This window comes from Anomaloglossus baeobatrachus, chromosome 6, assembly GCF_048569485.1.
Source record: "Anomaloglossus baeobatrachus isolate aAnoBae1 chromosome 6, aAnoBae1.hap1, whole genome shotgun sequence".
NCBI classification, from domain to species: domain Eukaryota; kingdom Metazoa; phylum Chordata; class Amphibia; order Anura; family Aromobatidae; genus Anomaloglossus; species Anomaloglossus baeobatrachus.
The window spans coordinates 564,079,661-564,151,749 of record NC_134358.1 but is presented as its reverse complement, the minus strand read 5'-3'; positions in this window follow the sequence as shown (position 1 = coordinate 564,151,749).

Below are 72,089 nucleotides of genomic sequence, written 5' to 3'. Positions count from 1 at the left end.
ATAGAGTGGTCAGGAGGGAGCAGTCTGTGATAGAGGGATCAGGAGGGAGCAGTCTGTGTGATAGAGGGGTCAGGAGGGAGCAGTCTGTGTGATAGAGGGGTCAGGAGGGAGCAGGCTGTGTGATAGAGGGGTCAGGAGGGAACGGTCTGTGTGATAGAGGGGTCAGGAGGGGCAGTCTGTGTGATAGAGGGGTCAGGAGGGAGCAGTCTGTGTGATAGAGGGGTCAGGAAGGAGCGGTCTGTGTGATAGAGGGGTCAGGAGGGAGCAGTCTGTGTGATAGAGGGATCAGGAGGGAGCAGTCTGTGTGATAGTGGGGTCAGGAGAGAGCGGGCTGTGTGATAGAGGGGTCAGGAGGGGCAGTCTGTGTGATAGAGGGGTCAGGAGGGAGCAGTCTGTGTGATAGAGGGGTCAGGAGGGAGCGGTCTGTGTGATAGAGGGGTCAGGAGGGAGCAGTCTGTGTGATAGAGGGGTCAAGAGGGAGCAGTCTGTGTGATAGAGGGGTCAGGAGGGAGCAGTCTGTGTGATAGAGGGGTCAGGAGGGAGCGGGCTGTGTGATAGAGGGGTCAGGAGGGAGCAGTCTGTGTGATAGAGGGGTCAGGAGGGAGCAGTCTGTGTGATAGAGGGGTCAGGAGGGAGCGGTCTGTGTGATAGAGGGGTCAGGAGGGAGCAGTCTGTGTGATAGAGGGGTCAGGAGGGAGCGGGCTGTGTGATAGAGGGGTCAGGAGGGAGCGGGCTGTGTGATAGAGGGATCAGGAGGGAACGGTCTGTGTGATAGAGGGGTCAGGAGGGAGCAGGCTGTGTGATAGAGGGGTCAGGAGGGGCAGTCTGTGTGATAGAGGGGTCAGGAGGGAGCGGGCTGTGTGATAGAGGGGTCAGGAGGGGCAGTCTGTGTGATAGAGGGGTCAGGAGGGAGCAGTCTGTGTGATAGAGGGGTCAGGAGGGAGCGGTCTGTGTGATAGAGGGGTCAGGAGGGAGCAGTCTGTGTGATAGAGGGGTCAGGAGGGAGCAGTCTGTGTGATAGAGGGGTCAGGAGGGGCAGTCTGTGTGATAGAGGGGTCAGGAGGGAGCAGTCTGTGTGATAGAGGGGTCAGGAGGGAGCAGTCTGTGTGATAGAGGGGTCAGGAGGGAGTAGTCTGTGTGATAGAGGGGTCAGGAGGGAGTAGTCTGTGTGATAGAGGGGTCAGGAGGGGCAGTCTGTGTGATAGAGGGGTCAGGAGGGAGCGGGCTGTGTGATAGAGGGGTCAGTGTCGCGGGCGGGGAGGAGGGTGTCAGCACACCGCGCTCACCCCTTCTGCTCGGGTCCGGCTGCTCAGTGGTGGCTCGAGCCGTAGGCCGGATCCCGGGGGTTTCTCGAGCGGCACGCCTCGCCCGTGAGTGAAAGGGGGGTTGTTTGGGGTGTTGGGATAATGTCCGTGACGCCACCCACGGTTGTGGTGATGTGTAGCACCACCGCTGCTCAATGCGGGGATCCCGGGGATGGTGATGGGGAGCAGCCAGGTGTTGTGTTGCCCCTCCGTGGGTAGGGGTTGGTGATCCCGGGGCCCGGTGATGGCTTGTGAGGTGCAGGGCCTGGTGGGCGCAGGGACGCGGGGGCAGCGCTGTGCCTTGCGGCACTATGGTACTCACTCAGCCTGAGACTTGGACACAGTTTGTACGGTAAACCAAACGGCTGGTAGGACGGTCCCACAGACGGCTGCTTTGCTTCCCCGGTAGGTGACGGTGATGTCCCTCTTCCTTGCACCTGTATGTACGGATGGTTGTGATGGGTCCCCACCGGTAACCCGCTCCCCGGCTTCAAGCTGGGCCGAAGGAGCACTACACTTTGCCCGCAGGCGCTGGCCCTCAGAGACTGGTGCCCTGGCGGTGGCGGTGCCTCTGTTGTACAGATTGGACTGTTGCCTTCAATCGGGACTTGGTTGTTGGGGGAATCTACGTCCCCTTCACTGACGGATTCGGCAAATTTGGCGACTCCTAGCCTTGCCGGGGTCCGAGAGGCCCCTGCCCTGGTGCTGACTGTCCTTCGGAACACTGCTCCAGACCACCGGGCACACAGCCAACGGGGTCCTTCCAGGAACTTCCAAACGGTCCCCCTCCGGACAGTCACCGCCGTCGCTGACCTTGCTGTTCTAGCCCTACACAAATCTGGGCTCTCAGGCTTGGCACACTCTCTGCTCTGTCACCACTTCTTGCTTTCCTCCTTTTCCACTTTTCTTTCCTTCACTTTCACTTCTTTGCTGTTTACTTTAGCCCTGCCTGGGCTACTCCTCACTCCTTCCACTTCCTCCTCCATGACTAGACTGCCTGGTACTTCCTGCCTCCAGAGCTGTGAGCTCCTTGGTGGGCGGAGCCAACCGCCTGGCCCACCCCCTGGTGTGCATCATCAGACTCCTGGAGGAAGGCAACAAGGATTTTTGGTTCAGCTTAGGTGTGCCTACCTGGGATGTGGGGTGTGGTGGTGTTGTGACCTGTGTCCCCTGGCTTGCCCAGGGCGACACATTCCCCCTTAGCAAAATGCAGACCGTCCGCGGGCTGCCGTCCTACACCGGTTTTATTTTTCTGTAAAAAGGGGATAACAGGGTTAAACAAACATAAGCATTTTTAATAAATCTTCCCAAGACGGGAGGCACATTTTACTTTTAACGTTTCAACGGTATACGGTCACGGTTTCCGCTCTCTCCCACCCAAGTAACCTGGCCCTGATGCTGCCCCTAAAACCCAGGCAGCACCCCTTGACCCACAGTCCAGCACACGGTACCCGAGCGGGATCTGTCTTTCCCTCCAGAGGGTAGCCACCGGTTCCTTTGGTGGCTGGGCCCTGGCCTGCTCTGCTCAGGGCCCTCCCTCCAACCTGCCTCTCCGGAGGCGGCCTGCGGAAACGGTAACGGTACCCAACATATTTACAAGCCACTAACGTTTGTGGTTGCCCTGCAGAGTTCACGGGCTTGTCCATGGATAGTTCCCATGCATTTTTAAACGGTCCCCACGGGGACAACGGTGCCGGCTCCTGCCGGTTGCAAATCACACAAGCAAATCAGGTAACTTTTCGGTAATCATCATTCTTATCATTGCAGAACTTTCAACTTTTCAAACAAGCAACAACACTCTTTTACATTTGCGGACCCCTTTTACTCATAGAATGGTCTCCCTGTACCTAAGTGGGGGTCTACCTAGGTTGGAACGGGTGGACCTTCGGAGCCCGGTGTCAGTGGCGCTAGATAGTGGGGTAGAGGGAACAATCGGTTCCTCCTCCCTGCTATAGTGTGGAGCAGGCGGAGGTGCAGGGGGGCTGGGTGCAGGTTCATCCCTGGGCACTGGCATTAGTTCTGGCTCACGGTTAACCGCTTCCACTACTTCTTCATCCACGGGTTGTGGGAACAGTATCACTGGAAGGATCACCGCGCCGTTCTGTGTAGGCCAGTTTGCTGGGAAGTCACCCATTACAGTGTGGATTACCTCTGCTGCCTTCTCCACTGGTGGAGGAACCAGTACTTCAGCCTCTGCTTTCAGCGCTGGGGGGCATTTTTTTAGATGGTCCCGGGAAACTGTGGCTAGGGTGCCCCCTTGGTCACGACTAATCTGGTAAGTTTTTCCATTTCCCCATTCTGTGGGTTGTATGACATAAGGGACTTGCTCCCACTGATCATCCAGCTTGTGGGCTTTTCTCTTCCGTTTCAGCACCACATCTCCTGGCTGGAAAGGACCTGCGGGCGCCTTCTGGTTGAACCGGTGCTCTTGCTGCTCTCGACTTCGACTGAGGTTTTTCTCCACATACTCCTGGATTTGCCGGTACTGTGCTCTCCTTCGAGTTTCCCACTCCGCCGTTGAAGGGAGTGCCTCTGGAGCTTCCAACCCCATTTCCAGGTCCACCGGCAGGCGGCCAGGCCGAGCCCTCATCAAATACGCTGGGGTGCATTTCGTTGAGCTGGACGGAATGTTATTGTACATGTCGACCAAGTCAGGTAGCTTTTCCGGCCATATGTTCCGTTCTTCCAGCGGTAACGTCTTGAGGAGTCCCAGGACCAAGTGGTTCATTTTCTCGCACATGCCGTTGGTTTGAGCGTGGTACGGGGTGGTCCGAATCTTCTTGCAGCCGTACAGCTGGCAGAATTCGTGAAACACTTCTGCTTCAAAAGCCGGGCCTTGGTCTGTCAGCACCTTCTCGGGGTACCCATGGGGTCGGCAGAAATAAGCCTGGAACGCTCGAGCAGCGGTTCGACCAGTTAGGTCCTTAACGGGGACTACCACCATAAATCTTGAATAGTGGTCTACCATGGTCAATGCATAGGTGTACCCACTTCGGCTAGGGGTGAGCTTGACATGGTCCAGGGCGACCAGCTCCAGCGGCTGATGGGTAACGATGGGATGTAATGGTGCCCTTTGGCTAGTCTCGTCCTTTCTCCTCAGTGTACAAGGACCGCACTCTCGGCACCAGGCTTCCACCGATTCCCGCATCCCACTCCAATAGAACCGCTCCCTCAACAGCATCTCCAGCTTTTTCCACCCGAAGTGGCCAGCACCATCATGGTATGCCCGCAGGACAGTAGCGACCTCAGCTTGAGGAACGATCAACTGGCATATTTTCTCATGGGTTTTTGGGTTGATCAGCTCACGGCACAGCCTCCCTTGGTGTAGGTAGAGCCGTTTTCGCTCTTTCCACAAGCGTTGGGCTTCGGCTGGAGCGCTAGGGTCCATTCCCATGGCGCCTTGTTCCACCAGAGTCTTGACAAGGCGGACAGCCGGCGCTTGGTCCTGGGCGTCCTGCCACTCTTGACTGGGCCGCGGGTCCAGATCCACCCTTTGCTGACATACTTGTACCCTCTCAGTAGGCGGCTGGTGAAACGCAGGCAACTCAATCTCCTCGAGGTCGTCATCCTCACACCCCTCTTCTGACAAATGGGGCATCCGGGAGAGTGCATCTGCATTGATGTTGACACGACCAGCTCGGTACTTTATGGTGAAATCATAGTTGGCTAAACGGGCTACCCACCGCTGCTCCAGCGCGCCCAACTTGGCCGTGTTCAGGTGAGTCAGCGGATTGTTGTCCGTGAATGCGGTGAACTTTGCTGCCGCCAAATAGTGCCGGAACCGCTCCGTGATAGCCCACACCAACGCCAGTAGCTCGAGCTTGAAAGAGCTATAGTTCTCAGGGTTCCTTTCGGTCGGCCGGAGTTTTCGGCTGGCGTAGGCAATCACCTTCTCCTTTCCATCCTGGACCTGGGAGAGGACCGCTCCTAGCCCCACGTTACTGGCGTCCGTGTGGAGGATGAATGGGCGCCCGTAATCAGGGTACGCCAGGACCTCTTCTCCGGTCAGGGCCGCCTTCAGCTGGCCAAAGGACTCCTCATGCTTGTCCTCCCACAACAGTGGGGCTCCGACGGGTTTACCACCTTTGGTCTGTCCCACGAGGAGATCTTGCATGGGGGCGGCCATCTTCGTGTACCCCTTTATAAAGCGCCGATAGTACCCCACCAGACCCAGAAACTGCCTTACTTCCCTCACTGTAGTGGGCCTCGGCCAGCTTTGGATGGCAGTGATCTTCTCAGGGTCGGGGGCGACACCATCCGCACTCACCACATGCCCTAGATATTGCACCCTGGGTTTCAGCAGGTGGCATTTTGAGGGCTTCAACTTCATCCCGTACTTGGCAAGGGACGCGAACACCTCGGCCAGGTGCTCCAGATGGGCTTCATACGTCTGGGAATAAACAATCACATCATCCAAATACAGCAGGACGGTCTCGAAGTTTAAATGTCCCAGACAGCACTCCATCAGCCGCTGGAAGGTCCCGGGGGCATTGCACAGCCCAAACGGCATGCTATTGAATTCGCAGAGCCCCATCGGGGTGGTGAAGGCGGTCTTCTCCCGGTCGTCTGGGGCCACGGCCACTTGCCAGTATCCGCTGGTGAGGTCAAGGGTCGAGAAGTAGTTTGCAGTTCTTAGTGCAGCCAAAGATTCTTCAATACGAGGCAATGGATAGGCATCTTTATGGGTTATCTGGTTGATCTTCCGGTAGTCCACACACATCCGCATGGTACCATCCTTTTTCTTGACCAGTACCAACGGAGCGGCCCAGGGACTACAACTGTCCCGAATAACCCCTGCCTCCTTCATATTCCTCAACATATCTTTGGCACACTGGTAATGTGCAGGGGGAATAGGTCTATACCTCTCTTTGATGGGGGGATGTTCACCCGTAGGAATGTGGTGTTGGACCCCCTTGATCTGCCCAAAGTCTAGGGGGTGCTTACTGAAAACCTGTTCGTACTCCTGCACCACCCTGTGTACCCCTGCCCTGTGATGTGTAGGGGTATCATCAGTGCCCACATGTAGCTGTTGGTGCCACTCCTTTGTGTCCCCCTGGGGTGGGGAAGTGCTGGTGGTAGGTGGGAGTGTGGATGGACTGGCTTCCTGGATAGTGTGAGGGTCCAGGGTGAGCAGCTTGGCAATGGTGGCATACCGGGGGAGCCTGACTTCCTCCTCCCCACAGTTCAACACTCTCACAGGCACTCTCCCTTTCTTCACATCTACCACCCCTCGGGCGGCTACTACAGTGGGCCAGTGCTCGGAAGGCATGGGCTCCATCATCGCAGGGTAGTCACGCCCCTGAGGCCCTACTGCTGCCCTACACCAGATCATCATCTCACTCCTAGGGGGCACAGTCAATGGAGCAACATCCATCACTCGCACTCCACCAATCTCCCCTCCGGTTGAGCTTACATGCTGGCGGTACATCAGGGCGCGGATCTCACGCTGCACAGCCCTCTGCCGGCTCCCCGCCGCCGTGGCGGCTAGCTGTTGCAATAGGTTCAACACATCAGCCATGCAGTGTTCCATCACATTGGTTCCCAGCACTATTTTCGGGTTATGATCACTAGGTTCATTCATGATCACAATCATACCCTGGTGTTGCAGTTCAGCTTGCCCCACTGTCATAGCCACTTGTTTATACCCCACCTGGGTCAATGGAAGTCCATTAGCGGCAATCAAATTTATACTATTGTCTGGAGGCGCCAGCTCGTCTGTGGCCCAATATCGCTGATACAACGTGTACGGTATGGTAGTTACCTGTGATCCAGTGTCCAAGAGAGCCATCACTGGTATGCCGTCCACAGCCACGGGGATGATAGGGCGGGCCCCGACATATCGGTCTCGCCAGTCCGGGGGGCCACGGTGTTCTACTCCTGAGGATTGGCCCGGGGCCCCAGGGGTTGCTCGTTTAACGGGCACTATCGGTAATAATGGCCCGGCTTACGGCACTTGTAGCAGATTGGAGGTCTGCTCCGCGGGTTGTTAGCGCTTCTCCGCTGCATCCAGGGAACATCTTCGGGGCTGTCAGTAAGCTGTATCTGTGCTGGAGGCTGAGATCTGGTCAGAGGTTGTAGCGCAGCAAGGATCTTGGCAAGGTCTCCGTCCAGGCGACGGACCTGGGCTGCCAGTTCTTCCACTGTGCTGCTCGAGGCTGCAGGTATTAAGGAGGTTGGTTTGGCTGGGGCCGCCACAACGGGAGCTGTCTCGACGGGCCACGGGACGGGTTCCAGAACTTCAGCAGCTGGGGGCTGTAGTGCTTTGATAGCCCGCTCCTTTAACACAGCAAAGTCCACATCAGGGTGTTCCAGGGCCCACAGCCGGAGTTGTTTACGATCCTCAGGGGACCTCATCCCCTGCGCAAATTGCTCCACTAACATCTTGTTGCTATCCGCCTCATTAATAGAGTTCACCCGCTTCAGCGTGCGGAGGGCGGTCTGCAGTCGTAGAGCATAGTCCCGAATGCTATCCCCAGCTCGTTGCCGGCACTGGTAAAACTGCATCCTCAGCTCAGCTCAGTCCGGGTCTCGAAGGCAGTCTGTAGCTTCTCGAAGATGGTGGCTACAGAGAGCCGGTCCCCCTCGGCCCAGGTCTCCGCTTCCTGCTCCGCCGCACCGGTTAACTGGCCTAGCACTATCGCTGCACGTTGCTTATCAGTCAGGGGGTACAGCTCTAGCAACGGGTTAAGCTTTTTCCGGAAGGCCTGTAAGGCATCCGGTTTCCCGTCATACTGCGGTAGCCAGGCAGCTCCGGGCGCATAGGGCAAGGAAAACGGCATGACCTGAGCAAGCGCGGGGGCCGCGGCACCTCCCGCCGGTACGGCCGGGACCTGGGCAGGCCCATTCCCATCCGCGGGTGCCGCTGCGGCTGCGACCACCGCTCCTCCAGCGGCTCCGTCGGGCGCAGACATCTTGTTTCCGTCCCCCTTAGCTCTTTCCGGCCCCTCCTCTCTCGGGGCGGGGTTTTGGCCTTCGCGCCTCTACTGCTCGAGAAGACGCTCGAGCGGGAACTTTTCGCGCCAAAGATGGCGGCTTCTGAAATTTTTCTGCCGAATACCTCCGGCGGTAACAAGGCGCACCTCTACCAGACGGCAGAGCGGTAAGATCCTGTTCGTGACGCCAAGTTGTCGCGGGCGGGGAGGAGGGTGTCAGCACACCGCGCTCACCCCTTCTGCTCGGGTCCGGCTGCTCAGTGGTGGCTCGAGCCGTAGGCCGGATCCCGGGGGTTTCTCGAGCGGCACTCCTCGCCCGTGAGTGAAAGGGGGGTTGTTTGGGGTGTTGGGATAATGTCCGTGACGCCACCCACGGTTGTGGTGATGTGTAGCACCACCGCTGCTCAATGCGGGGATCCCGGGGATGGTGATGGGGAGCAGCCAGGTGTTGTGTTGCCCCTCCGTGGGTAGGGGTTGGTGATCCCGGGGCCCGGTGATGGCTTGTGAGGTGCAGGGCCTGGTGGGCGCAGGGACGCGGGGGCAGCGCTGTGCCTTGCGGCACTATGGTACTCACTCAGCCTGAGACTTGGACACAGTTTGTACGGTAAACCAAACGGCTGGTAGGACGGTCCCACAGACGGCTGCTTTGCTTCCCCGGTAGGTGACGGTGATGTCCCTCTTCCTTGCACCTGTATGTACGGATGGTTGCGATGGGTCCCCACCGGTAACCCGCTCCCCGGCTTCAAGCTGGGCCGAAGGAGCACTACACTTTGCCCGCAGGCGCTGGCCCTCAGAGACTGGTGCCCTGGCGGTGGCGGTGCCTCTGTTGTACAGATTGGACTGTTGCCTTCAATCGGGACTTGGTTGTTGGGGGAATCTACGTCCCCTTCACTGACGGATTCGGCAAATTTGGCGACTCCTAGCCTTGCCGGGGTCCGAGAGGCCCCTGCCCTGGTGCTGACTGTCCTTCGGAACACTGCTCCAGACCACCGGGCACACAGCCAACGGGGTCCTTCCAGGAACTTCCAAACGGTCCCCCTCCGGACAGTCACCGCCGTCGCTGACCTTGCTGTTCTAGCCCTACACAAATCTGGGCTCTCAGGCTTGGCACACTCTCTGCTCTGTCACCACTTCTTGCTTTCCTCCTTTTCCACTTTTCTTTCCTTCACTTTCACTTCTTTGCTGTTTACTTTAGCCCTGCCTGGGCTACTCCTCACTCCTTCCACTTCCTCCTCCCTGACTAGACTGCCTGGTACTTCCTGCCTCCAGAGCTGTGAGCTCCTTGGTGGGCGGAGCCAACCGCCTGGCCCACCCCCTGGTGTGCATCATCAGACTCCTGGAGGAAGGCAACAAGGATTTGTGGTTCAGCTTAGGTGTGCCTACCTGGGATGTGGGGTGTGGTGGTGTTGTGACCTGTGTCCCCTGGCTTGCCCAGGGCGACACATCAGGAGGGGCAGTCTGTGTGATAGAGGGGTCAGGATGGAGCAGTCTGTGTGATAGAGGGGTCAGGAGGGAGCGGTCTGTGTGATAGAGGGGTCAGGAGGGAGCAGTCTGTGTGATAGAGGGGTCAGGAGGGAGCGGTCTGTGTGATAGAGGGGTCAGGAGGGAGCAGTCTGTGTGATAGAGGGGTCAGGAGGGAGCGGTCTGTGTGATAGAGGGGACAGGAGGGAGCAGTCTGTGTGATAGAGGGGTCAGGAGGGAGCAGTCTGTGTGATAGAGGGGTCAGGAGGGAGCAGTCTGTGTGATAGAGGGGTCAGGAGGGAGCAGTCTGTGTGATAGAGGGGTCAGGAGGGAGCAGTCTGTGTGATAGAGGGGTCAGGAGGGAGTAGTCTGTGTGATAGAGGAGTCAGGAGGGAGTAGTCTGTGTGATAGAGGGGTCAGGAGGGAGTAGTCTGTGTGATAGAGGGGTCAGGATGGAGCAGTCTGTGTGATAGAGGGGTCAAGAGGGGCAGTCTGTGTGATAGAGGGGTCAGGAGGGAGCAGTCTGTGTGATAGAGGGGTCAGGAGGGAGCAGTCTGTGTGATAGAGGGGTCAGGAGGGAGTAGTCTGTGTGATAGAGGGGTCAGGAGGGAGTAGTCTGTGTGATAGAGGGGTCAGGAGGGGCAGTCTGTGTGATAGAGGGGTCAGGAGGGAGCGGGCTGTGTGATAGAGGGGTCAGGAGGGGCAGTCTGTGTGATAGAGGGGTCAGGATGGAGCAGTCTGTGTGATAGAGGGGTCAGGAGGGAGCGGTCTGTGTGATAGAGGGGTCAGGAGGGAGCAGTCTGTGTGATAGAGGGGTCAGGAGGGAGTAGTCTGTGTGATAGAGGTATCAGGATGGAGCAGTCTGTGTGATAGAGGGGTCAGGAGGGAGCGGTCTGTGTGATAGAGGGGTCAGGAGGGAGCGGTCTGTGTGATAGAGGGGTCAAGAGGGAGCGGTCTGTGTGATAGAGGGGTCAGGAGGGAGCAGTCTGTGTGATAGAGGGGTCAGGAGGGAGCGGGCTGTGTGATAGAGGGGTCAGGAGGGAGCAGTCTGTGTGATAGAGGGGTCAGGAGGGAGCAGTCTGTGTGATAGAGGGGTCAGGAGGGAGCAGTCTGTGTGATAGAGGGGTCAGGAGGGAGCGGTCTGTGTGATAGAGGGGTCAGGAGGGAGCAGTCTGTGTGATAGAGGGGTCAGGAGGGAGTAGTCTGTGTGATAGAGGTATCAGGAGGGAGCAGTCTGTGTGATAGAGGGGTCAGGAGGAGCGGTCTGTGTGATAGAGGGGTCAGGAGGGTCAGTCTGTGTGATAGAGGGGTCAGGAGGGAGCAGTCTGTGTTATAGAGGGGTCAGGAGGGAGCGGTCTGTGTGATAGAGGGGTCAGGAGGGTCAGTCTGTGTGATAGAGGGGTCAGGAGGGAGCGGGCTGTGTGATAGAGGGGTCAGGAGGGGCAGTCTGTGTGATAGAAGGGTCAGGAGGGAGCAGTCTGTGTGATAGAGGGGTCAGGAGGGAGCAGTCTGTGTGATAGAGGGGTCAGGAGGAGCGGTCTGTGTAATAGAGGGGTCAGGAGGGAGCAGTCTGTGTGATAGAGGGGTCAGGAGGAGCAGTCTGTGTAATAGAGGGGTCAGGAGGGAGCAGTCTGTGTGATAGAGGGGTCAGGAGGGAGCAGTCTGTGTGATAGAGGGGTCAGGAGGAGCAGTCTGTGTGATAGAGGGGTCAGGAGGGGCAGTCTGTGTGATAGAGGGGTCAGGAGGGAGCAGTCTGTGTGATAGAGGGGTCAGGAGGGAGCAGTCTGTGTGATAGAGGGGTCAGGAGGGGCAGTCTGTGTGATAGAGGGGTCAGGAGGGAGCAGTCTGTGTGATAGAGGGGTCAGGAGGGTCAGTCTGTGTGATAGAGGGGTCAGGAGGGAGCAGTCTGTGTTATAGAGGGGTCAGGAGGGAGCGGTCTGTGTGATAGAGGGGTCAGGAGGGTCAGTCTGTGTGATAGAGGGGTCAGGAGGGAGCGGGCTGTGTGATAGAGGGGTCAGGAGGGGCAGTCTGTGTGATATAGGGGTCAGGAGGGAGCAGTCTGTGTGATAGAGGGGTCAGGAGGGAGCAGTCTGTGTGATAGAGGGGTCAGGAGGAGCGGTCTGTGTAATAGAGGGGTCAGGAGGGAGCAGTCTGTGTGATAGAGGGGTCAGGAGGAGCAGTCTGTGTAATAGAGGGGTCAGGAGGGAGCAGTCTGTGTGATAGAGGGGTCAGGAGGGAGCAGTCTGTGTGATAGAGGGGTCAGGAGGAGCAGTCTGTGTGATAGAGGGGTCAGGAGGGGCAGTCTGTGTGATAGAGGGGTCAGGAGGGAGCAGTCTGTGTGATAGAGGGGTCAGGAGGGAGCAGTCTGTGTGATAGAGGGGTCAGGAGGAGCGGTCTGTGTAATAGAGGGGTCAGGAGGGAGCAGTCTGTGTGATAGAGGGGTCAGGAGGAGCAGTCTGTGTAATAGAGGGGTCAGGAGGGAGCAGTCTGTGTGATAGAGGGGTCAGGAGGGAGCAGTCTGTGTGATAGAGGGGTCAGGAGGAGCAGTCTGTGTGATAGAGGGGTCAGGAGGGGCAGTCTGTGTGATAGAGGGGTCAGGAGGGAGCAGTCTGTGTGATAGAGGGGTCAGGAGGGAGCAGTCTGTGTGATAGAGGGGTCAGCAGGAGCAGTCTGTGTGATAGAGGGGTCAGGAGGGAGCAGTCTGTGTGATAGAGGGGTCAGGAGGGAGCAGTCTGTGTAATAGAGGGGTCAGGAGGGAGCAGTCTGTGTGATAGAGGGGTCAGGAGGGAGCAGTCTGTGTGATAGAGGGGTCAGGAGGGTGCTGTCCTTGGTCGGAAACGCACCGACTATCAGGATATACCCAGTGCATCCCATGTCGCAAAGAGGTATCATTTGTGTAGGATTAAATTCCACTCGAATATATTTGTTCATCTCCAGTGGACACTCAAAATCCAGAAATTGTGATGAACTCCGAGCATTGATGAGACGAGAGCAGGTCAGCACAGTCCAGTTCTGGCCCAGAAGCTGATATGGCAGATGGAAAACTCTCGACTATCAGCGTCTCCCATAATCTACAACGGCGAATGCTGAATTCAAAATCTGTTCCTTTCAGGATTGTGAATGAGGGAAGACGACCTCTATCTTCCTGATAGGTGGGAGTCCTAAAAATGGAAACATCTCTTTTTAGATGTCTATGATGTTTTGCTGTGATCCATGAGATTGGTCCAATCTGACAATGTGGTTCGTGGACCAAAAAATGGGTAAATCCCCTACTTGATCGAAACAAGAGCCCCTTTCTCATGAGGTTTGGAGCCGATTTGAGCGTGTGAGACACGTTGTGCTTCACAGTAACACAGGCCCCATGGTGTTGTGATGTCGTGGACCCCAGGGGTCACAGGTAACAACACCTACCACATTACACACACACCCCCATCCCTTATGAGGACACACCCGTCACCCGAAAGGGAGACCTGATGCCTCCCTCAGGGCCAGAAGGGCACGCCAGGTGGGCGGAGTCAGGCGGAAAGGCACGCCCACCGAGGAGACTACTGTCCTGAGGCAGGAAGTACAGTTCAGTTTTTAGAGTTTGGAGAAGAGAGTAGAGTGTGAGAGTGACAGGAGTTGTAGAGCTGTCAGGGACCCGGGTTGGAACCTGGGATCCCCGTAACGTCAGGCAAGCAGATGGTGGTGGCCGTCTGCAGGATTACCGGTACAGCAACCGACGGAACCGTAGGGACCGGGACAGGGTTGGAGCCCGCCGGCCCTGAACCGGGGAGTCAACCGTTTACCGGAGCACCAGAAACCGGGTACTCAAACCCCGTCCTAACTTAGAAGCCACTGAGTATAGGCAAATTAACTGATTGCAGTCTGGACCTCACGGGTTCATTCTCACCCAAAGTCCCGAAAGAAGGCAAAAGCCCACCGATACCGGGTGAGAGCCACCGCCAAGGGCCAAACATCTGATGGGCCAGCGCCTGCGGGCAACCGAGGGCTCCTCCGGCAGCTCAACACCAGAGAGCGGGCTACCACTGTCCAGGCAGGGTAGCCAAAAACCACAACAAGAGGTGCAAGGGAAAGGGGCCACCATCAGCCTCACAAGGGACACAAGCAGCCGGCTGCGGGTCCCAACCATACCCAAACTTGGTTTACCAGTGACTCTGAGTGTGAATTAATCGTGAGTACACCAGTGCCATCCGGGCACGACACTGCACCGCAGCACGGCACCCTGCACCCCGACAACAGCACCGTCGCCAGCACGTCCCCACCGGGCCCCGGGACACACCGCCCCTACCCACGGAGGGGCTGATATCAAGGCTGCGGTCGCAACACCAATCCCGGAAAAGCCCCCATCACTCCAGCCGCAGCGGTGGTGCATCCCGTCACCATGACCCGTGGGTGGCGTCATGACCCGTCCAACGATAACGCGGCCCCCGGCTGTGCACCTCGTCCCACACCACCACCCAATTGCCTCCCCTTAACAGAGCGACGTGGCCCCCAGTCCGGAGGCGCTCGTGCCACCGACAAAACCAAGCCCGGACCTCGAGCGGCTCGGCCCGAGCAGCGGAGAGCGGCCGGGCCCCTCTCAGGGCGGTACACATCGACTCTTCTGGAGTCACGAACAGGATTTGGACAGTCCACTTACCTGTGGAAGTGTGCCTTAGAAGTATCCGTCAGCGGCGTCCTGCCGAAAAAGTTGAAGTTCCGCCATCTTGGGGCGAAAGTTTCCCGCTCGAGTCGTCTTCCCCGAGCAGTGAAGGCGCGAAGGTGAAGCCCCGCCCCCGAAGGAGAAGTGCTAGGAGTGCTGAAGTTGGCATTGACAGGAGAAGAGATCCTAGCCTACCCCGACTACGGCCTTCCCTTCATGTTGTACACGGACGCCAGCAATGTGGGCCTAGGCGCTGTACTGTCCCAGATACAGGACGGAAAGGAGAAGGTGATCGCCTATGCTAGCCGGAAGCTTCGACCCACCGAGCGGAACCCCGAGAACTACAGCTCCTTTAAACTGGAGTTCCTGGCCCTGGTGTGGGCAATAACTGAAAGGTTCCAGCACTACCTGGCCGCAGCAAAGTTCACCGCTTATGTCGCGGGCAGAGGAGGGGACGCTGCGCTCACCCACTGCTCGGGTCCGGCTGCTGCTGCTGCTGCTCGGTGGTGGCTCGAGCGGTGGGCCGGATCCCGGGGACTCGAGCGGCGTTCCTCGCCCGTGAGTGAAAGGGGGGTTGGTGTGTGGTTTGGGGATATTTGGTTGTCTCGGGGCCCCGGTGAGGGTTTTAGGGATGGCAGGCAGGTTACGGGGCCTGGTGAGGTGCAGGGTCGCGGGGGCAGCGCTGTGCCGCACGGCACGGTGGTACTCACTCAGCCAGTAATTCACCCAGAGTCTCTGGTCAAACAAACGGCTGGATGGACGGGTCCCACAGGCGGCTGCGGTTGTTCTCCTCCCGGTAGGTTGATGGTGACTGCCTTTCCCTGCACCGGTGTTGTGTTTACGGTTCCAATGGCTTCCCAGCGGTAACCCGCTCCCCAGCTTGGATGGATGCTGAGGGAGCCCCTTTTGCCCGCAGGCTCTGGCCCTGGGAACTGTAGCCTTGGCGGTGACTGTGTTTCCCTCTACGGTGTGAGCTGTTGCCTTCAATCGGGTCTTGACTGCTGGGAAACCCCGGAGGTTCCCTTCGCTAACGGATTTGACCGGTTTTATAGCAACTCCTAGCCTGGTCGGGGTCCGTAGGCCCTGCCGAATGGTGCTGGCGTCTATTCATTCCCCGATCCGGTACCGGTGGGCCACCGCCCGTCCCCGGTCCGTACGGTTCACTCTAATCAGCCTCTCCTGCAGACGGTCACCACCGTCTGCCAACCTTGCTGTATGTGCCCGGGCCACACACCCGGACACGGTCAGTCTCCTCTATTACCACTTCACTCTCCAAAACTAATCTGACTCTTTTTCCCGCCTCCAGGACCGTGAACTCCTCGGTGGGCGGGGCCAACCGCCTGGCCCACCCCCTGGTGTGGACATCAGCCCCTGGAGGAAGGCAACAAGGATTTGTGTTTAACCTGGGTGTGCCTAGCCGGGGTGTGGGGTGTGTTGGCGTAGTACCTGTGACGACCTGGCTTGTCCAGGGCGCCACACTTACACGGACAACAACCCGTTAACGCACCTGGACACGGCCAAGCTGGGCGCCCTCGAGCAAAGGTGGATGGCTTGGTGTCTAATCACGACTTCACTGTTAAGTACTGGGCCGGGCGCAAGAACACCAACGCAAACGCCCTGTCCAGGATGCCGCATCTATCTGACGAGGGGGCGGATGAGGACCGTCTGGAGGAGATAGAGCTGCCCGCGTTTCACCGGCCACAGGAGGAGAAGCCCTGTGTGGCCCAGCAGCAGGTGGACCTCGATCCGCTGCCCAGTCAGGAGTGGCGAGAAGTCCAAGACCAGGCGCCTGTGGTCAGACTGGTCAAGACCCTGCTAGCCCAAGGCGTGCGCCGAATGGACTCAGCGGCCCCTTCCGAGGCCCAGCGACTGTGGAAAGAGAGGGCTCGCCTGTGCCTGTACCAGCAGAAGTTGTACCGGGAGTTGATTGACCCGAAGACCCACGAGAAAGTTCGCCAGTTGGTGGTGCCTCAGGATTGTGTAACCAAGGTCCTTCGAGCTTATCATGATGGCGCTGGGCACTTCGGCTGGAAGAAGCTGGAGATGCTGTTACGAGAGCGGTTCTACTGGAGTGGGATGCGGGATTCCGTAGAGGCGTGGTGCCGAGAGTGCGGCCCTTGTACGCTGAGAAGACGGGATGAAACTAGCCAAAGGGCCCCGCTGCAGCCGATTGTTACCCACCAGCCGCTGGAATTGGTTGCCTTGCACCATGTCAAGCTTGCGCCCAGCCAAAACGGGTACACATACGCCTTAACCATCGTGGACCACTACTCCAGATTCATGGTGGTTGTCCCGGTAAAATATCTGACTGGCCACACCACTGCCAGGGCCTTTCAAGCCTACTTCTGCCGGCCCCATGGCTACCCGGAAAAGGTGCTTACGGATCAGGGTCCGGCCTTTGAAGCAGACGTGTTCCAGGAGTTCTGCCACTTGTACGGGTGCAAGAAAATCCGGACCACCCCCTACCATTTCCAGACCAACGGGATGTGTGAGAAAATGAACCATCTTGTCCTGAACCTCCTCAAAACATTGCTCCTGGAAGAGCGGAACTTGTGGCCGGAGAAGCTGCCCGACTTGGTAGATATGTACAACAACATACCCTGCATTTCCACCAAGTGTACCCCGGCGTACCTGATAAGGGCCCGACCCGGGCGACTGCCGGTGGACCTAAAGATGGGCTTGGAAGCGCCCGAAGCCCTGCCCTCCACCGCCAGCTGGGATGCCAAACGCCAAGTACAGTACCGGCGGATTCAGGAGTATGTAGAGCGGAACCTGCGTCAGAGCCGGGAGAAGCAGGAACAGCGCTTTAACCAACGAGCTCCAGCTACTCCCTTCGAACCCGGAGATGTGGTGCTGAAGCGTAAACGCAGAACCCATAAGCTTGATGATCAATGGGAGAGGACCCCATATGTTATACAGCCCACCGGATGGGAGAATGAGAAGACCTACCTGATCAGTCGTGACCATGGGAGAACCACGGCTACCGTTTCCAGGGACCACCTGAAGAAATGCCCGGATCCCCTGAAGTTGGTAGAAGAGGCCCTAGTCCTGTGCCCCGTGATGAGGCAACAAAGAAGAAGGTGATCCATACTGTTATGGGAGATTTTCCAGTAGACTGGCCCATGCAGAATGGTGCGGTGATTGTTCCCGTGATAATGTTCCCGCAACCCGCGGAAGAAGTGGAGACGGAAACACCCGCCAGAGAACCAGCAGAGCCAGTGCCCAGGGATGCACCTACCCCCAGTTCCCCTAGGCCTCTACCTACTCCACCCGACATCCGGGAAGAGGGACCTGTTGTCCCCGCTCCCCCTGTTACCTCCCAATTACACTCCAGTACTGAGGTGATCCACCCGCCCCAACCTAGGCAGGCCCCCGCTTAGGTACAGGGAGACTGCCATTTGACTGCAGCAGAGCAGGCTGGGGTCCGGTCACCACCGGGACCGGTGACCATCCTCCGGGGAGCCCTTGAGAAACTGCCGGGTGCGCCGCACCATACCCGTTCCCGCCTGGGTGATCTGGCCATGTCCCTGTTTCCGGACTGGGGAAAAGGGGTGTTGCCCATTTCTTAGGGGCAGTGTGTCGCCCTGGGCAAGCCAGGGGACACAGGTCACACACCACCACACCCTACATCCCAGGTAGGCACATCTAAGCTGAACCAAAAATCCTTGTTGCCTTCCTCCAGAGGCTGATGATTCACACCAGGGGGTGGGCCAGGCGGTTGGCTCCGCCCACCGAGGAGATCACAGCTCTGGAGGCGGGAAGTACCAGGCAGATTAGCCCAGGCAGGGCAAGAGTGAAGTCTAGCTGAGGGCTAGAAAAGAGTAAACAACTAAGTGAAAGTGAAGGAAAGAGAAGTAGTAAAGGAGGAAAGCAAGAGTGGTGACAGAGAGAGAAAAGCCTGAAGTAGTCCAGCTGAGTGCAGGACAGCTCAGCAAGGTCAGCAACGGCGGTGACTGTCTGGAGGGGGACCGTTTGGAAGTTCCTGGAAGGACCCCGTAGGCTGTGTGCCCGGTGGTCTGGAGCAGTGTTCCGAAGGACAGTCAGCACCAGGGCAGGGGCCTCTCGGACCCCGGCAAGGCTTGGAGTCGCCGTAAATTGCCGAATCCGTCAGTGAAGGGGACGTAGATCCCCCAACAACCAAGACCCGAGTGAAGGCAACAGCCCAACCTGTACAACAGAGACACCGCCACCGCCAGGGCACCAGTTTCTGAGGGCCAGCGCCTGCGGGCAAAGAGTAGAGCTCCTCCGGCCCAGCTTGAAGCCGGGGAGCGGGTTACCGGTGGGAACCCATCGCAACCAACAAGTACACAAGGTGCAAGGAAGAGGGACATCACCGTCACCTACTGGGAGAGCAATTGCAGCCGTCCGTGGGACCGTCTTACCAGCCGTTTGGTTTACCGTACAAACTGTGTCAACGTTTCAGGCTGAGTGAGTACCACAGTGCCGCAAGGCACAGCGCTGCCCCCGCGTCCCTGCGCCCACCAGGCCCTGCACCTCCCAAACCGTCACCGGGCCCCGGGATCACCGACCCCTACCCACGGAGGGGCAACACAACACCTGGCTGCTCCGCATCACTATCCCCGGGACCCCCGTATTGAGCAGCGGTGGTGAAATCACCACAACCGTGGGTGGCGTCACGGACTATAAACAATCCCCACACCCAACCAACCCCTTTCACTCACGGGCGAGGAGTGCCGCTCGAGAAACCCCCGGGATCCGGCCTACAGCTCGAGCCACCACTGAGCAGCGGCCGCCGGACCCGAGCAGAAGGGATGAGCGTAGTGTGCTGACACCCTCCTCCCCGCCCGCGACAACTTGGCGTCACGAACAGGATCTTACCGCTCTGCCGTCAGGTAGAGGTGCGCCTTGTTACCGCCGGAGGTATCCGGCAGAAAAATTTCAGAAGCCGCCATCTTTGGCGCGAAAAGTTCCCGCTCAAGCGTCTTCTCGAGCAGTAGAGGCGCGAAGGCCAAAACCCCGCCCCGAGAGAGGAGGGGCCGAAAAGAGCTAAGGGGGACGCGATGGCGGCTGGCCGCATGTAGCTGCGGCTATAAAAGCAGGGACGCCAGGACTCTGCAAACATACCGTTTCTGGAAGCAAAAGAAGAAGCCATCATGTGGATGCCGTCCCGTGACACCGTAGCCCCCGCGCCTGGAACCGCGGCGTGGGTGGAGATCCGAACCGCGCAGCTCTACCAAAGGCTGCAGGTCAGGATGCAGCTCCTCATGGAGGAGTGGGAGGCCGACATGGCGGACGTTGTAGCCACCGTGCGGAGACGCGAGGAGGAAGCGGAGAAAGGGAGGGTGAGTGACCCACGTCCCGATGCCCTTGGAGGGCCGGTCATCGCGGCTGTGGGGCCTGGTCCAAGCCCTCTCCCCCCGTTGCCTCCCTCGCCACCCGTTCCGGAGGCCGTGACCCCGCCACTAGGCCTGCTACCACCGCAACCGGTAGCAGTACCCAGCGTCCCCGCCCAAGCGGGCCGACCTGTAGCCGGAGCCCGCGGCACACCGGAGGTGTTACCGTGGAAGACGCCGAAGGAGAAACCGGAGGCATCCCCCGAAAAATCCCCCGCGTCGGAGCCGATGACCCGCTGTGAGCCGAAGGCCCAGCAGCGGAAAGCCCATATGCCCATCCCCCACACCTCGGCTGAGGTAGCGCCGGGTTGTTGTTGCAAGGCAGCGCCCAAGGCCAAGACACCGCGGGACCTGTCGCCCATACTCCTGACAGTGGGCAACGTCCAGGATGTCCCGCGGGGCCCGACCCGTGCGCCGGCGCTGGCAGCAGCGCCGTATTGGGATAGGGAGCCGGTACCGCTGGGCCTGGAGATCACCGAGAGGGAGCGAAAGAAGGCCGAACTGGTGGCCAGAGCGATCCGGGAGAAAGAGAACCTCCGGCAAGCAACCTCCCGTGTCCGAGGACCGTTGTACGTGGGGCAGGTGAGGCGGTTTGATGTCCGCCGGGGCTACGGGTTCATCTACGAGCCGGGCCTGGAGGCCGAAGTTTTTGTAGCCCGGCGGGATGTGAATGCCCACCTGCCTGAGGAACATCCCGGCCGCAATCTGATGCCGGGTGACATCGTACAATACACCCGGTACTTTGGGGAGCGGGGGTGGTTTGCGCTGGACGCCAAACTAAGGAGTGGCCCGGAGGCCCGAGCGAGCGCAGACCTCCCTCCCCTGGCAGTGGCATCAGAGCTTGAGCAACCGGAGTAGGGCAGTGGATGCCCGCAATACCGTCCCCGTTGGGACCACCACTTTGTTGTTTGTTTGAAAGAATGATAAGAAAGATGATTAACCGAAGTTTCACCTGATTTGCTTGTGATTGAACCGGCCGGAGCCGGCACCGTTGTCCCCGTGGGGACCGTTTAAAAAGTTTTGCATGGAGGACTATCCATGGACAAGCCCGTGAACTTGCAGGGCACCCACAAACGTTAAGTGGCTTGTAAATATGTTGTTTGCAGTTACCGTTTCCGCAATGCCGCCTCCGGAGAGGCAGGTTGGAGGGAGGGCCCTCAGCAGAGCAGGCTAGGGCCCAGCCACCAAAGGAACCGGTGGCTACCCTATGGAGGGAAGGACAGATCCCGCTCGGGTACCGTGTGCTGGACTGTGTGTCAAGGGGTGCTGCCTGGGCTTTAGGGGCAGCATCAGGGCCAGGTTGCTTGGGTGGGAGAGAGCGGAAACCCTAACCGTAAACCGTTATGCAACGTTAAAGTAAATGTGCCTCCCGTTTTGGGAAGAGTTATTGAAAATGTATTTATGTGTTATTTACCTTGTTATCCCTTTTTGCAGAAAAATAAAACCGGTGTAGGACGGCAGCCCGCGGACGGTCTGCATTTTGCTAAGGGGGAATGTGTCGCCCTGGGCAAGCCAGGGGACACAGGTCACACACCACCACACCCTACATCCCAGGTAGGCACATCTAAGCTGAACCAAAAATCCTTGTTGCCTTCCTCCAGAGGCTGATGATTCACACCAGGGGGTGGGCCAGGCGGTTGGCTCCGCCCACCGAGGAGATCACAGCTCTGGAGGCGGGAAGCACCAGGCAGATTAGCCCAGGCAGGGCAAGAGTGAAGTCTAGCTGAGGGCTAGAAAAGAGTAAACAACTAAGTGAAAGTGAACGAAAGAGAAGTAGTAAAGGAGGAAAGCAAGAGTGGTGACAGAGAGAGAAAAGCCTGAAGTAGTCCAGCTGAGTGCAGGACAGCTCAGCAAGGTCAGCAACGGCGGTGACTGTCTGGAGGGGGACCGTTTGGAAGTTCCTGGAAGGACCCCGTAGGCTGTGTGCCCGGTGGTCTGGAGCAGTGTTCCGAAGGACAGTCAGCACCAGGGCAGGGGCCTCTCGGACCCCGGCAAGGCTTGGAGTCGCCGTAAATTGCCGAATCCGTCAGTGAAGGGGACGTAGATCCCCCAACAACCAAGACCCGAGTGAAGGCAACAGCCCAACCTGTACAACAGAGACACCGCCACCGCCAGGGCACCAGTTTCTGAGGGCCAGCGCCTGCGGGCAAAGAGTAGAGCTCCTCCGGCCCAGCTTGAAGCCGGGGAGCGGGTTACCGGTGGGGACCCATCGCAACCAACAAGTACACAAGGTGCAAGGAAGAGGGACATCACCGTCACCTACTGGGAGAGCAATTGCAGCCGTCCGTGGGACCGTCTTACCAGCCGTTTGGTTTACCGTACAAACTGTGTCAACGTTTCAGGCTGAGTGAGTACCACAGTGCCGCAAGGCACAGCGCTGCCCCCGCGTCCCTGCGCCCACCAGGCCCTGCACCTCCCAAACCGTCACCGGGCCCCGGGATCACCGACCCCTACCCACGGAGGGGCAACACAACACCTGGCTGCTCCGCATCACCATCCCCGGGACCCCCGTATTGAGCAGCGGTGGTGAAATCACCACAACCGTGGGTGGCGTCACGGACTATAAACAATCCCCACACCCAACCAACCCCTTTCACTCACGGGTGAGGAGTGCCGCTCGAGAAACCCCCGGGATCCGGCCTACAGCTCGAGCCACCACTGAGCAGCGGCCGCCGGACCCGAGCAGAAGGGGTGAGCGTAGTGTGCTGACACCCTCCTCCCCGCCCGCGACAGCAGCATCAAGGCTAGGTTGTTTAGGTGGGAAAGGCGGAAGGACATGAACCCGTTCCGTAATAAAGTTATGCAACGTTAAAGTAAAATGCCTCCCGTTAAGGGAAGACCTGCAGAAATCATATATTGTACAAATGTTATTATAATTGTGTTTCCCGTTTTCCAGTTAAAAAGAAAAATAAACCGGAGTTGGTCGGGCAGCCCGCGGACGGTCTGCATTAAACGAAGGGGGAATGTGACGCCCAGGACCCCAGGGGTCACAGGTAACAACACCTACCACATTACACACACACCCCCATCCCTTGTGAGGACACACCCGTCACCCGAAAGGGAGACCTGATGCCTCCCTCAGGGCCAGTAGGGCACACCAGGAGGGCGGAGTCAGGTGGAAAGACACGCCCACCGAGGAGACTACTGTCCTGAGGCAGGAAGTACAGTTCAGTTTTTAGAGTTTGCAGAAGAGAGTAGAGTGTGAGAGTGACAGGAGTAGTAGAGCTGTCAGGGACCCGGGTTGGAGCCTGGGATCCCCGTAACGTCAGCCAGGCAGACGGTGGTGGCCGTCTGCAGGAGTACCGGTACAGCCTCCGGGGGAACCGTAGGGACCGGGCCAGGGTTGGAGCCCGCCGGCCCTGAACCGGGGACTCCACCATTTACCGGAGCACCAGAAACCGGGTACTCAGACCCCGTCCTAGCTTAGAAGCCACTGAGTATAGGCAAATTAACTGATTGCAGTCTGGACCTCACGGGTTCATTCTCATCCAAAGTCCCGAAAGAAGGCAAAAGCCCACCGATACCGGGTGAGAGCCACCGCCAAGGGCCAAACATCCGATGGGCCAGCGCCTGCGGGCAACCGAGGGCTCCTCTGGCAGCTCAACACCGGAGAGCGGGCTATCACTGTCCATGCAGGGGAGCCAAAAACCACAACAAGAGGTGCAAGGGAAAGGGGCCACCATCAGCCTCACAAGGGACACAAGCAGCCGGCTGCGGGACCCGACCATACCCGAACTTTGGTTTACCAGTGACTCTGAGTGTGAATTAATCGTGAGTAAGCCAGTGCCATCCGGGCACGACACTGCACCGCAGCACGGCACCCTGCACCCCGACAACAACACCATCGCCAGCACGTCCCCACCGGGCCCCGGGACACACCGCCCCTATCCACGGAGGGGCTGACATCTAGGCTGCGGCCGCAACACCGATCCCGGACGAAACCCCATCACTCCAGCCGCAGCGGTGGTGCATCCCGTCACCACGACCCGTGGGTGGCGTCATGACCCGTCCGACGATAACGCGGCCCCCGGCTGCGCACCTCGTCTCACACCACCACCCCACTGCCTCCCCTTAACAGAGCGACGTGGCCCCCGGTCCGGAGGCGCTCGTGCCACCGACAACCTGAGCCCGGACCTCGAGCGGCTCGGCTTGAGCAGCGGAGAGCGGCCGGGCCGCTCTCAGGGCGGTACAGTGTCAGTCTGGGCCACTGGATGCCAATCTGGGGGGGTCAGTCAGACCCTGTGAGCAAATAACAGGTTTACGTAAGACATTGGCTTGCCCCTCTCATGGCACCGATCATTGACCACTTGCCTTTTCTTTTTTCATGGTCGATGATGGTTAATTGTATTACCTCGTCTTCTTTTTAACACTTGTCCCCTGCTGCCGGCCACAGCAGTCACATTAAGCCGCACAGATCCTTACGGTGCCCGGAGCTGAGGACAGGAGATCCATGCTCCCGCGTCACCGCAGACTAATAGGAATAGATTGCTCTAATGTCTGATCCGAAGCCACAGACACAACGTAGCAGCAGGGACTGATCCATCAGTTTATTACCGGGTTCAGGTACCGGTCCCATAGAAATAGCCGACAAGTGTAGACAAAATGCTCCAAATGTCAGAGTGCAATGGAGACCAGGAGGGAAAGAGTGTGACAATGACGACCCCCGGGAGGAGACCACTGGTGACCAGGCTTGAAAATCACAACTGAAAATATCTTCGCCCAACATACTTTGGGTTACGTTCAATAGCGAAGACTTGGAGGCCAACAATGTTGGATGGACCATTGTGCTGGAATTTACCGGATCCCATGAACTCTACGACCAAATTCCCACCCCCTGAATGTACAACTGGACACCAAGCGAAGTATCATGCAGAAGACCTTCATGAGGCTTCATCGTCAGCCATCTTTACTGGTTATCCAGGTGGTCTCTACTTTTATTGGGAACCTTCTGGATCTGCCAGGAGAGTTGGCATGTGTGATCCACAGGGGTCAGAGGTCCAAACTAAAGTTTTTAGAACTCAGTACCAAATTTGTCACAAGGCCTGTTTTTGCTTCTCTGCTTGTGCAGCTGTCAACCAATAAAAAGAATCATGCTCTTGACTCTTTCTGTCCATGCAAGTCCAGTGGGTGGTCCTATTCAGTGATTGCCCGCTTTCTATGCTTGTGCAGCTGTCAATCAATAAGTAGGACCACCCACTTGACTTTTTCCATGCATGCAAGTCTAGCTGGCGGTCCTATTAAGTGATTGCCCTCCTTCTCTGCTTGTGCAACTGGCTCGCCCACCCCAGGGCTATGGGACACCCGGTGCCGGGCCGGACTAGTCCGGTGGTAGTCAGTGGTGGCTGGGCCCGGCTCCGTGGCCCTGGTGGGTGTCAGTAGAATATGTGGCTGTTGACTTTAAGTTTGCATTCGTGACGCCACCTGTGGTCTGCGGCTATTAAGCCGCCGCTGCTGTGTAAGGCCTCCGGGGTGATGAAGTGGCAGCAATGGTGGTACTGCTCCCCACAGGTGGAGCGGTGCCCCGGGACACAGTTGGTGCTTGTGGAAGTCTATGGTGTTGTGTGACTAACACGGTGCAGGGCCGACAAGCAATGAAAGAAACAGGCACAAACAGTAGTCTCTTTACCTTCTCCTCTTTTACTCGGCAGAAGTTTAGTCCAGGGAGACCGTCACAGATGGTAAAGATGATCCGGCCAGCCTGGAAGTGCCTGGGGTGATCTTTGGCCAGTTGAGTATGAGGCCTACTCCTTAATCTTTCTTTGCTGTTTTAGGACACTGCACTTTGGGTTAGCAATTGCCCTCCTGCTGCTGGGACTGGTGGTTCGTCCCTTTTTCTGTGGGGTAGACTGCGCAGGCCCTCTCTGGTGCTTCTCTGCTGGAGTCCACACCGGGCCCTTGGGATGCAGCTGTACCCTCAGTTTGCTTCTGGGCCAGGGGGCTTGCAGCTCTCCTGCCCTCCGGATTCAGCTACCAGGGATGGATTTTATGCCCTGGCAACTACAGACTCCGATGTCCGAGTCTCTGCTGTGCCTCTCTGCTCCCCTTGCTTCACTGGGCCAAGCTATCCCAGCTCTAGGCCCCAGTTTCACAAGGCAGCACTACTCTCCGTCTGTCCTCTTTCACTCCTGTCTCCAGACTAACTACTACTTCCTCCCTCCAGCCAGACTTAAGGAATGCTCCCTGAAGCTCCAGGTTCAGAGCTCCCCCTGCTGGCCGGAGGGAGAACTGCGTTGGGTGTTACACTTACTGGCCAATAGATCTCCCAATTACCTCCAGGCTCAGCATTAACCCTTTGGAAGGGCAATGCTGTTGTGGCGACCAGGTCCTGGGGCGCCACACTCCCCCTTAGTTAAATTCAGTACTCCCGGACTGTAGAAACAAACATGACATGTTAGAACATTTCATCCCATTATGGGAGGCACAAATACTTTAACGTTACAAACTTAAACATTACTATAAGAGTCCAGTGTGGCTCCCTGCCGGGTGTCCATTACACTGCTCCATGGGGGACCCGCCGCGATCAAACCCCCAACGTAGGCTCTGGGCGTGCGTCAGAGCATTGATGACCCCACTCTATGCACGCCGGACGGGTTTTTCTTCAGGGGTGTTGAGCACACTGGTGCTAACTATGAACAATTTAGGTGTTGGCCACCCATAGTCCAGTGGCCCAATTGTCCATTTTCGCAATCAAAGAAAAAGAAAAACATTTTGTACACAACATTACAGACATTTCGCATAACTATTTACATTCTAATAAGTACTCCTTCTTTTTCCCTTATACAGTTGATTCTCTATACCTTGGAGGGGGTTGTCCCCGAGTGCTGCGTTGAGACCTGCGTAGCTCTGGTGTTTGCCCCTGACTACTTGGTGTGTCTTCTACCTCAGCACTACAGGTTGGCCTAACCCCGATAGGTAAGCGTGATGATTGCCTATGTGGTCTAAGAGTCGCCAAGGGTATGACAGGTTCACCGCTGACAGGGGGTTGATCCTCCTGTTCCACTGCTGGCGTGTCATCTCGTGTTGGAGCGGACGGTTCTTTAGGTGGATCCGGAACCTCTTCTGTTTCTGGCTCGACCAACTGCGGAAACGTCAAAACTGGTACCACTATGGCATTGTTTATTCGGGTCCAAGTTTTGGGGAATTTTCCAAGGATTGTTTGGATCATCTCCCCCTCTTTCTCTTGACTTTGGGGACTTCCTTGTACTTCTTCCATTTCTCTTTGGATTCTGCACCGTTCAGGGCACGCTTTCAGGCGGTCTCGAGAAATTGCTTGATAGGTCTTGCCTTCATCCTTGCTTATGAGGCATACCTTACTATTGTCAAAGTTGGAGGGGATAATGGTGTAGGGCTCGTTTTCCCACTGATCATCCAATTTATGCGTCCTCCGCTTCTTCTTGAGGACTTGTTCTCCAGGTGCTAAGGGAGTTGCTGGGGCTGTTTGATTGTAATGCTGCTCTTCTCTCGTTCTTGCTTGAGACAGGCTCCTCTCTACGCATTCCTGGACCTTACGGTACCGCTGCTGCCGTTCTGTATCCCAATCATCTATTTCTTGAACCGCCTCAGGCGACACAGTCCCCATCTCAAAGTCTACAGGCAACTTGCCAGGTCTGGCTCGCATCAGGTAAGCGGGGCTGCAGTTGGTCGAATTTACTGGGATATGGTTGTACAGGTCTACCAGATCTGGCAACTTCTCTGGCCATTGGTTCCTTTCTTCCAGAGGTAGGGTCTTCAGCATATCAATAACCACATGGTTCATTTTCTCGCACAGTCCATTGGTTTGGGGGTGGTACGGTGTGGTTCGGATTTTCTTACAGCCGTACATGTTACAGAACTCTTGGAACACTTCGGCCTCGAATGCAGGACCTTGATCAGTCAGTACCCTTTCCGGATAACCGTGAGGCCGACAAAAGGATGCCTGGAACGCTCCAGCTGCTGTTCTGGCTGTTTGGTCCTTCACAGGCACTACTACCAGGAAACGTGAGTAATGGTCCACAATGGTGAGGGCGTACACATAGCCTGACCGGCTTGGTGTTAACTTCACGTGGTCCAGGGCCACCAACTCCAGGGGCTGCTTCGTGACAATTGGCTGTAGGGGAGACCTTTGGCTGGCATCATCCTTCCGCCTCAGGTTACACGGGCCACAGTCTCGGCACCACTTCTCGATCATCTTTCTCATGTGCACCCAATAGAACCGATCACGGAGTAGGGCCTCCAACTTCTTCCACCCGAAGTGTCCTGCGTTATCATGATAAGCTGCTAGGACCATTGGAGCATCCCTCTGCGGAACCACTATCTGCCAGACAAGTTCATTTGTTCGCCAGTTGACATATCTCTTGCAGAGCTTGCCTTGGTAGGTGAACAGTCGTCCCCTCTCTTTCCACAACTGCTGGGCTTCTTCTGGAGCATCTGGGCCAAGATGAGTCTCAGCTTGTGCTAGCTTTTCTTTGACCAATCGCACAGCCGGGTCACCGTTCTGTGTCTCTTCCCAATTATGGTGGAGTAATGGGTTAACCGAGACCTCGTGTTGGCTCGAGCGCTTCACTCCCACAGCATGCTCACACTGGGAAACACCCTGATGATGGAAAGCCGGTAACTCTATCTCTTCGAGTTCATCCAGGTCTTCTCCAGATTCGGGTAAGTGAGGCATTCTGGACAGCGCATCAGCATTGTTATTCTTCTTGCCAGCCCGATACTTGATGGTAAAGTCAAAGTTAGACAGCCGGGCCATCCATCGCTGTTCCAACGCACCTAACTTGGCTGTTGCCAGGTGTGTCAACGGATTGTTGTCCGTGAAGATGGTGAACTTGGCCGACGCCAGATAGTGCTTGAAGCGTTCAGTCACTGCCCAAACAATAGCGAGGAACTCCAGCTTGAAGGAACTGTAGTTTTCTGGATTCCTTTCTGTGGGCCGAAGCTTCCTACTGGCGTACGCTATCACCCTCTCTCTGCCTCCCTGCACCTGGGACAGAACTGCTCCCAGTCCCACGTTGCTGACATCTGTGTACAGTACAAACGGCTGGCTGTAGTCAGGGTAGGCCAGAATCTCTTCTCCCGTGAGAGCCCCTTTCAGCCGGACAAAGGATGTTTCTAGTTGGCTGCTCCATTCAAATGGAGGGCTCTGCTTCTTAGCCTGCTTTGGCTGGCCCACCAGGAGATCTTGAAGGGGCGCTGCTACCTTGGTGAAACCATCAATGACCTTCGGTAGTAGCCCACCAGCCCAAGGAACTGCCGCACCTCCTTTACCGTGGTGGGTCTTGGCCAGTCCTTGATTACGGTGACTTTCTCCGGATCAGGTGCCACACCTTCTGCGCTGACCACATGACCCAGGTACTGTACCTTTGGCTTCAAGAGGTGACATTTGGACGGCTTTATCTTCAGGCCATATTTCGACAAGGACTCAAACACTTCTGCTAAGTGCCTCAGGTGGTCTTCATAAGTCTTGGAGTAGACTATGACGTCATCCAGGTACAATAGCACGGTTTCAAAGTTGTGGTGGCCCAAGCAGCACTCCATCAACCTTTGGAATGTCCCTGGGGCGTTGCAGAGCCCGAATGGCATACAGTTGAACTCACAGAGGCCCATTGGTGTCGTGAATGCAGTCTTCTCCTTGTCCGCCTCTGCCACGGGAACCTGCCAATACCCACTGGTGAGATACAAGGTGGAGAAATAGTTAGCTGACTTTAAGGCTGTTAGTGACTCCTCTATTCTGGGCAGTGGATAAGCATCTTTATGTGTAATGCGGTTAATTTGCCTGTAATCTACGCACATTCTCATTGTACCATCTTTTTTCTTTACGAGCACTAGGGGAGCTGCCCAGGGGCTACAACTATCTCTGATAACCCCAGCCTCCTTCATTTCCCGCAACATTTCTTTGGCACGCTGATACTGTGCGGGGGGCACAGGGCGGTATCTCTCTTTAATGGGATGATGATCACCCGTGGGGATTTGATGTTTAACCCCTTTCACTTGCCCAAAATCTAGGGGGTGTTTGCTGAAGACCCGCTCGTACTCCTGTACCACCCGGTAAACCCCATGCTTTTGGTGTGAGGGGGTGGAGTCGGTGCCCACATGTAATTTTTGGCACCAGTCTTCCAGCTGCCCCTTGGAGCCATTGTCTTCTGCCTGGTCGGACGGGATCAAGGGTTCCACCGCTTTGATGGTATTGTTGCTGACAGTGTACAGTTTTGCTACAGTGGCGTACCGGGGCAATTTGGCCTCCTCCTCCCCACAATTCAGGACACGGACGGGCACTCTCCCCTTGCGGACGTCTGCTACCCCTCTGGCTACCAGGACTCCCGGCCTACTGTCTGAATACACCGGTTCTACCAAGGCATGGTAATCCTGACCCCTGAGGCCTATTGCTGCCCGACACCATATCAACATTTCACTTCTTGGGGGTATTGCAATGGGGAGGGGGTCACTTACCCTCACACTGCCAATTTCTCCTCCGGCCAGCTCTACCTGCTGCCTCCTCATCAGGGCTCTGATCTCCCTCTGTAGGGCACGCTGCTGCCCGGAGCTGGCGGTTTCAGACGCCTGTTGCAACAAAATTATCACTTCGGCAATACAATTTTCTATCACATTTGTACCAATGGTTAGCAGTGGTTCAGATTCTTTGCGATCAATATCTACAATTATCATCCCCTGACATGGCAATTCTACCCGCCCCACTTTAATGGTTACTTCTTTGTACCCAATTTGGGGTAAGGGCTGACCATTACTGGCCACAATTGTTAAATCATCATCTGGGCCATGGTCAATGTCTGAATCAGCCCAATATCTTTTGTACAGTTTGTAGGGGATGGTTGTTACCTGGGACCCCGTATCCAGGAGGGCATTCAAAGGGATCCCATCCAGCACAATAGGAAGGACCGGGCGTCCTCCCACATACTTGCTGCGGCTGGGGGTTGAGCCGGGCTTCCTCACACCTGGGGGTTGGCTCCTGGCCCCAGGCTCGGCCCATTTAAAGGACAGCGTCGTGCAATGTGGCCCGCCTGGCTGCAGCGGCGGCAGATCGGTTGTCCCGTTGAATCATACCGGTCTGTGTCTCTGCCTCGGGTCGGCGGAATCCTCCTCTGTCGCATCCAGGGGACGTCATCTGGGCTGGAGGCCAACTCGAGTCTTGCAGGCGATGGGGTCACTTGTAGAGACTGCACGGTCTTGGCCAGGGCAGCTACAGTCTTGGTCAGCTCCTGGACCTGCTGTCTGAGCTCTGCAGTGGGGTCCTTATCCAGGGACTGCGCCTCAGCCCCTGCAGCGGCTCGTGTTGCAGGCACCACCCCGGGGTACGTGATAGCAAGAGGCCGGAGGGATACTGGGTCATTCGGTGTAGATTCTCTCAGTACCCGGATGGCCTGGTCCTTAAACTTTGCAAAGTCCAGAGCAGGGTTCTGCAGGACCATGATACGCAGCTGTGTCCTGTGGGCATCTGACAGGAGCCCCTCTATGAACTGCTCAGTTAGGAGTTTGTGTTCCTCACGTACACTCTCTGGGTCCACCTGTTTAACTGCTTTCAGGGCCTCCTGCAAGTTTAAGGCATAGTCCCTTATGCTGTCTGTGGCCCGTTGCTTGCACCCAAAGAATCTCATCTTTATCTCTGCTGCGGTGCGGGTGTCAAAAGTACTCTTTAGCTTGGCCAATATCTGGGTTACTGTCCCTTTATCTGTATCAGGCCAGGACTTCACTTCACGCTGGGCTGCGCCGGCTAGCTGTCCCATTAATATGCCCACCTTCTGGCTCTCAGTCAGAGGATACACCCGGAACAAGCTGTGCAGGCTTTCCCTGAAGTCGCTCAAGGTATGGGACTCCCTGGAGTACTGCGGTAGCCATTCTGCTCCCGGGATGTACGGCATTGTGATCGGCATTACCGGCGCTGCAGCGGGGGCTGGGGCGACGGCGACTGGGATTGCTTCGGCTGGTGCTGCGGCGTCTCGGGCTATGGCAGCCACCTGCTCTCCCTCTGAGTCGGACATCTTCTTCCCCCTTAGTGAACCTTACCAGGCTCCGTTCACTTTTCAAATTTCCTTCTGGGTCGCGCGGGGTTAACAGCGCTCTGCTCTGATGGCGCGCTCCCTTCGCGCTCTTTGTCAGGCACGCCCCCCTTCTTCCTGCGCTCGGCGAGGCTAATGGCGGCGGCAGTTTTCAAACAATGAAACACGCAGTAACACAGTCTTTTAAGCGCAATTCTTCAGGCGCACAGTACCCGGTGGGACCGGGCACGAAATCCTGTTCGTGACGCCAAAATTGGCTCGCCCACCCCAGGGCTATGGGACACCCGGTGCCGGGCCGGACTAGTCTGGTGGTAGTCAGTGGTGGCTGGGCCCGGCTCCGTGGCCCTGGTGGGTGTCAGTAGAATATGTGGCTGATGACTTTAAGTTTGTGTTCGTGACGCCACCTGTGGTATGCGGCTATTAAGCCGCCGCTGCTGTGTAAGGCCTCCGGGGTGATGAAGTGGCAGCAATGGTGGTACTGCTCCCCACAGGTGGAGCGGTGCCCCGGGACACAGTTGGTGCTTGTGGAAGTCTATGGTGTTGTGTGACTAACACGGTGCAGGGCCGACAAGCAATGAAAGAAACAGGCACAAACAGTAGTCTCTTTACCTTCTCCTCTTTTACTCGGCAGAAGTTTAGTCCAGGGAGACCGTCACAGATGGTAAAGATGATCCGGCCAGCCTGGAAGTGCCTGGGGTGATCTTTGGCCAGTTGAGTATGAGGCCTACTCCTTAATCTTTCTTTGCTGTTTTAGGACACTGCACTTTGGGTTAGCAATTGCCCTCTTGCTGCTGGGACTGGTGGTTCGTCCCTTTTTCTGTGGGGTAGACTGCGCAGGCCCTCTCTGGTGCTTCTCTGCTGGAGTCCACACCGGGCCCTTGGGATGCAGCTGTACCCTCAGTTTGCTTCTGGGCCAGGGGGCTTGCAGCTCTCCTGCCCTCCGGATTCAGCTACCAGGGATGGATTTTATGCCCTGGCAACTACAGACTCCGATGTCCGAGTCTCTGCTGTGCCTCTCTGCTCCCCTTGCTTCACTGGGCCAAGCTATCCCAGCTCTAGGCCCCAGTTTCACAAGGCAGCACTACTCTCCGTCTGTCCTCTTTCACTCCTGTCTCCAGACTAACCACTACTTCCTCCCTCCAGCCAGACTTACGGAATGCTCCCTGAAGCTCCAGGTTCAGAGCTCCCCCTGCTGGCCGGAGGGAGAACTGCGTTGGGTGTTACACTTACTGGCCAATAGATCTCCCAATTACCTCCAGGCTCAGCATTAACCCTTTGGAAGGGCAATGCTGTTGTGGCGACCAGGTCCTGGGGCGCCACACAACTGTCAATCAATAAGTAGGACAACCCACTTGCCTCTTTCCATACATGTGAGCCTAGTAGGTGGTCCTATTCAGTGATTTCTGCCTTCTTTGTTTGTGCAGCTGTCAATCAATAAGTAAGACCACCCACTTGACTCTTTCTGTGCATGCGAGTCCAGTGCGCGGTCCTCTTCATTGATTGACCCACCTTTTTTGCTTGTACAACTGTCTCTTAATAAGTAGGACCACCCACTGGACTCCTTAGCATATCTTCTCATGTCCTCCTGCTCTGCCCCATCCTGCCTCCGGGATGGCAAATATTACATAATAGGTTCCCATTAAGTGGCTTCTAAAGCCAATTTACCTAAAACTGAAGAACCCCAAATTTGTTTCCTCCTCAGTCCACATGTCCCCTACATTGTATTGGTAGGCCACCTCTGAGCTCTCAATCTCTGGTGCCCAAAAATCTGGATTGATTAGTAATTTATATATTATTCACTACACAACACATGGATTTAGCCTTATTTGCCTTCACAGCAGCTGCCTGGCATTGGTTACTCTACAGATAAATTAATTTTTGAAATTGGAATTTACCATTTTTGCTGAATTTCTCTAAAATATTCAATTTACAGAAAATCAATTTGCCATGAAACACAAGTATTACAACGCCTTCATGTTCCCAGAAGAGACTTTGTGTAGCTCTCTGTGACCTCCTAGCACTGTATCAAATATCAATAATATTTATTCAATATTTTATGGATTTTTCTCCCTATTTATATGGCTAAACTGTGAGCTCAGATGTCCTCTCACTATCCAAATTCACCCTAGATTGGCTGCTGCATTCCCTGCCTCTGATTTTATACTGGCTACAATGGTATCAACCCGATTGGATGCTCCATACTGTATGATATGACGTTTATTCAATGTTTTATAGCTTTTCTTTACCTATTTCTATGACTAAACTGTGAGCTCTGATGTCCTCTCGCTATGCAGATTCACTCTAGATTGGCTGCTGCATTCCCTGTCTTGGCTTTTATACTGGCTACAATGGTCTCTCCTGATTGATTGGGTGCACTCTACCACATGATGTGATTAGGCCTGGATGTACCTGAGGTCATAAGAAGTTATCTGGCTCATGCATTCTTCTGCTTTGTGAAAAATAGGGACAGGTATTTTTTTCTTGTCTGGGTTTTGTGAATTTCCTAAAACTCGGCACAAATTAGATTTTCATCAATTCGATTTGTTCATCTCTATTTTTTACAGTTTGGCCTAGTTCTGTCATGTAATGTTGAGCTTTGCATACACCTGCGGGCGCAGGGTTGTCAAACTCTGTTCACACCACAGAGCCTGACAAGCATCTTGAAGCTTCTGTATTGTTCATTCTGAGCCGGTTGTCAGCTAGTTCAGATTCACTGGTCTCCAGCTCTGCAGGAGTTAATTCCTACAGACTGGTGAGCAGGAACTAAGAGATTCAATTATCTAATTGTCTCGTGCAGCTGTCCCCTTTCTATTTAAAGCACAACTTCCTTCTTTTATGTGCCGACTATAGCTTCAGCTTTAGCTCCAGCGATCCCGGTCTTCGTGATTTTCCTGTTTATGGAGATCCGAGTTGCGCTTCTGAGTGGTGTGTGTGTTCCCCTGTTGTGCGATACTTCCTTCCCTTTCTGTTGTTTCCCAGTACACATACGGTCTTTTTTGTTTGAGTGCGTGTATACGAGTTTCCATTCTCCCTTGTCCGTGTCGTATTGTATTTTCTGGCCCGCCCTGAAGATGTGGAAGGGGTGGAGTAGATCAGGGTTCGGACAGGAGTCAGGGTCATGCTGGGGGCTCGGACCTGATTACCATCAAATCTACCTCTGAGATAAGGGAGGGCCAGCCTGGAGTCACCCATCCCATGATTACATAACCCATTACACCCCATGACAATTTCCCTTTTATATACTCAGATAATGACAAATTAGACTCTGTAGCAAGTTATTGCATTGATACATGACCTCTGCATGTTCCTCCAGCTTCAAAATTATTCTTAATGGTGCAATTAGCCAATATGAAAAGATAAAAACGTGCACAACGGCAAATGTATCTCTTTTATCAAAATACGTAATTCAATCAGCGCCTGCGATATTAAAATGTTGGTTACATGTCCTCCCTGCTCTTACAGGGTAAACTACCCCTTCATTAACATATTCATTAACTGCATTAATATCGCGGTGATGCGACCGGCAACCTCCGCGGCTTTTCATTTAATCTCTCCGTTAATGCATCTAAAGATTTAATTCAATAAGTAACAAATCCACAAAGTGCATTACGAGACTCTCCCCGGAGTATTGGCAAGTGACTCATTCCTCCATCGCTGCGTATTCTAATCAGGTTAACGTCTTCTTCAGTCAATGACAATAATGTAATTAGTTTATTCAAAACTATTCCTTTTATTAAAATTTTGTAGCGATTCGTCGTCAGACACAACAAAGAGCCGATCATTAAAGTTTCCCGAGGAGCGCAGTCATCCCGCTGCCGCCGTCCTGGAACAATCCCGTTTTCAAACATTAGAAAGAATATTTTTTAATTAGCGGCTCAGCGAGAAATACTCGGGCGCGGTAATGTCAAACAGCTCGACCTCATTGATAAATAATGTGATAAATAGTCAATCTGCAAATAACTGTCAGTAAAATAATGTTGTTTTACCTCCGAAAAATCTCCCAATGTGCGGGAGACGACGCCTTCTGTTCAACTAGTCTACAGCCTGTTATCAAATGTAATCAATCTCCAGCAGTAGAGACATCAATGGATTACAGGAAGTGGGGGAGGGTCTCTGTCTCTCTACAGGAAGTGGGGGAGGGTCTCTGTCTCTCTACAGGAAGTGGGGGAGGGTCTCTGTCTCTCTACAGGAAGTGGAGGAGGGTCTGTCTCTCTACAGGAAGTGAGAGAAGGTCTCTGTCTCTTTACAGGAAGTGGGGGAGGGTCTCTGTCTCTCTACAGGAAGTGGGGGAGGGTCTCTGTCTCTCTACAGGAAGTGGGGGAGGGTGTCTGTCAACAGGAAGTGGGGGAGGGTCTCTGTCTCTCTACAGGAAGTGGGGGACGGTTTCTGTCTCTCTATAGGAAGTGGGGGAGGGTCCCTGTCTCTTTACAGGAAGTGGGGGAGGGTCTCTGTCTCTCTACAGGAAGTGGAGAAGGTTGTCTGTCAACAGGAAGTGGGGGAGGGTCTCTGTCTCTTTACAGAAAGTGGGGGAGGGTCTCTGTCTCTCTACAGGAAGTGGAGAAGGGTGTCTGTCAACAGGAAGTGGGGGAGGGTCTCTGTCTCTCTACAGGAAGTAGGGAGGGTCTCTGTCTCTCTACAGGAAGTGGGGGAGGGTCTCTGTCTCTCTACAGGAAGTGGAGAAGGGTGTCTGTCAACAGGAAGTGGGGGAGGGTCTCTGTCTCTCTACAGGAAATGGGGAGGGTCTCTGTCTCTCTACAGGAAGTGGAGGACGGTTTCTGTCTCTCTATAGGAAGTGGGGGAGAGTCCCTGTCTCTCTATAGGAAGTGGGGGAGGGTCCCTGTCTCTCTATAGGAAGCGGGGGCGGGTTTCTGTCTCTCTACAGGAAGTGGGGGAGAGTCTCTGTCTCTCCATAGGAAGTGGGGGCGGGTTTCTGTCTCTCTACAGGAAGTGAGGAGGGTCTCTGTCTTTCTACAGGAAGTGGAGGAGGGTCTCTGTCTCTCTACAGGAAATGGGGAGGGTCTCTGTCTCTCTACAGGAAGTGAGGAGGGTCTCTGTCTTTCTACAGGAAGTGGAGGAGGGTCTGTCTCTCTACAGGAAATGGGGAGGGTCTCTGTCACTCTACAGGAAGTGAGAGAAGGTCTCTGTCTCTCTACAGGAAGTGAGGAGGGTCTCTGTCTCTCTACAGGAAGTGGGGGAGGGTCTCTGTCACTTTACAGGAAGTGGGGGAGGGTCTCTGTCTCTCTACAGGAAGTGAGGAGGGTCTCTGTCTCTCTACAGGAAGTGGTAAGGGTCTCTGTCTCTCTATAGGAAGTGCGGGAGGGTCTCTGTCTCTCTACCTGAAGTGCTTTGATTCTTTACATAATGTGGGGGTGGGTCTCTGTCTCACTACAGAAAGAGGATTTCTATTTCTCTACAGAAAGTATTGGTGGATCTTTGTCTCGCTATAGGAAGTGGGTGGGTCTCTGTCTCTCTACAGAAAGTGGGGGTGTAGTTGTCTCTCTAAAAAAAGTAGGTGGGTGTTTATCTTTCTATAGGAAGGGGGTGGGTCTTTGTCTCTCGACAGGAAGGTCAATCTTTGTCTCTAAAGGAAGTGGAGATGGGGCTTTGTCTCTCTACTGGAAATGGAGGGGGGTTCTTTGTCTCCCTACAAGAAGTGGGGGTGGATATTTCTCTCGATACAAAAAGTGGAGGTGGATCTTTCTCTTGATACAGGAAGTGGAGGTGGATCTTTGTATTGCTACAGGAAGTGGAGGTGGATCTTTGTCTTGCTACAGGAAGTGGAGGTGGGTTTTTGTCTCTATACAGGAAGTGGGGGTGGATCTTTGTCTCTATACAGGAAGTGGGGGTGGATCTTTGTCTCTATACAGGAAGTGGGGGTGGATCTTTCTCTCTATACAGGAAGTGGGGGTGGATCTTTGACTCTATACAGGAAGTGGAGGTGGATCTTTCTCTCTATACAGGAAGTGGGGGTGGATCTTTGACTCTATACAGTAAGTGGGGGTGGATCTTTGACTCTATACAGGAAGTGGAGGTGGGTATTTGTCTCTATGCAGGAAGTGGAGGTGGATCTTTCTCTCTATACAAGAAGTGGGGGTGGATCTTTGACTCTATACAGGAAGTGGGGGTGGATCTTTGTCTCTATACAGGAAGTGGGGGTGGATCTTTCTCTCTATACAGGAAGTGGGGGTGGATCTTTGACTCTATACAGGAAGTGGAGGAGGATCTTTGTCTCTATACAGGAAGTGGGGGTGGATCTTTCACTCTATACAGGAAGTGGGGGTGGATCTTTCTCTTTATACAGGAAGTGGGGGTGGATCTTTGACTCTATACAGGAAGTGGAGGTGGATCTTTCTCTCTATACAGGAAGTGGGGGTGGATCTTTGACTCTATACAGTAAGTGGAGGTGGATCTTTGACTCTATACAGGAAGTGGAGGTGGGTGTTTGTCTCTATACAGGAAGTGGAGGTGGATCTTTCTCTCTATACAGGAAGTGGGGGTGGATCTTTGACTCTATACAGGAAGTGGAGGAGGATCTTTGTCTCTATACAGGAAGTGGGGGTGGATCTTTGACTCTATACAGGAAGTGGGGGTGGATCTTTCTCTCTATACAGGAAGTGGGGGTGGATCTTTGTTTCTATACAGGAAGTGGGGGTGGATCTTTCTCTTGATACAGGAAGTGGGGGTGGGTATTTGTCTCTATACAGGAAGTGGAGGTGGATCTTTGTCTCTATACAGGAAGTGGGGGTGGATCTTTCACTCTATACAGGAAGTGGGGGTGGATCTTTGTTTCTATACAGGAAGTGGGGGTAGATCTTGGTCTCTATACAGGAAGTGGGGGTGGATCTTTGTCTCTATACAGGAAGTGGGGTGGGTATTTGTCTCTATACAGGAAGTGGAGGTGGATCTTTGTCTCTATACAGGAAGTGGGGTGGGTATTTGTCTTTCTACAGGAAGTGGGGGTGGATCTTTGTCTCTATACAGGAAGTGGGGGTAGATCTTGGTCTCTATACAGGAAGTGGGGTGGGTATTTGTCTCTATACAGGAAGTGGAGGTGGATCTTTGTCTCTATACAGGAAGTGGGGTGGGTATTTGTCTCTATACAGGAAGTGGAGGTGGATCTTTGTCTCTATACAGGAAGTGGGGTGGGTATTTGTCTTTCTACAGGAAGTGGGTTGATCTTTTTCTCTCTTTAGTTAGTGGGTGGGTTTTTGTCTCTCTACAGGAAGAGGCTGTATCTTTGTCTTTATAGGTGATGGGGCAGGTCTTTTCTCTTCTCCAGAAGCTGGAGTTGTGTCTTTGTGTCTCTACAGGTAGTGCAGACAGTTCTTTATCCCTTTAATGGTAGTGGGGTGGGTGTTTGTCTCTATAGGATGTAAGAACAGGTCTTTCAGAAATCGCCTTCCTTGTGCCAATTTTGGTGCAAAAAAACAGACTATGGAGGTGGAATAAAGTTATATAAAAGTTGATTGTAAGAAATTTATGAATGTATCCCATTAATAGTATTTTAATTAAACTTTAGGTTATTTTTTTCTATTGTTAGAAGTAATAGGAATTTTTTTAAGTATTTTATTGTATTATTTTTTTTTTTTACAATGAATCAGTAAGAGGAAAATTATTGCCCTGGAATCATTGTGGACTGATACTTCTTTACTTTGAAGTTATAAATATATATTTCCTATTTCCTATAGATCAAATAAATGCAATTTCCCGACCACTGAACACAAAGGAAAACAATCTTATCTCATTTTAGGAACAAATAATGTCCTTTGTGAGAGGCGGCAGAAATGCTCCATTCCACGGGCTATAAAAGTTCCCTTTTTTTTTCTTTTAAAGTATATTTGAAAACCATGATACCAAACTCACACAGAACCACGATCAGAGATCGAAAAATACAAATTGGGAATTCTGTTGGCTTCACCGTCTATCAAGATGCACCGATATATTCATGTTCATAAATAAAGCAAAACCTAACCTGCTGCCCAAGATTTTTCTTTATTTTCCCTATTTGTGAACACTACCCCTGTAAAGGTAATCTGTCAGCAGGTGTTTGTTATTTAATCTGAGAGCAACATGATATAGAGGCAGAAACCCTGATTCTAGCTATGTGTCACTTATTAGACTGTGTTTCACTGTTTTAATATAATCAATGTTTTATCAGCAGGAGATTATCACTGCAGGACTAGGTGTGCTGTGCCAGGAAGTCCAGCTAATCTGTGCGACCACGCCCCCAATCACTGATTTGCCACCTTCTGCCTATGCACAGTGAACACAGGAAACAGCCAATCAGTGCTGTGCGTGGGGTTATACAGAGCTTAGCATTCATACACCTACAGCAACGAAAACAGGGATTCTATCAAAACTGAACAAAGCAGCCTAGTAAGTGATACATCACTGGAATCAGGCTGTCTGCTCCTACATCATGCAGCTCTCAGATTACATAGCAAAATCTGCTGATAAATACCCTTTAAGGCCTGCAACACACTTCCGTGCCGCCGGTACGTGTTTGGGACTTTTTGACAAGGGCCGGCGGCACGAACACACGTGCACCAATATTACTCTATGGTAACAGGCACACACACGTAAAGCCACATGGAACGTGTGTCCGTGTGGTTTGTACGTGTGTGCATTTTTAAACACGGCTGACATGTCTGCGTTTCTCCGGCATCACGCAGACACGGACTCGCTAAAGTCAATGGGTCCGTGTCTGAACATACGTGACATGGACCATGTACGTGTGCTTTCCGTACGGTCCGTGTGCGTTTTTTTAATGGTGAAACGGCTCAACACACACGGACTGCACACGGACATGACATGTACGTATCTCATGCATACACGGACATTCAACATGCACGCACGGCAAGCATACGCCATCACACTGATGTCACATGTACCGGAAAAACGGACATCCAAAATGGAACACGGACCCGAAAAACGGACCGCGAACGTGTGTTTCAGGCCTTAGGGAGTCTGTCAGTGCAGAATGACTGTTCAAACCAAGCACAGGTGTTCGGTGCACCATGGTGCAGCCAGACAGTTCAGTGCCTCCATTTTCCGAGTGCTGTGAAGTTTTGTTCTCATTATGGAGCTGTATGAGGCTTGATTTGCACTTGCAGAGCTGTAGATGTTATTGATATCATTCAGAAGGAACATAACATTTTTGGTTTGCTTTGTATTTTCTGAGGGACGTGTGAGACCACAGTTCTAAAGACTTTGTATATTTTTCTTGCTGTGTCACACAGCGTTTGGCTCAAAACTTTCAGATTGTCATGGCGGCGTTTGGCGCTGTTCACACTGCAGATTGACATTCCACACTGTGGTTTCTCTGGGGCTTCTGAGTTGCACAGGCAGGCTCGGGCGTCGACCAGCTGTGTGCTCATTAGTGATCAGGCTTGCAGGGGTTAATCTACCTTTTGGACCACGTTATGAAAAACCTATCACAGCTTCTCTCTGCCTTTTTGAGATGGTGGAAACTGACTTCCTGTGCCGATTATAGCTTTAAGCAATACCAGTCCGTGTGCTGTTGTGATCCAGTTGCTAGTGAACTACTGAGTGCTGCTTGGTGTGTTGTGTGAATTCTCTTGTCATCTGTTTATTTCCTCCCTGCTCTTTATTTCTTCTTCATGACATATTGTCTTATACCTCTGTGAGTGATTGCTGGGAGTCAGAGTTTTGGTTTTCCCTTATGTCTATTTGTGTGGGCTTAAGTACTCCTGTCCCAGTCCTCCCCTGGGGTGGGGAGGAGGGGGTATTAGAGCAGGGCTGGTCAGGAGCAGGGCTAGGTTGGCGGCCCAGACCTATTCATCATCAGAAGTATCTGTGGGGAAAGGGACAGCTAGGGCCCCCTAGCCTGAGTGCCAGTCTAGGAGCCCCGGTCCATGGTTATACATGACAGTAAGGAAGTGGACTTGTGGTCTTGCTCCCTCCCCGAAGACACCAATATTGTTGAGATGATAGGTGATGTATAATATCAAGTGTAGTGTGAATTGTGGTGTATTGGTTACATGTATACTATGTTCCACTGTACTGTGAGGAAGCTGGGTCCTGCTCAGCAACAGAGAGAAAGGGAAGGAAACAGTTAACAGTTGGGACTAGCCCATAATGGGAGGGGTTAAGGTTTAGGGACAGGGATGGTTTCCTGTAGAATATCAGATAGGGCACAGCGAGTGACAGATACAGACCTATGGTCTGAAAGATCGTCAAGGCCGCATGCAGTGGGTGACCTGTTGTAAGAATGAGAAAGGAGACCGGGACAAAGATGGAGGGATCCTGAGGGACAAACCGAGACACAAGGCGAGTGGAAGAGACCTGGCATGAAGGACAGTGTCAGACCCAAGGACTGACCCAATGAGAGGGGTTCAGAGAAGGGATAACTAGAGCTTAGTGCTTCTAAAGGTAACAGAAAGATAGAAAAAAAAAAAAATATATAAAATAAAATAGACCATATGTATATGGTCCTCTCTTAATGAATTCCAATTAAAAATTAGGAGTTATAGAAAAATGTAAAAATATATATATCTTTGCTGAGCACCATTTGACTTCATTAAAAAACACATGAAAAAGGGAAGATGCTAGAAAAGGTAAAACCACACAGGAAAAACTCCTATATAAAAACAAATATTCTAACTTTCCAGCCCATATTGACAAAATATTCACAAGATAATAGTAACCTAATAAAAAGTGCAATAGTGCAAAAAAAAGAGAACACGCTACTGTATAAAGAATGTGAATTGTCAGAAAAAGAAGCGCTATTCACTGGGAGAAACCAAAATAATCCCTAAGGATTATTGCAAAGAAGGGAAAATCAGGAAAAGAATACAAGAATATAACGAAGATCAAATAAATATGCAGGTGCTATCGTACCATCTGTATATGATAGTTAGAATCAAAGCATAAATTAAGACAATAATGGCAATACAATGGAGAGATGTATAACCTGTGTGGCAGCCAAAAGAAGCACCCCTAAAGTGTGTTTCACTAGCTGCTTCCTCCAAGGAGTCTCAGGGTTGAAGGGGTGTCAGAGGAAGCAACAGGCGAAACGCGCGTCAGGGGTGCTTTTTTTTTTTTGAAGGCTTGAATCCAGCCATATTGGCAGACTCTCTCCTCTACGAGGAATCAGACACAGAACCAAGGGAAGACAAAATGACTTTCACAAACTGTTTCATGGTGCTAGGCTGGATTGTAGTGAAACAAACCAGAACAGGGGGACAGGAACAACGGAGCTAGGATTATTGAGAGTGTGTCTAACGTTTCTCTGTGTAAATGACATGTATGAGAAGTTGTGTGCCGCTGTCTTGTGTACATAGCCATCAACAAGGGACTGTTAAGTAAAATTTCTACATTGTTTTTAAAGAGTTGGAGATCTTTCCTATTGACTGGGTTAATATCTGTTTCAGGCTACCTGAATCCATCAGCATCATGTGGCCTGAAAGGACATATCCACTAGTGAAAGTCCACATGTAGGAGGTAGTCGAGCCCTGCAGTGTAAAGTGTATGGTTATGTAGAGTGCAAAGTGTTATGCTTATTGCTAAATATGTATGTGAATGTTTTGCTATTACCGGAGTGCAGGTGTCAGATACCGTAGAGCATGACTTACCAGAGGTGCCACCTAGTGGTTGGGCCGAGATAGTGGCAGGATGGTAGAGAGGATATTAAAGGGGTAGTGACTAGGGATCGAATACCTCAAATATTCGGCTTCGCAAATATTTTCCGAATAGGTCGCCGCTATTCGACAATTCAATGCGTAATGTAAGTCTATGGGAAACCCGAATAACAACTATTCGGAACTATTCGGGCTTCCCATAGACTTACATTGTGCATCGAATATTCGCATAGCGGCGACCTATTCGTCGGATATTCTCGAAGCCGAATATTTGAGGTATTCAATCATCCCTAGTAGTGATGGATTCAGAAAGTGGACCGTTGGGAGGTCTTGAGAGGAGCCAGTTTAGGGTTCAAGTATGAGAAGACATGGCCTTGGTGCTAGGGCCAGTCAGGAAACCTTGAGGTGACCTCCAGAGGTCCAGAGCCTACGGATCACCCTGATGGGCTTAGAGAGTCATCCTGCTAGAGAGCCCAAAGCTAGAGGACCAAGGTGAGCATTGTCCAGGGGAAGGAGACACAGACCCCACAGCTTGAGGATGAGAGCCAAGATAGCAGAGGGGGACAGGTCGAGAGGTAGTACCCCACACTGAGAGGAAGGGAGCAAGGGGAAGGCCATGTCTGTCATAACGGTGTGAACTTTCTGATTGGCTAAGCAAACTCTGGTGTTGGGTATGTTACTGACTGTCTACGACGATGACCACTAGAAGGGTGATAGATGCCAACCAGAAGAAACCAGTAAGTGTCGTGCACCCTACCTGAGGTTCCATCCACATACAGTGGCTCCTCAGAGAAGGAGTGTGGCGAGCCAGCAGCCGGGGTCGGAACCTTCCTTTGCACAAACCCAATCAGGACCCCTTCTTTTATGTGTCGTGTCGGGGCACGAGAGAACAGCACCTCGCCTAAATAAATAAATACCCAATATGTTTATATATTTGATAGAGCTAACTTTTATAGGTGTGACAATTCCAAATATATATATATATATATTTTTGTTTTGTATTTCTTTATGCATGAATTAAGCAAAGGGGAATAACTCAAACTTTTTTTAAAATATATTTTCAAAAACTTTTTAAAAATGTAATTTTCTTTTTTAATCTCCTTACGGTCCTTGAATCTGTTTGATCTCTTGATGAAAGTCAGCAATTCTCCAGTCTATTCTGCCATCAGCGCAGCTTCAAGGGCATATAAGATGGCGCCGCATTTCGGGGGAATATCGGGCATTCTGTACGTGTGACTGCGTCCATGTAGTACTTTTGTAACATCATCTTGTGGGTGCACTAATTTAAAGAGATTTGTCATACTAACAGGAGGCTGTGGATAGTTTTAATATTGTATGGAAAGGGCAAGACCAATACAATAAATTTTAATGAAATCATCGACAGTGGCCAAGACTCGAACAATCTGAAGTGCTTTCTCCCGATTGAATGGATCTGGCAGAAGTAACCGGCAGCCGGAGAAGTTAACAGTCTCCATAAATTGTGAAGATAAAGAGTTGGACAAATCCAGGAGGTAATTTAGTTAATGCACTTAGTATAAATTCTGAGCCAGGGCCTGTAATAATGCAACTTGTAAAGTCAGTAAAATTAGCGAGGACGGTGTGCGTCTCTACGTGGTGAAGACAGGCGGAAATTTACCACTCGGCTAAGTGTCCGACCGGCCTCCAGATCGCAGGACGTCGGTCGCAGGCAGGTCATCAGCGGCAGCTTTATACAGAAGCGTCCTCTTACATAAAACACTTCTGCTTCTGATATAATCTCTATTCTTCTAAAGACATAAAGTAAAGGAAATAAGTATTGGATCCCTTGCTGATTTTGTAAGTTTCCCATTGACAAAGACAGGAACAGTCTATAATTTTAAGGGTCAGTTAATTTTAACAGTGAGACATAGAATATCCAAAATAAAATCCAGAAAATCACATTGTATAAATTATATACATTTATTTCCATTTTGCAGAGAGAAATAAGTATTTGATCCCTCTACCAACCATTAAGCGTTCTGGCTCCTACAGACACTTAGATGCTCCTAATAAACTTGTTACCTGCATTAAAGCTCTTACATTGTCCCCTGTATAATAGACTCCTGTCCACAGACTCCATTAATCAGTCAGACTCTGACCTCTACAACATGGGCAACCACAGAGCTTTCTAAGGATGTCAGGGACAAGACCATAGACCTGCCCAAGGCTGGACTGGGCTACAAAACCATAAGCAAGACGCTGGGGGAGAAGGAGAAACTGCTGGTGCAATAGTAAGAAAATGGAAGAAATACAAAATGACTGTCAATCGCCATCGACCTGGGGCTCCATGCGAAATCTCACCTCGTGAGGTCTCCAGGATCATGAGGAAGTTGAGAGATCAGCCTAAAACTACACGGGGGGAACTTGTTACTGATCTCAAGGCAACTGGGACCACCAATAAAACCATTGGTAACACATTACCCCGTAATGGCTTATAATCCTGCAGTGCCTGCAAAGTCCCACTGCTCCAGAAGCCACATGTGCAGCCGGTCTGTCTGAAGAAGGCCCATGTGCAGTCGGCCCCTGTGAAGAAGGCCCATGTGCAGCCGGTTCATCTGAAGGAGGCCCATGTGCAGCCAGCCTGTCTGAAAAAGGCCCATGTGCAGCCGTTCCATCTGAAGAAGCCCCATGTGCAGTCGTTTCATCTGAAGAAGGCCCATGTGCAGCCGGTTCATCTGAAGAAGGCCCATGTGCAGCCGATCCATCTGAAGAAGACCCATGTGCATCCAGCCCATCTGAAGAAGGCCCATGTAAATCCGGCCTGTCTGAAGAAGGCCCTTGTGCAGCCAGCCCATCTGAAGAAGGCGCATGTGCAGCCCGTTCTTCTGAAAAAGGCCCATGTGCAGTCGGCCCATCTGAAGAAGGCCCAAGTGCAGCCCGCTCTTCTGAAGAAGGCCAATGTGCAGCCAGCCCTTCTGAAAAAGGTCCATGTGCAGCTGGTCCATCTTAAGAAAGCCCATGTGCAGTCGGCCCATCTGAATAAGGCCCAAGTGCAGCCCGCATTTCTGAAGAAGGTCCATGTGCAGCTGGTCCATCTTAAGAAAGCCCATGTGCAGCCGGCCCATCTTAAGAAAGCCCATGTGCAGTCGGCCCATCTGAATAAGGCCCAAGTGCAGCCCGCTCTTCTGAAGAAGGCCAATGTGCAGCCGGCCCTTCTGAAGAAGGTCCATGTGCAGCCGGCCCATCTGAAGAAAGCCCATGTGCAGCCGGCCCATCTGAAGAAAGCCCATGTGTAGCCGGCCCGTCTGAAGGTTGCCAATAAACACCCGGATGCTTCTGAGAGTGATTGGGAGAAGGTGTTGGGGTCAGATGAGACAAAACCTGAGCTCTTTGGCCTTAACTCAATTTGCAGTGTTTGGAAGAAGAGAAATGCTGCCTATGACCCAAAGAACATCGTCCCCACTGTCACTTGACAGCATAAAGGTGGAAACATTATGTTCTGGGGGTGTTTCTCTGCTAAGGGCACAGGACTACTTCACCGCATCACGATGGGTGGAGCCATGTACCGAAAAATCCTGATTGACAACCTCCTTCCCTCCACCAGGACGTTAAAAATGGGTTGTAGCTGAGTCTTCCAACACGACAATGACCCAAAACATACAGCCAAGGCAACAAAGAAGTGACTCAAAAACAAGCACATTATGGTCATGGAGTGGCCTAGCCAGTCTTCAGACCTTAATGCCATAGAAAACCTATGGATGAGCTGAAGCTCCAAGTTGCCAAGCGACAGCTCTGAAATCTTAATGATTTAGAGACGATCAGCAAAGAGGAGTGGAGCAAAATTCCTCCTGACGTGAGCAAACCTCATCATCAACTACAAAAACGTCTGACCACTGTGCTGCCAACAAGGGAACGGCCACCAAGTATTAAGTCTTGTTTGCCGGAGGGATCAAATACTTATTTCTCGCTGCAAAATGCAAATAAACTTATATCATTTATACAATGTGATTTTCTGTTTTTTTATTTTGGATATTTTATCTCTCACTGTTAAAATTAACCGACTCTTAAAATTATAGCCTGTTCCTATCTTTGTCAGTGGGCAAACTTACAAAATCAGCAAGGGATCAAATACTTATATCCTTCACTGTATGGGCCAACATTTACATTGCCAAAATCGGGTCATATTAGCCACGCATCTGGGAATGACCCCAAACTGATTTTCAATGGGTTTTCATAAAACGTAATCCTTTTTTAGGTCTTGGTAAAACTGTTGACAAGTATACATGAGGCTGTGTACATCCCATCATCTAAGTGAGAGGGACTTAAAACAAGTCTGTGCACCAAGGAGACACCCCTCCACTTAGAACCCCCTTTAATCAGCCTGAAGAGCTCACTTTCTAGTTAATGTCCATTGTCTACCATGATCCATCAATGTTTTTACTTGATTCAATGTAATAATAGGTTTCGCCTGCATCAGCTTCTTCAGGGGTAGTTCCTGGTTGATCATGGTTTCCTCAGGAAAAGTCAAATCTACAATGAGTATTAAAATTCGTTACCACACATCTGTGTAAGAGCTGGTTGACATCTTCCAAACAGATGTAACCCCCTTGCAGATGCATGAATTTCCATTACTCCAGAGTCCAGTAAATGATGCTTTACACCACTCCAGCAGCCACTTGACATTGAGCCTAGTAATCTCTGACTGTTTAGCTATGGAAACCCCAATCCGAAGCAAAGAAGTGAGTCCTGATTCAGAGAATGTTCCAACTAAGAATTGACGATTCCAGTTGACCAAAGCAGCTCCATGGACTCATATTTTTGAAAAGGGAGAGACACTTTTTTTCAACCCATCTTTCATATCCTTTTCTCCTATGGTCCCAGCAATCAATAATAGCTGATTAATCCTCTCCTTCTGACAGCGAGGACTTTATCTACATGCAGCTCTAGTCCCACCGTCATTAGCGTCCAGCATTCATTATCCAGAAAGCCGGAGAAATCAGTGGAGTCAGCGTTATTGTAATCATCGCGGCATTAAAGTATTACAGTTCAGCTGATATTTAACAATTGTATCCCACAGGGAAATTTAACGATAAATTAAAATAAAAATTCCACTTGGAGTTGAACAGACCAAAGTAAGTAAGTCCAAAATTAAATATTAAAATCAATGAAAAAAAATTAAAAATCTATTACAAACTTGAATTAATTGGCGGTGGGCAAGAAGCCATCATAGCCATTAGCTCATTGTAAAGATATCTCAGCGCAGCGGCTACGATGAAACAGAGGTAACAATCAATGTATCTGTAAATAGCATGAGATAAAGGATAGAGTCACGTCAGTAGTCTATGTGTGGAGCACGACACAAGGGGGCGCTAGACCCTACTTGCGTGAATGTGAATGGTGAGGTAGTCAGACAAGCCAAGGTCAGAAGCCAGAAGGTAGTGACAGGATTCCAAAAGAGTACGTACAGGATACAGGGAGCAGGTGTGGACGTGGTCAGGAGGAGGTCTGAGGTCAAAAGCCAGGAGGTAACGACAGGACATTGGGAGCAGACAGAAACGAGGTCAAGATACAAGCCGAGAGTCAGGATTCCAGGACAGTACATAAAGGATACAGGGAGCAGGAGGGGATGTGGTCAGGAGGAGGTCTGAGGTCTGAAGACAGGAGGTAATGACAGGACACAGGGAGCAGACATAGACGAGGTCAAGATACAAGCAGAGAGTCAGGATTCCAGGAGAGTACGTACAGGATACAGGGAGCAGGTGGGGATGTGGTCAGGAGGAGGTCTGAGGTCAAAAGCCAGTAGGTAACGACAGGATGCTGGGAGCAGACAGAGACGAGGTCAAGATACAAGCCGAGAGTCAGGATTCCAAGAGAGTACATACAGGATACAGGAAGCAAATGGGGACATGATCAGGAGAAAGTCCAAGGTCAGAAGCCAGGAGGTAACGACAGGACACTGGGAGCAGACAGAGACGAGGTCAAGATACAAGCCGAGAGTCAGGATTCCAAGAGAGTACATACAGGATACAGGGAGTAAGTGGGAATGTGGTCAGGGGAAAGTCTGAGGTCAGAAGCTAGGAGGTAATGACGAGAACAGGGAGACAGGCAGAGAAGAGTCAACAACAGTTCAGAGTCGAAAGTCAAGATCAGATCACTAAACACTATGGAAGCCGAGAGCACTACTTTAAAACATGAAGTACGACTGGTGACGTTCTGGGCGAGTCTGCTCCCTAATGCAGCAGAGCAATCACGCGGAGCGAGGAGCACCTGCTCAAGCGCCTCCCAGGATCAATGTAGAACCCAGAGCTGAGATATAACCCATCATGAGGTGTTCAAGACAAACAGCAGAGCATCCAAACCTACAAAAGGCTCTGCACAACGGAACAGCAATTACCGTCTCTGCAGGACAGCATGGCAGAACATAACAACACAAGATGCTCCGCGCATCAGAACCGTGACACTATGGCTGCTCAACCGGAACCCTGCAAACAACCTCTAACCTGACATCATCCCCGATGCTTCAGAAAGTCACATCTCACCGGATTGTTCCTCAGGGGCGGGGATAAGCCTAGATCTCTGCTCTTATTCACAGCTCATAGGGCGCCAAACACCCAGGTTTTATGGACAGACCTCAAGTCATCCCACAAAAACTGTTACACACTGTTCTTAGTGCCACAGCATTTACCATACTGCTAAGACAGTCAACACAATTACCCCTGCTGTCTCATACCTTCTTCCCATTCAAGATAGCATCCAGGAAACTACTGCCATTGTTATGCTTGCAAGGGGCCACTGAGCCACAGCACACAAAAAACCAGAGGGGCTTGACTGCGGAACCACGCCTGGTTTTCACCAGAGCCTCTAATGGTGAGGGTGTTACATTGCAGGTGTGAGACCGGATGCCACTTGGGAAGACTAATGCTGCAACAGTTGGCCCCAAGGGGACCGGAGAGACAGTCTCTGATGATTGGTAACAGCGGCAGCAGGAGGCAGAGTCTTGACCGGGATGGATGGATGCAGCAGCAGCACCCGATGAGTGTACTTGTAGCACCAGGTATCATGGTAGATGGCTGGTGTGACAGCTTGTAGCAGCAGCAGACTTTGGATAACAGCAGCACAGTGAAACACAGACACGGATCAGCAGCAGAATATAGCACACTACAGCAGCAGACACAGCAGCAAAAGTGCTATAGGACCTGAGAACTGGCAATGTATTTGACTCGCTGCCCAGGCACCTCCCTTAGGGGAAAGGTGCCTTATGTACTTGACACCTCTCAGCTGATTTGAGAGGCACTTCTGGGTTAGGGTACGCTGGCCCTTTAAGAAAAGGTTGCGGCCGCGTGCGCACCCTTCAGGCAGAACCAGGGAGCCTGTGAGGTGCACACAGGCTCTGGGAGACAGTACCATGAACTGGGAATGGGACATTCGGGCAGGTGAGGGAACCAACGTCCCCACCCGGGGAGGGGACAAGATGGTATGGGGATGCCGGTATGGGCGTTATAGCCATGAAGCTGTCATGGGTGGTATAGAGATACAGTTAGGTCCAGAAATATTTGGACAGTGACACAATTTTCGCGAGTTGGGCTCTGCATGCCACCACATTGGATTTGAAATGAAACCTCTACAACAGAATTCAAGTGCAGATTGTAACGTTTAATTTGAAGGTTTGAACAAAAATATCTGATAGAAATTGTAGGAATTGTCACATTTCTTTACAAACACTCCACATTTTAGGAGGTCAAAAGTAATTGGACAAATAAACCAAACCCAAACAAAATATTTTTATTTTCAATATTTTGTTGCGAATCCTTTGGAGGCAATCACTGCCTTAAGTCTGGAACCCATGGACATCACCAAACGCTGGGTTTCCTCCTTCTTAATGCTTTGCCAGGCCTTTACAGCCGCAGCCTTCAGGTCTTGCTTGTTTGTGGGTCTTTCCGTCTTAAGTCTGGATTTGAGCAAGTGAAATGCATGCTCAATTGGGTTAAGATCTGGTGATTGACTTGGCCATTGCAGAATGTTCCACTTTTTTGCACTCGTGAACTCCTGGGTAGCTTTGGCTGTATGCTTGGGGTCATTGTCCATCTGTACTATGAAGCGCCGTCCGATCAACTTTGCGGCATTTGGCTGAATCTGGGCTGAAAGTATATCCCGGTACACTTCAGAATTCATCCGGCTACTCTTGTCTGCTGTTATGTCATCAATAAACACAAGTGACCCAGTGCCATTGAAAGCCATGCATGCCCATGCCATCACGTTGCCTCCACCATGTTTTACAGAGGATGTGGTGTGCCTTGGATCATGTGCCGTTCCCTTTCTTTTCCAAACTTTTTTCTTCCCATCATTCTGGTACAGGTTGATCTTGGTCTCATCTGTCCATAGAATACTTTTCCAGAACTGAGCTGGCTTCATGAGGTGTTTTTCAGCAAATGTAACTCTGGCCTGTCTATTTTTGGAATTGATGAATGGTTTGCATCTAGATGTGAACCCTTTGTATTTACTTTCATGGAGTCTTCTCTTTACTGGTGACTTAGAGACAGATACACCTACTTCACTGAGAGTGTTCTGGACTTCAGTTGATGTTGTGAACGGGTTCTTCTTCACCAAAGAAAGTATGCGGCGATCATCCACCACTGTTGTCATCCGTGGACGCCCAGGCCTTTTTGAGTTCCCAAGCTCACCAGTCAATTCCTTTTTTCTCAGAATGTACCCCATGTTGATTTTGCTACTCCAAGCATGTCTGCTATCTCTCTGATGGATTTTTTCTTTTTTTTCAGCCTCAGGATGTTCTGCTTCACCTCAATTGAGAGTTCCTTAGACCGCATGTTGTCTGGTCACAGCAACAGCTTCCAAATGCAAAACCACACACCTGTAATCAACCCCAGACCTTTTAACTACTTCATTGATTACAGGTTAACGAGGGAGACGCCTTCAGAGTTAATTGCAGCCCTTAGAGTCCCTTGGCCAATTACTTTTGGTCCCTTGAAAAAGAGGAGGCTATGCATTACAGAGCTATGATTCCTAAACCCTTTCTCCGATTTGGATGTGAAAACTCTCATATTGCAGCTGGGAGTGTGCACTTTCAGCCCATATTATATATAGAATTGTATTTCTGAACATGTTTTTGTAAAGAGCTAAAATAACAAAACTTGTGTCACTGTCCAAATATTTCTGGACCTAACTGTAATAAGGGACCGGGGCTCCTAGTGTTGTGGACAGGTGCCGCTCCACGGCAAAGGGGCTGCTCGGGGTGCTCGGGTCCGGGATCGTGTCCGGGGCTCGAATGGTGGCCGGACCCGGGGCTCGCGCAACTGCTCGTCTTCGCAACAGTGAAAGGGGGGAATATTTACAGGGGAGATAGTTTTTGTCTGTGACGCCACCCGTGGGTTGCGGTGATGGGATGGTAGCACCACCGCTGCTTCTTGTGCCGGTGCCCGGGACCGATGGTGTTGGGCAGCAAGATGGTATCCCCTCCACGGGTAGGGGAGGTGTAGTCCCGGGGCCCGGGTGTAGGTAGGGAGCAGTGCTGGGGCGCCGTCGGCAGGTTGGACCGGGTGACACCGGTGTACTCACGATTGAGAATAATCCACACAGAGTCTGTACTGTAAACCAAGGCCGGATGCCGGTTGCCGTTGGAGAGGTGTGCTGGTCCCGCACACGGGTTAGCAAGGTAGGGACCCTTCCTCCTGCACTTGTGTCTTGCTGTGTGTTGATTTAACCCTCTTGTAACGGGAGAAATCCGCTCCCCTGTGGTTTTGTGTACAGCGGGAGCCGTGCCCGCAAAATCTGACCCTTGGGATTTTAGTGGGTTCTGGCGGACACCCTATCCCCTGTGTTGGGCTTCTGTTTTGCTTTCCGGGCTTCTCTCTGGAAACAAGGCCTGGAAGCTTGTCCCGCTGGTCAATTAACAAGGGGCTTGAAGCTTGCCTCGTCCTCGGGTCCAGGTACCCCACCTGTGCACGGCCTCTGGACCGGATTCCCACTGTCGGTACCGGCGAGCTACAACCCTGCCCGGGTCCACTTCAGGTCTCCCGCGACCGGATCTCCGTCGCCTGTGGCCCTACACTGCAGTCTGCCACCTAGTCGGTTCTCCCGTGGTCCAAGGGCTTCGACCCTCGACCACTCTGCCACTTCAGCTCCTCACTCCACTCAACTCCGACTCCAAACTCAACTCTCCTTCACTCTAACTGACACTTTCCCGACCCTGACACCTCAAGACCCCTAGGTGGGCATTCCAATCCGCCTGGTCCCGCCCACTGGTGTGTCCCTGTTGTCATGGGGGGGCCACTAGGCTTTGTGGCTGGTGTTCCTGTGTGTGGGATGTGGTGTTAAATCCCAAGGAGGAGGCGATTCCTGTACCCTTGGTGGGGGGTACAGTCCTCTGTGACTACCTGGTTTTGCCAGGGCGTCACACTAGACTAGCCCTGAGGAAAGGGGGGCTCTAACTAGCCCTGTTCCCGAGATATCTCTGAAGGTGAGGACATCTGGGCCACTTTCTGGCCAGCCCTGCTCTAAATTCACCTCTTCCTGTCCTGGAGAAGGTCAGCACAGGACTGGTTAAACCCACAGAAATAGACAAGCAGGGTTAACCAAAACTTGATCACACAGAACGCTCACACAGAAGTATTAGACAGCAAGTGATAAAGAGGAAAATAAGAGCAGGGAGGAAACAATAAGACAAGAGAATTCCACAACACCCCAAAAAACACGCAGTATAAACATGAGCAATTTAGGACACACAGCCCACGAACCGGTTTAGCAGAAGCTATAGTTGGCATGGGAAGAGAGTTTCCACCATCTTAAAAAGGTGAGGAGAAACTTTGATAGGTTTCCCACAACATGTGATCATAGAGGTAACTCTTGCTAGCCTGGCCATTAATGAGCACATAGCTGGTTGATGCCTCAGCCTGCCTGTTCAACTTAAAAGCACCAGAGAAACCATATTGTGGAGTGTCAGAATCTGAAGTGTGAACAACGTCTGATATCGCCATGACACCTGGCGAGTTTTGAGCCAAACGCCTTGTGACAGAATTGAAACAAGAGACGCCAAACAATATAATGTAATATGGCACAAAAAAGCATCCATGGACAATTCTATAGGTGGTTTCCTGCCATAGAACGGGTGATCAAAGAAGCCCTGGAGGTGAGTACATAGGTGGCGGGTCTTGTGGGGGGCTTGGGGAGGAGACAGACCCTCCGGTGATCACTTAAAAAGGGGAACAATGTAGTCCTGCCTATACCAATGAATAAGGAGGCAGCCCTACTAAAATAGGGTTCTTCACTATGAATAGCAGCTACTTAAGTTGAGAATTAAAGGTTGCATTCCCCTTTAAGACATTGTAGTATTTATCTTTTTGGTTTGCGAGGCCTGTATTTCCAATGAGCTCAGGACTGTGCACAGCGGCGGCCATGTCTGCCTTCACATAATCAGTATTTTTAGCTTCTGGAAGGAATAACTAAGTCTAATAATAAACAGTCCTTTGTGCTTGAGATAATGAGCAGAACCCGAGTCACAAATGTGACCTGGACCTGCCAAGCCGATGGTGACACAGACTCGTCCTATGCAAGACCTTGTAATAAAAGGAACCACAAGAATGATGAATACACGACTATATCTGCTTCATCTGGGGAGCAACAATTATCCATCTATTATCTATCTATCTATCTATCCCTCTATCTATCTATCTATCTATCCCTCTATCTATCCATCCCTTTATCTATCTATCCCTCTATCTATCTATCTATCCCTCTATCTATCTATCCCTCTATCTATCTATCTATCTATCTATCTATCCATCCATCTATCCCTCTATCTATCTATCCATCCATCTATCTATCTATCTATCCATCCATCTTTCCCTCTATCTATCTATCTATCTATCTATCTATCCCTCTTTCTATCTATCTATCTATCTCTCTATCTATCTATCCCTCTGTCTATTTCTATCTATCCCTCTATCTATCTATCTATTCCTCTATCTATCTATCTATCTATCTATCTATCTATCTATCCATCTATCCCTCTATCTATCCATCCATCTATCTATCTATCTATCTATCCATCCATCTTTCCCTCTATCTATCTATCTATCTATCCCTCTTTCTATTTATCTATCCCTCTATCTATCTATCTCTCTATCTATCTATCCCTCTGTCTATTTCTATCTATCCCTCTATCTATCTATCTATTCCTCTATCTATCTATCTATCTATCTATCTATCTATCCATCTATCCCTCTATCCATCTATCTATCTATCTATCTATCTATTCCTCTATCTATCTATCTATCTATCTATCTATTCCTCTATCTATCTATCTATCTATCTATCTATCTATCTATCCATCCATCTATCCCTCTATCTATCCATCCATCCATCTATCCCTCTATCTATCTATCTATACCTCTATCCCTCTATCTATCTATCTATTCCTCTATCTATCTATCTATCTATCTATCTATCTATCTATCTATCTATTCCTCTATCTATCTATCTATCTATCTATCTATCTATCTATCTATCTATCTATCTATCTATCTATCTATCTATCTATCTATCTATCTATCTATCCTTCCATCTATCCCTCTATCTATCCATCCATCCATCCATCTATCCCTCTATCTATCTATCTATCTATCTATCTATCCATCTATCTATCCATCCATCCATCTATCCCTCTATCTATCCCTCTATCTATCTATCCCTCTATCTCTCTATCTATCTATCTATCTATACCTCTATCCCTCTATCTATCTATCTATCTATCCCTCTATCTATCCCTCTATCTATCTATCCCTCTATCTATCTATTCCTCTATCTATCTATCTATCTATCTATCTATCTATCTATCTATCCCTCTATCTATCTATCCCTCTATCTATCTATCTATCTATCCCTCTATCTATCTATCTGTCACGCTCTCCGGGTCCCCTGCCCTGCTCCCCGGCTCACCTGCCACGCTCCCCGGCTTCCCTGCTTCTCTCCCCGGTCTCCAGCCTCCATTGCCCGCGGTCTCCAGGCGTCCCGGTCCCCGCTCCCGGCGCCCGTCGGCTGCACAGCCCCAGCCCGGCTCTCCTGCTTCTTGCTCACCGCTCCCTGCCCTGGCTTCTGGCACCCGGGCCGCGCGCATGCGCATTAGGGCGCGCGCGCGGTCATTGACCCTTTCTTAAAGGGCCAGCGTCCACTGACAGGAAATTGAGCACACAGGTACGGGGTATAAAGGGGTTTAGTGTCCAAGTGGGTGGGGCCTGTTCTTCGTGTTTCCTAAGCTAGGAGTCAGGTCTCCTTGTGTCTCTGTGATATACTCACCTATCTCTCTTCTAGAGCCGCTCCTGCCTCGCCATCCGGTCCTGCCTCTGCCATCCTGTCAGTCCGTACCACCTCTGATCCCTGTGGTGACCCGTCCTCTCGCTCCATCGGTTCCGGACTCCGCCTGACAACATCTCGGCCTCCGAACCTGAGCTCCGTCACCCGGACTACCATCAGTGACTCCGTGGTCCCAGGGACTTCACCATTCTACTCTTGTACACGGACTGTCCTGCTACCCGTAGTGCTCCGGCTACCGGACCCCTTGCCTTCATCAAGGAGTTCGGCCCAGTGGATCCACCTCCTGGGTCTGCCCGTCCACCTGGCCCTAACAGTAAGAACAGGCCATGGATCCCGCCGAAGCACTAGCAGCCTTGCAGGAGGAACTCATACGCCAGCGTGAGACTCAGACCCGCATGCTGCAATTCATGTCTTCTGTGGACGCCCGCCTGAACACGCTACAAGCATCAGTTGCATCTTCAGTATCTCGGGCTTCCACTAGACAATCCACGGCTCCAGCTCCCGTGGCAGCCTCTTCGGATGCTTCCAGACTTCGTTTGGCCTCACCACCCCGGTACGCCGGAGATCCCAAGACCTGCAGGGGATTCATAAACCAATGCTCCCTCCATTTCACGCAGCTGCCGCATTTGTTTGCCTCCGACCAAGCCAAGGTCGCGTTCATCATGTCCCATCTAGAGGGTGAGGCACTGGCGTGGATGAACCCCTTGTGGGAAAAGGAGGATCCTGTGACCACGAACATCCAGGAGTTCCTGCAGGCATTTCGTGGCACCTTTGACGAGCCCGGACGCGCCTCCGCGTCTGCCTCATCTCTTCTCCGGTTACGTCAGGGGACTCTGACGGTGGGTCAATACGCCATCCGTTTTCGCACCTTGGCTTCGGAACTCGGGTGGAACAATGAGGCTCTAACCGCCGCCTTCTGGGAAGGACTCTCGGGTCGAATTAAAGATGAGCTGGCTGGTCGTGACGTACCGTCCACCCTGGACGCCCTGATTACCCTAGCGACTCGAGTGGACATTCGCTTTCAGGAGCGATCCAAAGAAGTGTCCCGTGAGAGACGTCCGATACGGCATTCCTCTCCTCCGCAGAAGCCCGCCGTACTTCAGTCAACGGCATCTGGTGTCTCCGTCCACGAGCCCATGCAGATCGACCGTGTGCGGCAGTCTGAACAACGCCGAGCAGAGCGGCTCGCCAAGGTCCTCTGCTTCTACTGCGGAGAGGGCACACACCTTCTACGCTCCTGTCCAGAGAGGCCGGGAAACTCCAAAGCCTAGGGTTGGTAGGAGAGGCCACCCTAGGTGCTGGGACTCTCTCAGACCCGGTTATGTGGACTGTTCAAGTGGCAACGGGAGAGACGCGGTTCACGGCAGAGGCGTACCTCGATTCTGGGGCAGCAGGCAATTTCATCCAGCAGGCCACGGTGGACAAGTACCAAGTGCCTGTTACTCCACTCGACAAACCCCTCATGATTGCCTCTGTGGATGGGAGACCCCTCTCTGACACCATCTCCTGGATCACCAGGCCGGTCGAACTGCGTATCGGTGCCCTGCACACCGAGAACATCGCTCTCTATGTCCTCCCACACATGTCCCATCAAATCCTGCTGGGACTCCCCTGGTTACGGACACACGAACCGTCGGTCAGCTGGGGCACTGGTGAAATCACCCGATGGGGCTCCTCTTGCCACGAGAACTGTCTGAAAATCATACAACCCATCCGACGACCTCCGGTTCCAGAGTCCCTACCGGGACTGCCCTCGGCCTATTGGTCCTTCGCGGACGTCTTTGACAAAAAGGAATCTGAGGTACTTCCGCCACATCGTCCTTACGATTGTGCCATTGACCTGCTCCCGGGAACTACACCACCTCGAGGACGGATATATCCGCTGTCTCCTGCCGAAACAAGGGCCATGTCTACCTACATCACAGAGAACCTGGCAAGGGGATTCATTCGGAGATCCTCCTCTCCTGCTGGAGCAGGCTTCTTCTTCGTTAATAAGAAAGAAGGCGACCTACGCCCATGCATAGACTACCGGGGATTGAACCAAATCACCGTGAAAAATAAGTACCCCCTGCCGCTCATCCCCGAATTGTTTGATCGGCTTAGAGAAGCTCGTGTGTTCACCAAGTTGGATCTTCGGGGTGCCTACAACCTGGTCCGCATCCGCTCTGGGGACGAATGGAAGACCGCGTTCAATACTCGCGATGGGCACTATGAATACTGTGTGATGCCCTTCGGCCTGTGTAACGCACCAGCAGTCTTTCAGGAATTGGTGAACGACGTGTTCCGGGACCTTCTCTACATCTGTGTGGTGGTGTATCTTGATGACATCCTGGTCTTTTCTCCGGACCTCCAGACCCACAGAGAGAACGTGCAGTTGGTACTACAACGACTGAGGGAAAATCGTCTGTACGCCAAGTACGAGAAGTGTGTCTTCGAGCAGTCTTCTCTTCCCTTCCTGGGTTACGTTATCTCCGATACCGGACTGCAGATGGATCCGAAGAAGGTCTCTTCCATTCTCAACTGGCCTCCTCCTTCTGGACTGAAGGCAATCCAACGCTTTCTGGGATTCGCAAACTACTACCGCCAGTTCATCCCTCACTTCTCGGCTCTGACTGCTCCTCTATCCGCCTTGACCAAGAAGGGGGCTAATCCAAAGGACTGGTCACCTGCGGCCGACGCCGCGTTTGGCTCTCTGAAGCGGGCATTTGCCTCCTCCCCTGTGCTCCACCGTCCGGAGTTAAACCGACAGCTCACCTTGGAGGTGGATGCCTCCACCTCGGGAGCCGGAGCAGTGCTCATGCAGAAGTCCTCCTCCGGGAAGATGGTGACTTGCGGTTTCTTCTCCAAGAGCTTCTCAGCGCCTGAACGCAACTACACCATCGGGGACCGAGAGCTATTGGCAGTCAAACTGGCTCTGGAGGAATGGCGCTACCTTCTAGAGGGAGCAGTATACCCCGTGATCATTTACACGGACCACAAGAACCTGGAATACCTGCGGTCCGCTCAGCGACTGAACCCACGGCAAGCCAGGTGGTCCTTGTTCTTTGCCAGGTTCGACTTCCAGCTCCATTTCCGACCTGCGGACAAGAATGTACGCGCAGATGCCTTGTCCAGGTCATTCCTGCCCATGGAACAGGAGGAGGAGACATCCCAGCCCATCATCTGTCCTAGTAAGATCATTCCGGTGGCCCCTGTCACCCTGGCCCAGATACCGCCCGGGAAGACCTATGTCTCTGAGACCGACAGGCAAAAAGTGTTGCATTGGGGCCATGCCTCGAAAACAGCCGGCCATGCTGGTCAGAAGAGAACATGGAGTATGATTGTACGTCATTACTGGTGGCCATCCCTTCGCACGGACGTCGCTTCTTTTGTCTCAGCCTGCTCCTCTTGTGCCAGGAACAAGACGCCCAAACATCTGCCATATGGCCGTCTTCTGCCTCTGCCTATACCCTCAGTTCCGTGGCAACACATTGCGATGGACTTTATTATGGACTTGCCCCTGTCCTCCGGACACACAGTCATATGGGTCGTGGTGGATCGGTTCTCCAAAATGGCTCATTTCGTCCCTATGGCTGGACTGCCCTCGGCCCAGGAGCTCGCTGACGCCTATATACAACACATCTTCTGCTTGCATGGCTTTCCATCACACATTGTGTCCGACAGAGGAACTCAGTTCACCTCCCGCTTCTGGAGGGCCCTCTGCAAACATCTGGGAGTGACTCTGGACTTTTCTTCAGCCTACCATCCTCAGTCGAATGGCCAAGTGGAACGAGTCAATCAGATCTTGACCTCCTTCTTACGTCACTACGTCAACGCCCATCATGACGACTGGTCCACGCTTCTTCCTTGGGCTGAATTCTCCCATAACCACCACGTCAGTGAGTCCTCCTCCAGCTCTCCCTTCCATGTCGTTTACGGTCTTCAGCCTTCCGTCCCATTGCCTGTATCTTCTTCCTCGGATGTCCCTGCGGCTGATGCTGTAGCCCGTGACTTTGCAACAATTTGGGACTCTGTCAAGGCGTCCCTTGGACGTGCTTCCCTGCGGATGAAGAGACACGCAGACAAGAGGCGTCTGGACCCTCCGTGTTTCTCTCCAGGAGATCTCGTCTGGCTTGCTTCCAAGTACGTCCGATTGAAGCTACCATCCTACAAGCTGGGTCCTCGCTACATCGGGCCGTTTAAAGTCCTCAGCAAGATCAATGAGGTCTCCTACAAGCTGCAGCTCCCGGTCACGATGAGGATACCCAACTCCTTCCACGTCTCCCTGCTCAAGCCGGTTGTCCTTGGTCCCTTCTCCGCTGCTGCCAGTCCGGCTCCTCCTCCTATTGCCGATGATGACATCTATGCGGTAAGGGATATCGTGGCCATGAAAACCGTACGGGGCCGACAGTTCTTCCTGGTAGACTGGGCAGGGTATGGTCCTGAGGATAGGTCCTGGGAGCCCCGGGAGAATGTGGGTACTCCTCTGATCCGTGCCTTCCTGTCCCGGTTGCGGGGAGGGGGGCGTGGGGGGGGGGTACTGTCACGCTCTCCGGGTCCCCTGCCCTGCTCCCCGGCTCACCTGCCATGCTCCCCGGCTTCCCTGCTTCTCTCCCCGGTCTCCAGCCTCCATTGCCCGCGGTCTCCAGGCGTCCCGGTCCCCGCTCCCGGCGCCCGTCGGCTGCACAGCCCCAGCCCGGCTCTCCTGCTTCTTGCTCACCGCTCCCTGCCCTGGCTTCTGGCACCCGGGCCGCGCGCAAGCGCATTAGGGCGCGCGGTCATTGACCCTTTCTTAAAGGGCCAGCGTCCACTGACAGGAAATTGAGCACACAGGTACGGGGTATAAAGGGGTTTAGTGTCCAAGTGGGCGGGGCCTGTTCTTCGTGTTTCCTAAGCTAGGAGTCAGGTCTCCTTGTGTCTCTGTGATATACTCACCTATCTCTCTTCTAGAGCCGCTCCTGCCTCGCCATCCGGTCCTGCCGATTCCCGAACCCCGAACGCTGACTATCTGCCATCCTGTCAGTCCGTACCACCTCTGATCCCTGTGGTGACCCGTCCTCTCGCTCCATCGGTTCCGGACTCCGCCTGACAACATCTCGGCCTCCGAACCTGAGCTCCGTCACCCGGACTACCATCAGTGACTCCGTGGTCCCAGGGACTTCACCATTCTACTCTTGTACACGGACTGTCCTGCTACCCGTAGTGCTCCGGCTACCGGACCCCTTGCCTTCATCAAGGAGTTCGGCCCAGTGGATCCACCTCCTGGGTCTGCCCGTCCACCTGGCCCTAACACTATCTATCTATCTATCCCTCTATCTATCTATCTATCCCTCTATCTATCTATCTATCTATCTATCTATCCCTCTATCTATCTATCTATCTATCTATCTATCTATCTATCCCTCTATCTATCTATCTATCTATCTATCCATCCCTCTATCTATCCCTCTATCCATCCCTCTATCTATCTATCTATCTATCTATCTATCTATCTATCTATCTATCCATCCTTCTATCTATCTATCTATCTATCCCTCTATCTATCCCTCTATCTATCTATCTATCTATCTCTCTATCCCTCTATCTATCTATCCCTCTATCTATCTATCTATCCCTCTATCTATCTATCTATCCCTCTATCTATCTATCTATCCCTCTATCTATCTATCTATCTATCCCTCTATCTATCTATCTATCCCTCTATCTATCTATCTATCTATCTATCTATCTATCCCTCTATCTATCTATCTATCCCTCTATCTATCTATCTATCCCTCTATCTATCTATCTATCTATCCCTCTATCTATCTATCTATCCCTCTATCAATCTATCTATCCCTCTATCTATCTATCTATCTATCCCTCTATCTATCTATCCCTCTATCTATCTATCTATCTATCTATCTATCTATCTATCTATCTATCCCTCTATCTATCTATCTATCTATCTATCTATCTATCTATCTATCCCTCTATCTATCTATCTATCCCTCTATCTATCTATCTATCCCTCTATCTATCTATCTATCTATATATCCCTCTATCTATCTATCTATCTATCTATCTATCTATCTATCTATATATCTATCCCTCTATCTATCTATCTATCTATCTATCTATCCCTCTATCTATCTCTCTCTCTATCTATCCCTCTATCTATCTATCTATCTATCTATCTATCCCTCTATCTATATATCTATCTATCTATCTAGCTCTATCAGGAGACATCCTGGAGACTGCAGACAGGTAGTCGAGATACTGGAAACCACAGATAGGTAGTGGAAAAACTGGAAGCTGCAGGCAGTGAGGACTGGAGACATCCTGGACACTGCATAAAGGTAGATGAGATACTAGAAACCACAGGCAACCAGAAGATATCCTTGAGATCGCAATTAGGTCGCTGAGATAATGGAAATCTCAGGCAAGTAGGAAACTTTTAAACGTGAAGCTGCAAGCAGCTAGGAGATGTTCTGGAGACCACAGACAGGTAGCTGAGATACCAGAAACTCACAGGGAGGTAGGTAGCTGAAGAACTGGACGCTGCACCAAGTCAGGAGACATCCTGAAAAACGACAGATAGGTAGATGGGCTACTGGAAACTAGAGGACAGGAGGAGATGTCCCAAAGGTCGGTAGGTAGCTGAATTACTGGAAGCCACAGGCAGCCAGGAGATGTTCTGGAGACAGCAGACAGGTAACCGGAATACTGGAAGCCGCAGGCAGGAGAAAGACGCCCTGGAGGCCACAGACAGGTAGATGGAATACTGGAAACTGGAGGACAAGAGGAGATGTCCCAACGGTAGGTAGGTAGCTGAAGAACTGCAAGCCACAGGCCCTGCAGGGAGGCAAAAGACTGCAGGCAGGAAGGTAGCTGAAGAACTGGAAGCTGCATGCAGGAGACATCCTGAGACAGCAGACAGGTAGCCAAGATACTGGAAGCCGCAACCAGAAAGGTAGCTTAAAAACTGGAAGCGGTATGCAGCCAGATGACGTCCTGAGAATGCAGACAGGTAGCCAAGATACTGAAAGCCACAGGCAGGAGGGTAGCTTAAAAACTGGAAGCTGTATGTGTCGCGGGCGGAGGAGGGGACGCCGCGCTCTCCCACGGCTCAGGTCCGGCTGCTGCAGCTGCTCGGTGGCTCGAGCGATGGGCCGGATCCCGGGGACTCGAGCGGCGCTCCTCGCCCGTGAGTGAAAAGGGATTGGGTTTTGGGGATAGTTTATTGTCCGTGACGCCACCCACGGTTGTGGTGATTTGTTAATACCACCGCTGCTCTGTATGGGGAGCCTGGGAGTGATGGTATGGAGCAGCCAGTTGTTGATGTGCCCTCCGTGGGTAGGGGTCATGGGGCTCCCGGGGCCCGGTGATGGGGTTGGTATGGTGGACAGGCGGGTATGGGGCCTGTGGAGGTGCAGGGGTGCAGGGGCAGCGCTGTGCCGCACGGCATGGAGGTACTCACTCAGCCAGTAAACACGACACAGTTCTCGGTAAACAAACGGCTGGTTGGACGGGTCCCTCGGATGGTTACGGTGCTGTGGTTCCCTGCAGTTAGCGATGACGGTCTCTTCCCTGCACCTATGAAAGTCTCTTTAGTAGCGATGGGTCCCCACCGGTTACCCAATCCTCGGCTTCAAGCTGGGCAGAAGGAGCCCTACTTTGCCCGCAGGCGCTGGCCCTGGGAAACTGGTGCCCTGGCGGTGGCGGTGTCTCCCCTTCACGGTCGGGCTGTTGCCTTCAATCGGGACTTGGTTGTTAGGAGACAGAGGTCCCCTTCACTGACGGATTTGGCAAATTATGGCGACTCCTAGCCTTGCCGGGATCCGAAAGGCCCCTGCCCTGGTGCTGACTGTTCTTCGTATACTGCTCCAGTACCGCCGGGTCACCACCCGTCCGCGGTCCTTCCAGCAACCTCCAAACAGTCCCCCTGCAGACTATCACCGCCGTCTGCTGACCTTGCTGTCACAGTCCGGGGCACACACCCGGACCACCTTCAGGCTTTCTTAACTGTTTCTTTGCTGTCGCCACTCTTACTGTCCTCCTTTACCACTTCACTGTTTACTCCTCACACTTCAAACTCTCTCTCTGATCTGCCTGGTTTTCCCGCCTCCAGGGCTGTGAACTCCTCGGTGGGCGGAGCCAACCGCCTGGCCCACCCCCTGGTGTGGACATCAGCCCCTGGAGGAAGGCAACAAGGATTTTGGGTTAGCTAGGTGTACCTGCAGGGAATGTGGGGTGCATGTGATGTTGTGACCTGTGACCCCTGGCTTGCCCAGGGCGTCACATATGCAGCCAGGAGACATCCTGAGAGAGCAGACAGGTAGCCAAGATAATGGAAGCCACAAGCAAGTAGGTAGCTCAAGAGCAGGAAGCTGCACGCTGACAGGTAGCTGAGGTACAGGAAGCAGTAGGCAGGCAGTAGATGTCCTGAAGAACGCAGTGCACAGACAAACTAAAAGTCCTAGGAGCACTAAAGTCTTAATACCAAGACTCAGGTTTGTGTTTTGGGAGGCCTTGTATATGTCTTGGTTGCATATCACGTGAGAGGACGTCAGGTTGGATGCAAAGCTCGATGTGGAGCACAAGAAGGTTTAGCAGAGCGGGTTGTAGGGATCCGAGCCTGGACCAGGGACAGGAGAATACGGCTTATTCCAAGTAATGAGAATATTTAAGCCTTGGTCCTGGGAATGACAGAGCCGTACATTACTAATTGCTGTAGATATTATCTATGGATGATGGAGATTGTATAACGCCATATTTCAATCATCGCAGCCGCACTCCCGGTGAAAGTTTACCAATTTTGGTGCCATTATATCAATAAAAGCCTTGATTTCCCCCTTGTTTGGTGGGAGCGGAGAGCCACGCTCTTCACAAACAGTAATTTCTCCATCCCCGGATGTCACCTTCATGTCTAAATTGTCCTCGTTTACAATGATACATTTTCTGCCGACAAACAAGAGATGTTTGGAAAAAGCAAAGAATGAACGAGTGAGGTTAATGAAAATGACAGCCACAACAATCAATTCCTCCACTCTCTCCTGCCAATTCAAGAGACAAATTGATGGCTGGAAAATCAAGGGAGGCGCGATAATTAACTTATTTCACGTCTCCCCGGGTCGCCTGCTAATCAATGAAGATGCTCTATGGAGAAATGGCAATCTGCCTCCAGCTGCTGCCGGCCCTTGTTTGTATCCTGCACTGATTACACCGGCTACAAAATGTTACTTTTTTGCTTTAAATGCATGAAATGGGCTGTTACCCATGTCCCTCAATTCCAAATCTGCTTCCGAATTTTGCTATGGGGTGAGGATTTTGAGTAACGAGTTTACTTTTTTTTTTTTTTTTAACATAAATTATTTATTTATTATTTAAACATTATTTTAAAGAAAATTGTTTGATTTTCTTGAATATTTATGTTATGGTGGCGGGACGACCACTGTATTAGTGGGACCATTGGACCAAAGGTACAGTTCACTTGCCTGGGGGAGTGAACTGGACCAGCTGCCGAGTCATCGGAGGTGGCAGCAGCTGGTAGAGGGCAGCCCCAGGGGATCTGCGATACCAAAGTCACAGAATCATTATTACTTAGTGGTTTGCAGAGCTGTACAATTTGTTCTTAAAAAAATGCCAGAGCTACTGAAAAGATTGACAGAGTAGTTGGAAGGACAGTCTGTCCCAAAAGAGATTGCATTTTGTAGAATTCTCATTTGGACTAAACATGAAATGCTAAAAGGCTGACGAGACGGTAAATCGAGATGTTGGTGACTTGAGTCATTCAAGAACGTTGACAAGACCTTTCTCGAGCGGCACTCCTCGCCCGTGAGTGAAAAGGGGGAATTTTGGTTGGGGAGATTGTTTATTGTCCGTGACGCCACCCACGGTTGTGGTGATTGAGTGTACACCACCGCTGCTCTATATGGGGATCCCGGGGATGGTGAGGCGGAGCAGCCAGTTGTTGTGTTGCCCCTCCGTGGGTAGGGGTTGGTGATCCCGGGGCCCAGTGGGGTGCAGGGGCGCAGGGGCAGCACTGTGCCTTGCGGCACTGAGGTACTCACTCAGCCAGTAAACACGACACAGTTCTCGGTAAACAAACGGCTGGTTGGACGGGTCCCTCGGACGGTTCACGGTGCTGCGGTTCCCTGCAGTTAGCGGTGACGGCCTCTTCCCTGCACCTTTGAAATGTCTGTTTGGTAGCGGTGGATTCCCACCGGTTACCCGCTCCCCGACTACAATCTGTGCCGGAGGAGCTCCACACTTTGCCCGCAGGCGCCGGCCCTGGGAAACTGGTGCCTTGGCGGTGGCGGTGTTTCCCCGTTGTGGTTGGACCTTTGCCGTCAATCAGGACTTGCTTGTTGGGGGATCTACGTCCCCTTCACTAACGGATTTGGCAATTCACAGTGACTCCAAGCCTTGCCGGGATCCGAAAAGCCCCTGCCTTGGTGCTGACTGCCCTTTGTATACTGCTCCAGACCCCCGGGTACACACAGCCTCCGTGGTCCTTCCAGCAACCTCCAGACAGTCCCACTGCAGACCTTCACGACCGTCTGCTGACCTTGCTGACTCCGTCTGGGCACACAGCCACAGACTAACTTCAGGCTTTCTGTCACTTTCACTGATGTTTCACTTCACTCTAGCTCCCTCCTGAGCTACACTCCGTTCACCTCCTACTCCTTCCTCCTCACTCCTGCTCCTCCCTGAGCTTTCTGCCTGGTACTTCCTGCCTCCAGAGCTGTGAACTCCTTGGTGGGCGGACACCAACTGCCTGGCTCCACCCCCTGGTGTGAATCATCAGCCTCTGGAGGAAGGCAACAAGGATTTGTGGGTTAGCTGGTGTATCTGCAGGGAATGTGGGGTGTGTGTGTGTTGTTACCTGTGTCCCCTGGCTTTCCCAGGGCGACACATGGTCAGTTCTAAGAAAGCTGGCATTTCGAAGAATGATGACTTTAGTCAATGGCTAAGGAGGTGCCAAACCCAAGATGATTAATTTGATTAATTCAAATCCTCCAAAAAGGTTGACAAGATATTTAACCAGGCACATCGCAAGAAAACTGGAGAGCAAGAGGTCCTGGAAGAAGAAACCAGGCACATCCCAAGAAAACTGGAGAGCAAGAGGTCCCGGAAGAAGAAACAAGGCACATCTCAAGAAAACTGGAGAGCAAGAGGTCCTGGAAGAAGAAACCAGGCACATCCCAAGAAAACTGTAGAGCAAGAGGTCCCGGAAGAAGAAACAAGGCACATCTCAAGAAAACTGGAGAGCAAGAGGTCCTGGGAGAAGAAACCAGGCACATCCCAAGAAAACTGGAGAGCAAGAGGTCACAGCAGAAGAATCCAGGGACATCCCAAGAAAACTAGAGAGCAAGAGGTCCTGGAAGAAGAAACAAGGCACATCCCAAGAAAACTGGAGAGCAAGAGGTCCCGGAAGAAGAAACAAGGCACATCCCAAGAAAACTGGAGAGCAAGAGGTCCTGGGAGAAGAAACCAGGCACATCCCAAGAAAACTGGAGAGCAAGAGGTCACAGCAGAAGAATCCAGGGACATCCCAAGAAAACTAGAGAGCAAGAGGTCCTGGAAGAAGAAACCAGGCACATCCCAAGAAAACTGTAGAGCAAGAGGTCCCGGAAGAAGAAACAAGGCACATCTCAAGAAAACTGGAGAGCAAGAGGTCCTGGGAGAAGAAACCAGGCACATCCCAAGAAAACTGGAAAGCAAGAGGTCACAGCAGAAGAATCCAGGGACATCCCAAGAAAACTAGAGAGCAAGAGGTCCTGGAAAAAGAAACAAGGCACATCCCAAGAAAACTGGAGAGCAAGAGGTCCCGGAAGAAGAAACAAGGCACATCCCAAGAAAACTGGAGAGCAAGAGGTCCCGGAAGAAGAGACAAGGCACATCTCAAGAAAACTGGAGAGCAAGAGGTCACAGCAGAAGAATCCAGGGACATCCCAAGAAAACTGGAGAGCAAGAGGTCCCGAAAGAAGAAACCAGGCACATCCCAAGAAAACTGTAGAGCAAGAGGTCCTGGAAGATGAAATAAGGCACATCCCAAGAAAACTGGAGAGCAAGAGGTCACAACAGAAGAAACAAGGCACATCCAAGAAAAATGGAGAGCAAGAGGTCACGGCAGAAGAATCCAGAGACATCCCAAGAAAACTGGAGAGCAAGAGGTCCCGGAAGAAAAAACAAGGCACATCTCAAGAAAACTGGAGAGCAAGAGGTCCCAGAAAAAGAAACCAGGCACATCCCAAGAAAACTGGAAAGCAAGAGGTCACAGCAGAAGAATGTTGGAAGCAGAAGAAATCTTGACCGGGTAGAGACAGACCAACGGTTGGTCGTAAGACAGCTGGTGTTCTGGAGATTTCTCATTTGTTGAAAATATCTCTGATTTCTGGCAGAAAATGTAACATTTTAAAAAGAGAAATTCAGACATGAAAATGAAGACTGCACATGGAAAGCCAGAAGAATGAGTAAATCTTGCTGACTTGTATTATCCAGGAAAGGTGACAAGATCTGTGACTGGGACCTTTGTTCGCTAACTCTAGAGAGACATCTCACGGTAGCAGAAAATTGTAAGGAAAAAAAAACAAGATAAAGAAAAGACAAGTGATTAATCCTAAAAGAGATGGAATTTCAAAGAATGGTCATATTTGTCCTACAAATAAAGAACCAAAACGCTGAGGAAGTGCTAAGCCCAGCCTACTGACTTGGATTCATTTGAATCCCCCCAAAAAGTTGACAAGATCTGTGCTTACAGCCATCCCGAGCTCACTCTAAATATACTGAAGATGATATAATTAATAGCTTTCTCATAGGTACATACAGAGAGGTCCAGAAATATTTGAACAGTGACCGAATCTTTGTGATTTCAGCTCTGCAGGCCATTATTTTTTTAATTTCAAGTTAAAAAACTGAGATGCAATTGGAGACTTTCACGTTTTGTTAAAGGGGTTGAACAAAAAATATTGGACAAATTTACTTTACTTGTAATGCACTGAAACACAGATAGGAATCAGGAGCAGCACGCAGCAAAATAACAGCAGCAGCACAATGGACCTGAGAATTAGCAATGTATAGAACTCGTTGCCCAGGCACCTCCCCTAAGGGAAGATGCATTAAATGTCTGAAGCTTCTCAGATAAACTGAGAGGCATTTTGGGGTCAGGGCATATGGGCCTATGGGTAACTAATGCAACACACAGTGCTTTTTTTGTACAAAAATATTTTCCGGTACGCATCTCTTAGACGAGGAGTGGGGGGGGGGGGTGCTGTTAGGTGCCGGCGGCCAAGATAGAGGCCGCTGGCACCTAAGGCTCAGCATACTCCATCCACTAGTGTATGCAGGAGAGAGAGGCAGGGGGAGCAGAACTACAAGGCTCAGCATGCTCCATCCACTAGTGTATGCAGTAGAGCAGACAGCAGCTGCCAAACTACAAGGCCCAGCATCCGTCAGCCAGGACTGTATGCAGGAGTTTTTTGCCCAAAAACGTAAAATGTAAAAAAAAAATTACGTGGGTTTCGCCATGTCTTTGTATGCTAGCCATGTACAGCAGGCAGGTACGGCTGCCCCCAACCCCCAGCTGTCTATTTGTACCCGACTGGGAACCAAAATTTAGGGAAGCCCTTTTTTTAATTAGTTCATGAATTTCATGAAATAATTTAAGAAAAAAAAAATGACGTGGGCTTCGCACAATTTTTGTGTCCAGCCAGGTACAATTAGACAGCTGGGGATTGGAATCTTCAGCACAGAGTGCCCAAGCTTTCTGGGCACCCCTGCTGCGAATTGCAGTCGGCAGCCACCCCAGAAAATGGCGCTTTCATAGAAGCGCCATCTTCTGGTGCTGTATCCAACTCTTCCAGTGACCATGGAGCTGGGTGGCTCGCTGGGTAATAAGGGGTTAGGGCCAGCTGTGTATTATCAACTGGCCCTAAGCCCGAAATTCATGGTGTCACGCCAATATTAGACATGGCCACCATGAATTTCTTGTAAAGATAAAAAAAACAACACACAGAAAAATATTTTTATTAGAAATAAAACACAACACAGTTAGTGACTCCATCTTTATTGAAATAAAGAACCCCCCCTCCTGCGCCATATCCTGGGTCAAGGGTCCCGCGCCGTCCAATCCGGATCCTATATCATCTGATCGGTCTGCTGGAAGGCAAAGCGATCAGATGATGTGTGAGGTTCAAGGCCCTGATTCACATGACACAGCAGCTAATTGTATAAAAGCTGTTTATACAATCAGCTGATGCATCAGAAGAAAAAAACCTATACTCACCTGTCTGCAAACTCCCGGGACACGTCTGATCGGTCCAGGAGCCGCCGGTAATCAGCTGGTGCAGTCACCTGACAGCATCACCTGATCGCTTAAACCAGCTGGGCGGTAAAAAGCCAGCCCCACCGCTGGACTTTTAGACTGTCAGCTGATGCCGTAGCGTGACTGCATCAGCTGATCACCGACAGATCCTGAAGCCGATCAGACGTGTCCCGGGAGGCTGCAGACCGGTAAGTGTGATTTTTTTTTTTTCTACTGTTCCCACTTAGCAGCTGGGAGCGGACATGGCGCCGGACAGGAGATGGAAGCAAGGGGGGATGGTGAGCACTGGGGGCTGAGGGGGGGGGGGGCGAGCACTGGGGGACCCGATCGCTGGAGCAGCACAGTGATTACAGGGCAGGTGGGAGCGGAGGTCAGTGGGGGGGTTGAATCGGACGACGGGGGGCAACGGAGGTCCGGGGAGGAGCGGAAGACAGCAAAGGGGAGCAAATACCTTACCGGATGGCAGCAGATCGGGGTGACAGGCCGTGACCGCGATCTTCAGCATCCATGAACATCCTGGAGAGGGCGGGCACCCACCGGCTCTCCACATCTGATTGGAGGGATAGCGTCACATGGACACAAGCTCCAATCAGATCGGAGGGGGGGGAGACACAGAGGTCACCCTGCTCCCGCCAATGGCCGATGATATAGCAAATTTACAAATTAGTCATGTGGACGGAGCCAGAGTTGCTGGCCCTCAGCACTCTACCGGCACGTACCACCGCAAAAAAAGAACTGGCAACACAGTTCAATTTTACTCTTCACAATGCTGTGACAGACATGGCCTTCCTTTCCTTCCTTCCTCTCCGTCTGGGGTACTGCTCTTTGACCTGTTCCCCCTTCTATCTTGGATGTCATCCTCAAGCTCCAGGGTCTGTGTCTCCTTCCCTCTAACTCCGTTCACCTTCGACCAATTGTGGGCCCCAACGGTTCTATAACTGGATGACTTTCTAAGCCCGTTGGGGTGAGTTGTGGGCTCCAGACCTCTCAAGGTTACCTCCGGGTTCCCTGATTGGCCTTAGCACTGAGGCCACGTCTTCTCACACTTGAACCCTATTCTCTACTCGTCTCTTCTCTAGTCTTCCCTCCTGGTCTCTTTCACATCGTCTGCCACTTCACCTTTCCACTACCTTAACCATATCTTAACTAACATCTAATCTAAAATTGACTTGCCACTAGACGGCAGACGTTGGTGCAAACATCTACATCTTATAATATTCAATTGTCTATAA